Source organism: Stylophora pistillata, chromosome 6 (genome assembly GCF_964205215.1).
Source record: "Stylophora pistillata chromosome 6, jaStyPist1.2, whole genome shotgun sequence".
Classification (NCBI taxonomy): domain Eukaryota; kingdom Metazoa; phylum Cnidaria; class Anthozoa; order Scleractinia; family Pocilloporidae; genus Stylophora; species Stylophora pistillata.
The window spans coordinates 11944856-12016944 of record NC_142524.1 but is presented as its reverse complement, the minus strand read 5'-3'; the positions used below and the strand labels follow the sequence as shown (position 1 = coordinate 12016944).

The window sequence follows — 72089 nt, the reverse complement described above, 5'->3', positions numbered from 1 at the left end:
TGCAACCATAGCTTCTGCAATCGGTAGAAAAAGGAAAATTCAGTTAGAACCAAATCGATTTTATAAACTATTCAGTGCTGAAAATAATACACTCTTAATGTCTGCACTGGAGGGAAACAGCTACTTTGGATTTCACCAGTCTCACTGTTTCGTCTATGGGAAAGCAAAAAAATAATAATAATGATAATAAAAATAAAAATAAAGTCAAAACGCGCCGAGTGCATTGCTGAGTTATGAAGGCACACGGGGTATTTTATGAACTTGAGAGAATCGCCGAGAGGTTCAAAAAACATCATGCTGCGATCACACCATCGACGTCAGCCACGTTCTGATCACGTGCAGAACCTGAACAACTGGGAAAAAATGACTGGAAACGCAAGTTTGGGAGGCAAAATTATAAACTTTGTCGATGGCTTCTAAACGTCTACTAGGGCTTCCAATTTTTATTAGAAATTTTTGGGTTTGGGGGGTGAAATAAAACATTTTCCATTTTCATTGAGCCAAAACGGGACTTTTAGATTCACAATGGTCTCCGGATATGCCTCAAAAAACGGTACTCATATTTACAATATTTCTATACAGTGGTGCACCCACAGAGCTCAGCTGAAATGTGCAGATGAGAAATTTAACTACTCAAATAATTTTTCTCTTTGTTCTGCTTTTTATGATACTATCTTTTGGTAATTGCGTCCTGATTTGCGTCTGTATGACTTATTTAGCGGCTTGAAATCATACACCGAGTAAGGCAGTAAAGATTATAATGTAGTCGAGTGAATGTTTTGCTTTTTATCGATTTTGTCTCTTTGTAAATACAAAATATTTCATTCTTTTTTGTTGTTTTATTTATTGTTAAGCGTTCAATCAGGATTGAACTCTCTTTCTTGGCCTGCTTGTTCATTTCAGAAGATTTTCCGATAATTTCTTTAACGAATTCTAATTCTCAGTCAAGGTGTTTCTTGTCTTATATTGTCTTTGACAACAAATTTCCTTATCTGGTTGTAACTTTCCTGCGTGCTTCTTGTTTGATCACGTTCTTTCTCAATTTCGATTTCAATCATTTCCACTGATTTCAGTTTTTGAGGAATCCCTGAAAAAAATTTATTTAATCCACCCCTTTCCTCTGTTTTCAACCTGTAAGACTAAAACTTTACTCAGAATGCGGGTTTTTTTCTCTCTTTTTTTCTTCCAACCGGAATGAAAATTATTTAAGTAATTTTCTTTCCTCTGAGGCCTTGAAAAAATATCCCTTTTGGGGTAAAATGAAATGTTGACTTCTAAACAAATGTGTTTTCTTAATTAAAAAAAATTAAATTACACAATGTCTAAAACGGACAAACGTCATTCGCGGGAGAAAAATGGAGCATATTTTCCTCAAACAAATCTAAGGAAAAACGTAAGATTTCGTTTTAGGTTAAACAGCTTATGGCTAAACCGCGTAGTTAGAGAGTTTTAACCAAACAGCAACTGGTTAATACGCAAAAAGACTGCTGCGCACCAATTTAGGCTTTAAATCTTGAATCCAATATTTTTACCTTACTTCTATTGCATCATGTAACTTTCTGGTCTCAGGATTATGTCCTTTGGCGCAACTAAAAAGGGAAAACGAGGAAAGCGCGGTTCCCGTGAAACTCCAAAGCCATTAATAGCTTAGAGCCGACCGCACCTCCATTAGATTTGGAATAAGCAATTTCACCCATTGTCAAGCATCTGGCAAACAAAAAGTCCAATTTGACTTTTCTTAATTATTACTTTTGGCCAAAAGATTTAACTAGCACCAAGAAATAAGAGCTCACAGTTTGAACAATAGTTCATGGTAAATCGAAGTACTGTCCTTTGTGTTTGTTTTCAATTTCGCAAGCTGTTGATGGCGAAAGATGCTCCTATGCTCCAATTAAATGCAAAGTTCAGCTCTTCCAAGAGCCCTCCTGTCTGCCTCCGTTTGAAAGTAAAAAGAGAAAAACATTACATATCCTGTAATATCGACTTTAGCGCCATGACCGTTTTACATGATACTCTTAACTCGTGATATCAATTAATTTATCAGTAAAGATAAAAAAGTAAAACATCTTCAAACAAGCAAGTACAAAGTCGTTCCAAAATAAGAACCTAATTGACTTTAAACATGTCAATGTCTGAGTTCTGAGTCATTTAGCTGCACATTGGTCGAATTGTCCTATTCATTCATAGTGATGTTTAAAACAATTCCATAGTTCGGCAAAGCTGGAACAGTTAATTCAGGGGCGGATCCAGGAATTTTTGATTGGGGGGATCCAAACTTTGGTTCAGAAAGGACTGTTGGACTCTTTTGAGGCAACTATACTTCTCCCCCACACCCCCCCCCCCCACACCCCCTCCCACCAGTCGCGATTGCACGTTATAATTCCTTGGCCGCTTACCGTTAACTTGGATTCATTAAAAAAATCAGCCAGTTAAAAAGTGATATACGATCCTGTCGATGTAAGAATTTCAGTCTCAAAGTTGTAAGCGTCAGGTCTGATAGGGGGGGGGGGTCCGGACCTTCCGGACCCTCCCCCGGGATCCGCCACAGTGATTGATTTCTTCAAGGAAAACATTGGCCAAAAATGTATTGCCGATACATTTGAGACGAATTCATAAATTTTAAACCGAAAGGATATTCTGAAATCAGATTACCGGTTCTCGCTGCCAAACCTTCCATGGTACGATAAGGCATAATTTTTTTGTAATGAAAACCATTAGCTTAACGGGACTAAAGTTTAACCAAAAGCTATTTCCACCAGCAACAGTAATCTTCCATTAGAAAGCATAGAAATTGATATTGATAACATTTTAAAAAGAAGTACAGACTAACCGCACCACCACGGGATTGACAATGAGTGACTTCTTCACCTAACTAACGTTGGTTCTAATAGGCTACACATGAGATTTTGTAAAAGTTCATTACTCAAAGTGTCGAACTGCCGATATATATATATATATATATATATATATATATATATATATATATATTTTTTAATACAGTGTCTACAATTTCTACAAAGGACAAGCATTATTTGTGAGGAAGTTTATGAGGTTATTTTTGTCTCATAGAAGTTAAGGAAAAACCAAAGATGGTTGTTTTACGTTGAACTACTTTTGGCTTAACCCCGCCTGTGAGACAAAAACTGCGGTGAGAGAATTGTTAATTACTAGACACAGTCACTAGTTTACCCCACAGAAAGACTACTGCGCAATAATTTAAGCTTTAAATCTTGAATGCAATATTTTTACCTTACTTCTGCTGCATAATGTAACCTTCTGGTGTCAGAATTAATTCCTTTTGCGCAGACTAATCTCAAAAGACAAGAATGTAAAAACGTTATTATGTAAATGTAAAAACGTAAAATGTAATGAATGTAAAAACTGTTATTCTTCAAGGTCATCATTAAATGCTCAAAGTCGATCGCACATCCCTTAGATCAAGAATGAGTAATTTCATCCTTTATCTAGCATCTGGCAGACAAAAAGTCCATTTGACTTTTCTCAATTACTTTCTGCCAAAAGATTTAACTTGCACCAAGAAATAAGAAATCACAGTTTGAGCTATTGTCCATGGTAAATTGAAGTACGTTTTTTTTTATATATAGATATTTCGCAAGCAGTTACTGCCGAAAAATTTTCTTAATCTCAATGCAAAGTGCAGCTCAGTCGAAAAGCCCTTGTATGTGCTTCTGTTTGAACTAAGCTGCAAAAGGAGAGAGAGGAACACAAATTATACAGCATTCGACATCGATACTGATAACGCCATGATCGTTTTATATGATACTCTTTATTTGTGATATCGGTTTATCAGTAAAACGAGGAAAGTAAAACATCTTCGAACGAACAAGTGCAATGTTGTTCAAAAGAAGAACCTCGATCATTTTTGAGATGGCAATATAAGCGTCATTTAATTACACTTTGGAGTTTGATTGTCCTTCTCAATCACAGGCATCTTTTAAAATCATACAAAAGTTCAGCAAAACTGGAGCCGCAAATTGCTTTCTCTAAAGAAAACATCCGAGCCAAATATATATATATATTCCCAAAATCACAATTTTCAACCAAAAGGATATTTTGAAATCAGGTTACAGGTTCTTGCCGCCAAATATTTCACGGCAAGATAAGGCGTAAATGTTTTGCAATGAAAACCATTAGCTCAGCGGAATTCAAATAAAAGAGAAAACATCTCTCCCAGCGCCGTGATCCTTCGTGGTCTCAATTCATCATAAAAAGAAAACACACAAATTAAACTAACTTTAAACAAACAAGAACAATTTTGGCAATTTATGAGACGTTCAGTGGCGCATTGTATTAATTGTCCTTCTCAACCATCTGTCTTAAGCCATTCTAAAATTCATAAATTTTAATTTGTTTGGAGGTGACCTGTATCCTATCTGAGATTATAAACTACCAGTATCTATGTCATTGCTTCTCCACCATAAAAAATTCAACTGCAAACTCTACCATTTCGGACTTTCCAATTTTTTTGTTTATCGCAATAGACAGGATGGGACCCTTTCTTTCTTCCAGGGACCAGTTCGTAGCTTCTGCGCGGTCTGAGAAGAAGGCCAGGCTGCTGATTCTGCAGCCGAGGAGAGTGAAACTTGAAAAGCTGCAAGAAACATGGCGAAGAATTTATTTGCTAAGGCCGTAGAAGACGCGGCATTAACTGTTTCTTCGCATCAAGATGGATCCAGGAGTTTTAGAGGTACCGTACTGCATAGATTTTGATAGACACAATTGAAATGAATCTTTCATCTCCGTGATGGTTATGTGGACTATACGCGACAAAGCGATTATTTCACATGTGTAGTTTCCGCAAATTAAATCCGCGAGTCAAAAACGGTGAAATTGTAAGGAATTTAGGGAAAGGGGACACAGACGGAGCAAAGAGTAGTTCGAGTGTCTCCATCTCCCCAAAAAAATAAACCCTGCATGTGTGGCATGATCATGTTTCCAAGTGCAAATTTTAGAAACAAATCTGAATTTACACCAAGTGTTCACCTTTTGAATATAAGGTAGACAGGGTTTGTTTGTAAAAAAATTTACGAAATGGTTAAATGTGAACCAGATTATGATTAGGGGTATTTTTATTAAAGAGAGATAAAGTATTCAAAAGGCATGGGTACTGGATTATTCTCAGCCACTATACAGAATTCTTTGGCTAGTAATTGATAGCATGAGTTATTCAGTATGGAAGGACAGAGCTGAATAACGTATACGCATGCGCCAGGTTTTGCCGCGGAAACACGGATTTTGAGTCGTGTGCATGGTTGATTTCCTATTCTGTTGCTTCGAGGCATTGTTTTCCTTGCCACTTTTCTTTTACAGAACAACCTCCAAAAACTTGGTACACCCCCTAAAAATTTTCAAAAATAAATTTTCTCCTTAAAAACTCTGGAAATAGGAAAATGCCTTCGACGAAAACAGAGTTCCTCGGTTTTAAAAGTCAGCCCTTATTATTTCGCACTAATTTCGTGAAATTTTTAGACCAAGGAGACTTGAGCCCACGTTGTTGACCACATACCCTCTGACGTAGCATTTCATTATTCAGCTCTGTCATATGGAAGGAGGTGTTGGGATTTTTCGTTTGCGGTTTTGGCTATTTTTTAGATCTGTTTTTTGATTTTTGTGTTCTTTGCAGTTTGCAGATTTTTAGTTTTTTAGCATTTGGTCTGGTTTTCGCCAAAAATACCAACGGATTTTTTTATTTTGTATCCGATAAGGATTTTGGTTTTAATACAAGTTTAATGATATATTTCAGTGATAGATTACAATATTACAAAAAATATGCACTGCCTGCAGTTAGCAAAGGCTAGTCGAGGTGGGCAGTGTTTAATACGTATATTATAAAATATAAAATAAAAAGATTTACAGAGCAAGAGATTCAAAATTCTAGACAAATTACAACTACATTTAGTACATTTAAGATACGGCAAGAAAACAGAACAAGCTGGGGTCTTATAGTTGTGCTATTAAAGTAGACAAATCAATATAATCGTCATATTTTTCGAGTCTCTGGAGGAGGAAATCATGAGTTTTACTCTTAAAGTTGTATTTTGATAGCTGGTGCACTTCACAAGACAAGCTATTCCAGATTCTAACACCATTTCTTGAAAATGCCCTTTTTTGTATATCTTATCTTGAACTTTCAACAAAATAGCTGCCTCTTGAAGATGATCTTGTCTTATAAGGATGAATATTAGCTTGATAAGTGAATGAGTTAGATATGTTAGAAGGTGACAAATTATTGGATATATCATGCATCGTGATGGCAACTGATTTAAAGTAAAGCATATCCAAAGAAAGAAAACCAGAAGAAACAGAAAACAGGATTGCATGAGATCTGTAGTCACCAAAGTACATTAACCCAATAGGGTCCAAAGCCCTCAGCCCAGACCACCCCTGAAAATCCAGACAAAATAGCTGTCAAATTAAAAAAAACCACATGGTCCAAACAAATTTACCATTTTATGTCTTGGTTTTACTCTTCAGCAGTGAAACTTTAAAACATGATTGCCAATACAATAAAGAATTACTTAAACTGCTTAAATACTGTAGATGTATGTTATGCTTTTTTAAAAAAAATATTAAAGTATGGACATCAAGTAAACAAAGTGACTATCACTGTACTACCTACTATATACAAGGAAATGAAAACATGTTAAATGAGGCTAAATGAAATTTAGGCAAGGTTAAAATCAAGGCATGATGGTCAGCGGAGGACATGCTGCGGGGCGCCCCCTTTGCAATTGCAGGGTCACGAGGTTTTCAGTACGTTTTGAGATCGTCGCGGATCCTAACGTGAGCCGCCTCTTGTGCTCCCGCCCTCCCTCCTCTATGGTGGGCCAAGAGCAGGTAAGTATAAAAAAACAATTCCACTGACTTGTCAGTGTGACAGGTGCCAGGGGGGTGGACCGAGGTTGTGTCGCCATGGTAACCTCCCTGCTGTGGGTAGTCAGCGCGACTGCCACAGTGCTACGGCACCTTCCTCCAAGCTCATCAGTGCCGATGAGTTTAAAACCACAGTAAGTCTCAATTGCTGCTCTTAACTCAGCAGAAATGCAAAGAAAAAGAATTAGTCAAAAAAATTTTGCATTAAAACAGGCCATCTCACTGGTAAGAGAGTGAAATTCGTAAGTCTTCTTGCACAGATCAAATTTGAATTTACCGCCAGTGCTGACATCAGTGAATGTCACGAGGTAAAAAAAACTAGAAGTTACAAGTTAAGCCTACACAGACCTGGCAGAAAATTGTCTATGGAAGTATTGAAGAATGAAATAACTATCGATTGAATAGAACCCTTTCAGTTAGAGACTACGAACAAAGCTTAGATTATACCAAACAAAGAAAGTTGTTTTTATCTTTGACCAGTTCGCGACTCGCAAAGTGAAGGTGAAATGAAATTGGGCTTTACGGCCTAATACAGCGCTCCAAAGAACGAAAAAAAAACAAGGTGCAATTTAAGATCAAAGGTTAAGTGTTTTTTTAAGAGTTAATTTCCTCCGTGCTATTTTGAAAAGCAGGAGAGTTCGCCACGCATTTGCTGACATAATGCAACGCCGCATTGCTCACAAGCATATGTTTCGAAGGCGCGTGTATCACTTTGCTTTCCCCCATCGTCGATGAAAAGATTAAGGAAATCTTTCGATGTTGCACCCTCGCCCAGATCTTTCGTTGCGCCATGAGGAAATTATGGTAAACTCTTCGTTGTCAATTTCACTCAATGTGTTTGACCATTGAACCTCAAAGGCATATCTTCGTTGTCGCTATCTACTTCATCGTCTTCTTCTTCTTTGCTAGCAAAAATATGGACATCGGAGTTTGTTCCCCCTTAGCGCTTGCCGAAATCAAAGATCTACCCGATTTCTCGATCAACATCACGCAGATTTTTCTTGTAGCCTTCTCTGCCGTTCCTGTCGAATTTCAGCCACTTCGAGAGAGAAAAATCAGGAAGATTTCTTCTTCTTCATCGGAAGAACGCGAAGTATCGTCAAATCCGCGAGAAGCCATGCTAAAATACTGAATGCTATTTTCAAAAATTCGCTAAAAATCACACACGAATCGCAGAATGAAAAACATAACATCAAATGAAAGGTTAATTTATGCAGGTCACATTCAGATATATTTCAATACACAGGGGACTACGGTTTCTTAGCTACAGCCAATAAAAACGAGTCATATCTGACAGGGCGCATGAGGGCGCACTGGATTTTCAGAGGGGTTTTATTTCCGGGCGCATGAGGGCGCACCGGACGTCAATGGGTTAAGCGAAGGGCTTGTTTTTGAAGGATTAGAATTTTATCTCTATGAATTTTTACAGCTTGACCCTATGCAACTATACCATACAACAAATAGGGTTGGATAAGTGACCTGTAAATGTGGTTTAGAGTACTAAGGGGTACAAAGTGTCTTAATCTAGAGATAATGCCGACTGATTTACTTATTTTGGATGCAATAGGAGCAATATGGTGACCCCATGAAAGAGTTTCATCAATAAGCACTCCCAAGTATTTAATAAATTCCTTGCGTTCTAGAGAATTGTAACTGTTAGTATGATGGTCAAAGATTCTCAAATTTATTTGGTGATTCAGTTTTTTCTTTCTAGGCCGAAAAATAACAAAGTTAGATTTTTTTATATTCACCGATAACTTGTTAGCAATTAACCAATCGTAGATGTTACAGAGTTCAGCATTAACTATGGTTTTGAGTAACTTAAGATCTTTTTTATCAGCATATAAGAGATTAGTATCATCTGTGAATAAGTAAAATTTAAATCTATTAGAGCTATTAGATATATTGTTTGTATAAATGAGGAAAAGTAGGGGTCCTAACACCGACCCCTGTGGAACTCCTGATAAGATTACTTCCTTCTTGGATATATTTTTAACACCAATTTGTGTTGTTTGTTGTCAACCTATTAGGTAAGAAGCAAACCACTTGTTCACTATTCCACGTATTCCGTAATGATTCAGCTTTTGCAATAATATTGAATGGTCGACCATGTTGAAGGCCTTCCTCAAGTCAATGAATATACCACACGAATACATCTTTTTGTCCAATGATGTTATTTTCAATTTGACTGATTATGTCCAGGATAGTGTGTTCAGTAGATCGTTTCTCGTGGAAACCATATTGTGAATCATTAAGTATATTACGTTTCTCAAGAAAGCATTTGAGACGATGATACATCATTTTTTCGAAAATATGATTAAAAACAGACAGAAGAGATATAGGTCTATAATTAGAAGGGTCAGATTCATCATCATTTTTATATATTGGAATAACTTTAGCAAGTTTTAGCTTAGATGGATAAGTTCCACATTTGAGTGATTTATTTATAATTATAGACAAAGGTTGACTAATGACATGTTTAGCAGATCTTAAAATGCGAATAGGTAGAGAATATAATCCATGAGCTTTATTTTGAGGAATTTCAAGTTCAATTTCAGAAGGAGACATGGGATTAAACAAGAATGAACCAGAGGAATTTAACTTTGGAAGATATTCAGTAAATTGTTTTGATGGATTTGGCATTTTAAAGGCTAAATTATATCCAACTGAAGAAAAATACTTATTCATTATATCAGGGAACTCAGAGTAATTATAGCATACTTGTTTGGTTCGCGGGCATTTTAAAGAGCTTATATCTTTTCGGACCTTGTTTTTCCGGCCTAGAAGACTATTGATACCCTCTCAGGTTTTTTTAGTGTTCATTTAAATTTTCTTCAAAATATTTTTCCTAATTTATTTTTAAACAATTTTTTTTTGTGTTTAGAATCTGAGAAGCCAGGTAGGGGGCATTCTTTTCGAGGACAACCAAGAGGCAGAAGCAGGGGTAGAGGAAGGGGGAGAGGAAGAGGGCGTAGCAGTAGCCACCATGGAAGCTATCCTCATCCTAGATCACACTTAGCTGGTGATGATGATGATGACATAGACATGGATGAAGGAAGCCAAAGATCTCAATCAAGATAGTGAGAATAGTGAACAAATCAACAGTGATTTAATTAGCCTGCTCTGCAGCACTCTTATCAACAACAATATTTGTCATCACAGTGGCAGAATGTGTCCTGACAAGGTGTAGCCTAGTGAGTCCGTAACAAATTTTGACCACTGTAATGATGAATATCATTGTTGATAAGAGCACAGACCATACTAAGCACTTTTTTACCACAATAATGACACGTTTACGTGAGCAGCAATGTCAGTACTCTTATTCCCAATGGCAAATTGGCCAATCAGATTGTGTTATTACTGCCTACTGTGGTAAAATATATTGCCTCCTGTTTGTTCATATACAAGAATGGCAGTTACCATTTATTTTATGGGGTGGCAGATATTAAATATTAGGGATTGATGGTACACCATGTTGTTCTGGCAACTGGGTCTAAGATCCAAAAGTCAGCTTTTCAACAGTTACTACAGTGTTGTTTATTGTATTTCCTCAATTCATGAATTTACATTGCAACGATTTTATTAATGTCTATGGTTATTTTGATGTAGCAATCCTTACAACAGAAGACCTCCGTCTCGTCGTGGAGACAGAGGAAGTAATAGAGGTGATGTAAGGTCTAGATTAGGGGCAGTCCCTGATAGAGCTGCAGGAACTCAAGGAAATAAGTCGGACTGGTATAAAGTTGTGGTGGGTATTAAAATATTTTGGATACAATTGCACAACTACATGTACATACCTGTAAATGTTTTGAACCTTCCATATTTTAGTTGCAGGAAGTCTTACTTGAAATTGGCCCTTAACCATTTCATCAGTATATTCTCAACTTCAGACATGTACGTGTAAATGACGTACCCCTCGTTGTTGCTATCTTCCCAACATGTTGAACCTGTTGCTATTCTGATAAATAATTGTTCAAACATTCCTTGTGTTCATGACAATCAGAATATTTGTAGCAATGGGGAAAAAGAAATCTCTATTACCAGTATTGTTTTTCAAGTTGTATAGAAAAGCATTTCATTGCCATTGTTCTAATCTACATGTATATGACTAAGACATTGTGATAAGTACATAGAGAGTTGAAATTTCTGTCAATACACATTCTCTTTTAGATTGCGATCTTTTTATTGATTGATTTCCACCTTTATTTCATTATTTATTTTTATTCTGTTGATGTGACCCATCCATAGATACCACAAGGGAAAAAACACGACAAAGAATGGCTTATAAAAAAACTGCAGAATACATGTGAAGAGGCCTTCCAACCAGTTAGTGTGAGTGATAGTTAGTGAGTGCCTCCCATTTCCAAGTGAAAAGTGCTTTGCTAGCTTAAAGTTTATGCTTGATACTCCTCAGAGGTGCAAGACATAGTACCTTTTCCTTTGTGTAAGCAAAGAGACACAAAATCACTTCTTGTTTCATTTAGGTTATGGTAGGGCAAAATGTTTTCTGGAATTAATAAACATTTCAAAAGACATGCACATGTAGAATGTTGCTGGCAAAATAGTTGGCAGAATAGTGATATTTCCTATAGACCTTAATTAATTTTATTGGACCATGGGTAGCTGCACTCTATTTGAACTTGTAGTCTTCTCTTTCTGCTGATGAAAACTGGAGTTAACATGTATTTGATATTTGAGATGTTTTTCAAAAACTTGTGAAAAATTGTGTTTTTATAGTTCCATCCCTTCAAGGGAGAGTCTTCAGCCTTCTTTGTTGAAGGAAGTAAAGCTGCAGAAGCATTGAAAAGAGTTAGTCACAAAATAACTGTCAAGGATGGATCAAAGGTAACTTAAGCCACTGTGTTTTGGTTACAGTGCCGTGGAAAAGTAACCCAACAGCAGGGCTCGATAAAACCCCCGTCCGGTCGTCTGGGACAAGTAGATTTTCCCTTCGGGCAAGTAACTTTCTCTCCTTCCTTGCCCAATGGGCAAGGACTCAGTGGGCAAGCCATTTTCCAAGGGTAATCAAGTGTTTAGATGAAGCTTGACGAAAATTACAATTTATAGCATTGTTTTGTTGTTTGCGTGACGCGCGCTCACAGCTAAGAAGTGGTTGCCTAGCCCGCGATCAAAGTCTTCCCCGATCAAATTTCTTTCCAGGATAAAAATAGCCGCGTTGGGAACGAAAACACTGTGTTTATTTCTTAATTGTAGCAATTTCCCGCAAGAATGTTTCGGTTTCTCTGTACGAAACTTAACTCAACAGCGACATATTAATTAAAACTATAGAAATTGTACGTGAAAACTGAGAAGTCACATATTTCTACCGCAAAAACGAAGCTAGCCCTTTGAGGCTAAAATCCAGGTAAATCTCTGTTTTCGGCGAAACACTAAATAAAAAGTGTTATATATCTTATTACATTAAAATCCATTCTTGGGTTCATGAATTATTAATTAGTTTGAAAACTTGAGCAAGCAGGGAAGTGCCCCAGGCAAGCAAAACTTAAGGGTTACTTGCCCAACGGGCGAGGTGTAATTCAAATATTTTTCGAGCCCTGCAACAGTCTTTTCTCAAAACTTGATCCTTCAGACTATTGAGGATGGAGGCTTGGGTATCAAGAATCAAGGATCAAGATGTTCAAAAAGCTTCTCAAGGATCTTGACAGTGCTTTCAATAAGATTTGAAATAGGTGGCTACTTCGGTACAGCACCCACCGGAGAGCAACTTGAGTGCGACTTGAGCGTGGTGACTGCAACTTGAGCTTGGTGAAATATACGTAGCGACTCACAACAGAATACCTGCCGGAGCTCCGGCAGGTGCTGGGTCTGATTGAAAGCACTGACCTTGATCCACAGTTTCAGAGAAACAATTTAATTCTTGCACGCAAAACAGTGGTAAAGGATAAAGTGTTTGACATGCAGCTTTTCTTTAAACACAGACATGTAGACCTTTAGGGTAAAAGTGTTTACTTCCTAGGATCTCTAAACAGGCAGGACTTTACAGGTTGATCATAAGAGATCTAGCTATGTCTGATCATTGATGTGGTGTTTTGGCAATATTTCCCCCCTTGAGTTGGTAGAATATTCTGCAGCCAGGTTACTAGCAGTCAATTTCATGTTATCGATCAAAGTGTCTACAGCAAGGATTTAATTAATTTCAGAAGTAGGGGTATACTAGGACATACTGGTTAGTAGGCAGAATACAACTCAATGGTAATTGAGTCAAATTTGTCTCCAGTCTTTCTCTTCTGTCCATTCAATATGGCACACAGTGAACCATTTGTGTTGTTGATTGAATTGTTAGAACTTGTTACAGAAATCACCCATCAACCAAAAAGGAGACAAAATATTGACAAAAAACACCTATATTGATGACTGCCTGTTTCCAAAAAAACCAGGAGGTGAAGTGGCCATAGTAGGCAGCTCCATTATTGGGGGGGGGGGGGGGGGAGCCACCAGAATTGCCAGTTGCCAGCTTCTAACAAAATCCCTGCTTCATGTAGGCTACCTATGATAACATTCCTTTTTTAGACTGCTGTTACAGCTGTAATCAGCTGAGAACGTTATACATGTACCATCAACCAAATGATACTGAGAACGTTATACATGTACCATCAACCAAATGATACTTCTGCGATTAAACCATTTTCTGTAATCTGTTTATCACTTTTAGCTGATAGTGAGTGTTCGTCCGAGTCCCCCACCCCAAAACCAAACCAATAATTTTCCTGTTCGTGAAGTTCATGATGGCAGTAGTAGAGGTGGTGATTCATTAGATGATGCCACAAAACAAGTATTGAGGGTGAGTAATTTATACATAATTATAGTTTGCATTAATCATCACCATCATTTTCATCATCACTATTCTCGTTGTCAACATCATAAATAATAATAATTAAATAATTTAGCAATGGACATTCCACTGGGTGGCTCTTCTTGTCCACTGTTTCCAGATCTAATTGGAATTTGGAATGTTGGTTCCCTGAAGCAATGGCATCATTTAAATTGACAATTCATTCATGAGCAATGCTTCAAATGGAAGTCCTTTTTTGTCTATCATGTTTAGAAATTACACCATTTATGCAAGTTTTGCATAATGCAATTCCAAATGGTTTTATGGGTGTCAGTTAACCAAAATAAGATACAAGCTATTACTGGTAATGCTTTCCTATAAGAGAAGGATAATTGTAACGAAAGATTTTCTCACAAGAATGAGAAAAGTGAACTGTGAAAATATAAAATCATATGCAAACAATACCTATAAAGACCATGGGTATCACTGAATTGATCACGGTTCATGATTTTTAATGGTCAAAATTTTTTGCACTCGAGTGAACATGTATCCATGATCTTGTGACTGAGAACAAACAGTTAATACATCGTTAGGCTCTGCAAATGCTATTTGAAATTGGACAATAGAACTAATCCTATACAACTTATTAGCACACTGACATGTTTAAAAGATTAATTCCTAAGTTTATTTATTAAGTTGCTAACTGCTGAATCATCTTTTCTTCAACTGTTTCATACAATGTAGGAGTGTCTCAGTGAACGTTATGATAATATGGCAAAAGTACTTGACCTCTCTGATTTGTTTCACGATAAAGGTATGTTGTAAGTCTACTTGCTTAGGGTTAAAGTTAGGTCTTATATAAAGGGTTGCATGGAAAAGTGCTGTAAATAACCTCTGAACATCTGGTAATTGTTACTGAAACATTTGGAGAATTAACTGTTTCATCAAATTCTAAGCCTCACCACATTTGTTCTAAATTATAATGTGTAGCTACTTATATTTTAAAATGTCACGTGTGTGTGTGTGTGTGTGTGTGTGTGTGTGTGTGTGTGTGTGTGTGTGTGTGGAAAATTTCCCTTTCCAAATCCTTACATAGTGAAAAGTTAACATATCAGGTGAAGTTGAATTTTGTTGAGGGCGCAGATAGTTCAGATTAAGTGCATATTCACAGTTTCTTGCACGGCCTCTTGTGTAATTTGGATTACACAAGCACTGATGAATTTGATGCAAACCTAAAACAGAAATCACGTGATTGTGCATGTAAAAGGTTGTCGAATGAATCTTTTCAATTTTAAAGTTTTTCTCATTCTTCCTTATTCCAAATTGCTTCCAAAATCATTTATGTGGATATTGTGTTACAATGCTAAGCAAGGAGAACTTTTTCTTGGAAGCAAAACTAATTAAAATGACCTTTATCCACTAATTCATTCAATATTTGTTTCAAAATTTATTGAGCTTTCATAGTGCTACAGGTACCCTTATCAAAAAGTTTTACATTGTATAACTGCCTTGTTCAATTTTTGTAAACTCTCCTATAAAGACCTTGTAAGTAAGGTGAAACAGCAGTTACAATCATGATGGTACTTTTGCTTCTAACAGTGCTAAATTCAAATAATGTACAAGGAGTACTGTCAAGATATTGGCTGGCATCAGGAATTGTGAAAATTATTGGAGAGAACTGCCCTGAGGTGATTATTTAAAATTTATCAGTTAAGGAAAGTTTCTAGAAAATTGAGGAGAGGAAAAAATCCTCGTAGTACATTTAATAAATTTTTGCCTTGGGAATCTGCGTACTTTAAGAGCAGGTTGGTTCTTTGGGGTTGGTTGAGCCGTGGTTTAGAAACAGAAGAATGATGTCGAATACTGGTAGATAGGATATGGTTTAATTTCCTTTGTATTCACGTGTGGTTATTTATGCCAAGTAAGAATTGTCAATGCCAATAGAAGAGTTTCAGAATAATTTTTTTTCTAACCGTTTATACTGCATTACCGCAGTAAGGTGGGACTAGAACGGAACATATATCAACCATGAGAGTAGTCCACCCAATAAATCCCACCCATCCCACCCCAGGGGAGGACATCCATCACACAGCAATCACGTGTGTGGGAAATTAACATCTCCTACCCCTAACCCTGCAGGAGACGGGACCTCCATTTATTCATCCCTATCCGAGAAGACTAGAATATCTCACCATTAATTTTCTTGATGTTATAGAAAGGTAGCATATTCTTCTCAAGTATTTTAAGACATTGAGTGTTGGTCCGGCCGGGGCTTGAACCCTCGACCTCCCGCACAACAGCCCAGCGCTCTATCCATTGAGCTAACTGGGAGGTGGTCAATGCATGTAATCAGCAAAGTACTGTAATGATGTAAATGAATTAGCATCATCATCACTATCAATTAATTTTGTATACCTTTGTAAAATATTTCCCTTGTTGTTCAATGTAGGTTCAGTCACTTGACTTAAGTAACAATCGCCTAAAGAGCTTGGATGGTTTTAAGGACCTTGCAAAGGAAACATCAAACTTAAAGCATATCAAGATCTCCAATAATCAAGTCAGTACTATTATTTCCAAGGAGTTTGTAACTATTGCATATTCATTGTGTTTGGGTGATCTTGGGGACATGTAGATAATGTGCTTTCTTTGTTATTCCTGGTTCAGCAAAAGAACTTTGCAGAAAGTCACAGAAACTCTGGCTCAATTAAGTCTTTGGTTAGAATTTGTTCAAACGAATTTTATTTTAATTTCCTTTGCTTACTTTTACATGTTTATCCTTGTGTGAAACAATTGGAATTCTGAATCCAATTGGCTTGAAAAATTTGAAGCCAAGAAAAGAAAAGTCTCGTAAGATACATCAAAAAGAAAAAAATTTCAGAACCATGTTTCTGTGGTCGAAGAAAATTTATATCTTAACAACTCTCCATCATTTAATAGTTAATAGTGTTTTAGAAGCTTTTTAAAGATTGAATCTACCTGTACAAGAAGCATCGCTCTAAAAAATAAATTGCCATTTTTGAGAACTGTTTCTCATCCTCTAGCATGAGCTTGTTGAATCCAGTTGACTAATCTAATGTGAAGTTGTATAACTGCACAGAAGAGTGGAAAGTGCCACATGTTACATTGTAGAAGTAGGATTTATTCACAGATTTTAAATTCTTGCAGTTAAGAGCTGTAGAAGAACTGGACAAGATAAAGTCCTTGAGTCAGCTCCAAACCATTGCACTTGATGGCAATCCTCTTTGCGATATATTTCAAGACAAACAAAGTTCGTATACCAGGTGTGTCTTGCCTGTCCATCGCTTTACGTTTACATGTAACTACAAATGGCAGTAAGTTTTTCCTACTCTATTATAAATCTAAAAAAAAAAGGATCTTATGATTTCCACACATGCACAAATGTGCAACCCTCACATGGTAAGTGCTCTAAGGTGCTAACATTTCAGTTTCAGGGCAAGAAGAAAAAAACATTGCCAATCAGATTTCTAGAGAAAGTTGCCAAATTGTTGAAGTGGTTAGGTTGAGGTATTGGGATACTAGGTGAAACACCTCACTTTCCAATAACATACATTTAAATGGGCACCAGCAAATTGTTAGGGAAGCCTTTTTAAATGCTGGGGGGTTGACTCATCTAGGTGGAGAGGTAAATAAATTCTCTTAGTCACTCTATGCTAACAAAACCAGGATCCATGGTATCACTCCGCAAATAGCTTTGAATGACAGGTTAATATCAGTCTAATGTTATTTTTGCTGTATTGTATTTAGTGCTATCAGAAGCAGGTTTCCTAAAGTAACCAGTCTGGTAAGAGAAATGTTTTTTTCTTTTTTTTTTTTTTTTTTTTTTTCCAACTCATTGTATGTTCAATCTATTACAGACTTTCTTCTAGTTTCATTGTAGTTAAATCAACATGGCTGTGGAATTTTAGTGTGTTTTAATATTGACCTGAGAAAAAAATGTCAAAGTATCTTCAGTTGCTACTTAATAAGACAATTGAGCAATTTTTTGCTTGTTACAAAAATACCAAACAACAGCAGTACACTGGGTAAACCCACCAGTTTTGTTTCATTTGTGAGAAAGTCATTTACTCTTCAGGTAAAACTCGGTTTTCATGTACCTTTTTTTTTTAACAAGTTCTGTACCATCTTGGTAATGTTCACATAGTGTTTCTCAAGACATGTAACTATGGGGAGGGGGGAGATCAAAGTTAAAAGAGATCCTACCCAGCTGGTAGTATAAACATAGACTTTTTGGGCTGCCACTAAGTTTTAACCCTTTAACTCCCAGAGTTGATTGACATGTAACTTCTCCCTATAATATCCATACATTATCCAGCAAACAGGTGATGAGAATACTCAAACGTATCAGGTAGAAGTTGTTGCCTTGATCAAACATCAAATTTTCATAACTAATTTACAAGGAAATGTGTAGCAGTTAGAGGGGAGAGTTACAATCAGATCTTGGGTGGTAAAGGTTTTAATGCAGCTGTTAGTTTGGAGATATCACCTTGGCTTAGCAAAATGTAACATGTGGCCAAGTGTGTTGTGACAATAATCACCATCTTAACCTGTGACATCAAGTGAGCTTAGCTGTAACAGGTTTAACAGGTTACAGCCTGTTTGTATTGTGGGGGGGGGGGGGGGGAAGGGAAGTCAACAACATCTTGCACTAATTAAGTACTGTGGTATTATTATTAGGATGGCCATGAACTTCCCCCACCAATAGGATTTGACCTTCCCTCTGAGGAATCTCTTCCTGCGTCAAAGGTACAGTGCTTTGTTGTTATAACTGTATACACACTTGTGTAAAACTAACAACTTAAATTTAACAATTATTCGCCAAAGGCGAGGTGAATATCGTCAAATAATCCCCAAGACGAAGTCGAGGGGATTATTTGACAATATTCACCAAACCTGAGGTGAATAATTGTTTTAGTATAATTTCAGAGCTGAACTACAGAGAAATTTCTAAAATCATAACATTTTAGTGACATTTATTAACATTTTATTTTATCATTTTATATGAACTGTGTGGAGCGGTTTATATAGCGTCATATAAGAAACCACTTGACCAGATAGCTGGAAACCCTTTGCTCAGCTTTAAAATTATATTAATAAGTTTTAGAACTACCTGTGGGAGCTAGGTCCCTCTGATTTAGCCAATTCTGCCTCTGAATAATTGGTCTTAGAATTACCTAAAATGTACATGTACATGTGGAAGTAATTGTGTTTGACTTGTGACAATGACTTAGAGGTAGGATTATGGATAAAATTAAAGAGGAAAAAAACTGGCCAGTGTTTTCATGGGCCACATATACACGGAATTGAAATTTATAATTTACAGAATCGTTCTTATTTGCCACGGTAAATACTGTACAAGCAAGCATGTGATCATTGTGAATAAGTGACCATGTTCTAGCTACATTATTTTTTAACTTTTTTATATCCAATCAACAATAATAAATTGAATTGCATAGTTAAATACTGTGACTAGGAGTGGTTTCTCTTTCACTTCAGACTACTGAATTAAATCCAAATGGAATTATTTATTTATTTATTCATTTGATTTTTAGGAAAGTTTTTTTGGTGATCCTGCAGTTAAGGACCTGGTGCTAAAATTCATTGACCAGTATGTAGCTCATATTTTTATGTGCACCCAGAAAATGTAGATTGTGGTCTCTACTTTACTGATCTCAACCATTATACAAAAGTATGAAGAGCTTGCCTCTTCAAAAGGCCAACATATGTATTTCATGAAAGTGTTTTGGGGTTTTGAAGTTTTATTATATCCCAGTGAAATGTTAAGGAACATGACATCCTTCGCAGTAAAGCACTATTTGAGCAATAGTGAAAATCAGACCTGAAAAAAATTTCAGGCCTGTACGGGATTCGAACCACTGACCTCTGCGATACTAGTGCAGCGCTCTACCAATTGAGCTAACAAGCCAACTGGGATCAGGCCATCAAATTAATTCGACATAAACCCGTAGATGATAAATCAAACAACAACAAACATATGAAACATATGTATGAACTGTGGTTATGAAACGTATATATGCACGATCCTTCGCAGTAAAGCACTATTTAAGCAATAGTGAAAATCAGACCTGAAAAAAATTTCAGGCCTGTACGGGATTCGAACCACTGACCTCTGCGATACTAGTGCAGCGCTCTACCAATTGAGCTAACAAGCCAACTGGGAGCAGGCTATCAAATTAATTCGATATAAACCCGTAGATGATAAATCAAACAACAACAAACATATGAAACATATGTATGAACTGCGGTTATGAAACGTATATATGCACGATCCTTCGCAGTAAAGCACTATTTGAGCAATAGTGAAAATCAGACCTGAAAAAAATTTCAGGCCTGTACGGGATTCGAACCACTGACCTCTGCGATAGTAGTGCAGCGCTCAACCAAAAATGTTTTTCAGGTCTGATTTTCACTATTGCTCAATTAGTGCTTTACTGCGAGGGATCGTGCTCATATACGATTCTTACCTTTTGTTACTCAGTATTACTTATGCTACTACTCAACCATTGCAACGAGATACCAAAAGTAACAATTATGTTCATTGCATGTAATACTGTAAAACATTGCATGTTTTTTTTTGCATGATTTGTTTTTTTTTTGGCATGTTTTTTTTTGGGTAATTTTAAGTGTTATTTTATTTTTAACTTGTTATTAGTTGATTAAGTCAGGGCCACAAGTTTATTAGCCTGTAGCTATTACTTGCTACCCTGTATAAATAAAGTCTTTATTATTATTATTATTATTATTATTATTATTATTATTATTATTATTATTATTATTATTATTATGAATGAAGGTGTTGTATAAATATAGTACAGTTTGACGGGTTGGTTACTTTGGTTGTGGCTGCTTATAAGTCTGCCCAAAATACATGTAGCTCTAATATATATTGTTAGTTTGTTATGTTAACTTTACAGGAACCTTGTGAATTTTCAGGTTAAGAACAGTACATAACCTTTGTTGCAGCCCTCTCTTTTCTTTGATTTTATCCTTCTTTTTTTTAAAGTAAAGTCTGTTTCTTCTGTTTTTGTAATTAATTTATGGTCTTTAGAGGTAATATATTGATGTATGCTTGCACAATTAACTCTGCCAAGGGTGTCTACCATCACTCTTGCTGGTCCCAAGCCCAAATAAAAGAGGAGGGGTTGTCAAGCAGTAAATTTATTTTGTTGTCTAAGTTTTGAATTTGATTACAAATTGAGAAGTGATGATTGTTTTCTGCTAATTTTTTCCTTGCCTTCTTTTCCATCATGTGATGTTTAATTTTCTAATTGTACCAGTCCATTCCAAAACACACGTTGCTCAAATATATTGTTAGTTTGCTAGTATGTAAACTTTACAGGAACCCTGTGAATTGTGAGCTTCAAGAACAATACTGAACTGTTTATTATATTCATTAAGTATGGTTTAATTTGAAACCTTCAATTAGAAAGGTCTGAAGGAAGTTGAAGATTTAAGTTAAAAGTTTATTGTTGTAGGAGCAATGTAACCAGTTTCAAGCTGGGTCCAATCTCCGCTCCAAGAACAAATCCACAACGCTGGATGAGACGGCCCTCTTTGGAGGAGGCTGTAAGCATGAAGTGCCACTCAAGTTTTTCAGCTTAAGGAGAGGAGAAGAGTATGTACATGCAAAATGAAATATATACTAAAACCTATATTGACATTTTCGTTTGGCTATTGTCAAGCAATATGTAATTTATAGAGTTACTTAAATTGTATGATGTAAAAATTCAGAGACAGGTTACTTTGAATTCTAAACTTAGCAAATTTACATGACCAATGTTGGGTCCCAAAGAAAGATTTTTATGTGTGTTACTTCTGTACGGCTGTATTGTGTAACCCTGTGTTATAAACCAATTACATTAGGGCACTCAATGAAACTAGGTACGATTCAAATACAGCATGCAAATGGTTCTTAATGATGATTATAATTTTATCAAACAGGATTGGAAATGCTGTGTATTTGCTGAAGTGGATTAAAAATCATTATAATAAACCAAGCGTAGGCGTAATTCCAACTCGTTTATTGTGTGTCTAATGTGTAATCGCTTCTTTATATATAGGTAATATGAGAATCACTAATTTAATCAATCAACTGTCACTGTACAAACAAAACGAAATATCTGGTTTCACAGGTAAAGAAATTATTCTCGCGTGGGGGCGTCTCCCATGTTTCCGACAATCGTGTACAAGACAAAGCTATCAACATTCGCCTATGATATTGCATGTGTGCTGGATACACATTTGAGAGTAAGATTTTTTTGCAGTTTTATTTCAACACTGAGGTCTTGGTCGTGGTACTCTAGTATTTTTGCTTGTTAAACGACTGTTGTATTGTTTTCTCTGCACTGTAGAATACGCACCACGAAACATTGCTTGAAAATGTTACTCTTGCGGTACCAGCATTTCACTGCTATGGACACAAAGTTTCTTGTCAGGTATTTTGAAAGATATGCCCATTTAATACTTTTGAGGAGTTAATAGTTATTGTAGAACGCATGCATCCTTACTTCAAAACAGCTAATGTTTTCATAATTCATTTTTTGTTCTTTTCCATTACAACACTAGGTCAACTACAGTGGAAGAAGGCTGGAAGGGTTTGGGTTGAGTGATGGCGAGGTGATAGAGAGATTTTGGTGTTACTTAAGGCCAACAGCAAAAGTAACGAAAGAAATTACTCCAGCCCATCGAGTTGATACCTTAACTGACTTCTTGATGCACTACGCAAAAAAGTCCATTTCGAACCTTGGTAATGTTGCTGTCAATCTTCACGTTTTACAAATACGGTCATTACCAGAATATATCCTTTTGTGACCGATTTCAGTTGTGATGTTTCGTAAACCAGTCGTTTTCGTAAACCACTCTGTAATTTATATTCATATATTTTTCTCGGTATAGTAGCATCTCTATTGGTAGAGGCCTAACAAGCCTCATTTTCATCCGAGTTTAAATAAAGTCATCATTATCATCATCATTATCTTGCTGTTTTTCACTGATTCTTTTTTTCCCAAAAATTTAGGAGAACGACTTCGTGACCATTTGAAGAAAGCAGTGGAAATGGAGAAAGAAACTGAAGACCAACTAAATTTGCTTCTTGAGAAGTTGAACGAAACAGGTTGGGGTTTGATTTTACCATCTGTCATTTTTGTATGTTATCCCTCCAATATATAGGGATGTCGAGATGATGATGATACAGCCCCGTTCTACTATTAATTTTTGGTGTTTTTTTTCATTACCAAGGTATTAAGGTGGACATATCCAGCATCTCAGATTAGAGTATGATGGAGAAATCTACGGCTAACAAAGCGGCCAGCACAAGAAAAGCTAGTACGTACAAATTTTCCGTTTAACTAGGATGGAGATCGAGTGTTGTTAATGTTATCTGAGGTCGCATATTCATTGAGGGAAAGTTATCTGGATTGGCTCCTCGCCTTTAACGACCAATAATAAAAATTGGTGATAGATAATTGATTTAAGTGCTAAAGAGGAACATACTGAACTACCACAACTGAAGCTAAGAGTCACTCAAGTGATTACAAATATTTAGGACTTGACGTTTTCTTCTTGAAAGGTAATCACCAGATGATTACCCAGACAAGTTGAGGCAGTTCTTCTGTGTACGGTATGAAGTGGCATGGGGATTTGGTTTTCATATAATGCAGTTTACTCCAAATGTGCAACTCGTGATTTAGTTTCTGAATTTTGCAAGAATTATGTCACTTTTTGGTCCATCACCAGGCTCTCTTTCATTCATCTCGACTTTTTCTGAAATTTTTCCACTGAATTTTTCACACCGTTCATTTACAGAACAAACCTGCAAAAATGCTCCCCAGGATCTGAAACTTGGAAAATATTGACCGATCAGCTTGACAGGTATGAAACCATCTTTTGGATCCTGCGAGTTACTCTCCTAGTCTGGGAACTAAGTTATATTTACGTCAAAATATTAGAACAGGTTTGAAATGAGATCTGCCACAACAAAACCAAAGTAATCATTTCTAGCCACAACATCTACGAATAGCTAATCATACTACGAGACCTGAAACAGTCAGGCAATCGAGCAATAAGAATTATGGACAAGGGCAGTCAAACGTGCTCGTCGTTTTGGTAGTTTACTTGATTCTCGCGGCAAGTAAAGCAATGGTATTTTACTCGATTCTCATGGCTGTTTGGCAATGGCATTGCAAAGCAATGGAGAACCAAACCAAATGCAATTTAATTTCAAAAATGATTTTGGCTTCTCCACTTTTTCCCTTTCTGGCGGTAATAGGCTGGATCAACAGCTAAAGAACCTTGAAAGCGGCCAAGCCCGGTGGTCTCCGGACAGCAGCATGTGTATTGCATACCTCCGCGATTTGCAAGACAAGCGTCGAGAGGATCTGTTGTTGTCCATGCATGTTAAGTGCTCACAAAGGTGGTTTCTCTTACAACTGATGAAGAAATATGCAGGTATTGCGTTGATATGTTCGGGTGTCACCATTTGTCGTCAAGAAGCCCAATTGGAGCTGTAACTGTCCTATCGTAGCGAAATGATAGCTGTAAGTATCGGCTTTTTATGGTATCATTTTGAGTTTTGTCGTGTTAATTTTAAATTTTAAAACAATTAAATGTCGTGAAATGTCAGAGGAAACTCAGAAATTACATATGGATAAATTCCAGACATGTTGTGACTTATTGCTTTTGTATACTTTCACGCTTCAATTACACAGTTTCCACAAATGCACCCGCAACCGCAACCGCAACCGCAACCGCAAATAAATAGATGCCGGCTGATCGAGGTCAAGGTTAACTTTGTGGAAAGCGTGACTAAGCAATTCGTCCATCGAAATATGGTTTTCTCTTAAGCGCCTAAATCTCGCAGTTTCTGGGTCTCCATCCACCGTGAAGTCATAAGCAAAAAAACTCGAACTGAGGAACAGCAAATAAAAAAATCTGTCCTCGTCGTGGTCGTCTCCTCGCGCCTGCATAAAAGCAATCAATAATTGCAGCTGTATGTCAATCTAAGAAATATCTAATATACATATATACATAAACAACGATTTAAACACATGTTCAGTATTGGGATCAATAAATTAATCACGACTCACATTCAAACGATTACTTTTCAAGTATTCAAACACTTTGTTCTTGGCAGCCTCGCAGCTAGAACCCAACTGACGAGCAGCTGCATGATAAAAACAGTCCCCATCCCTGGGAGGATCGTAGCACACTTCAAATCCAGCTTCTTGAATTCTGAACGTCAGTTGCTTATTCATTTTTATCTATATAAACCAAACGACAAAGATTGTAAAGAAAATGTAGAAAATGTAAAATGAAGAAATAATCTTACAAAGGTCGTTTTGTGTCTTAAACCTAAACTGCCGAAACCAGTGGGTTGGCTCGTTGTCTTTCTTGTTTCAAACTACTCAGTACGTATATAAGACAAAAAAAATGCCAAACCATAGGTGTTAAGTAAGATAGAACAAGTCGAACGAAATTTTGAAATAAATGTAAATTGCAAGCCATGCTCTCGACAGATCGTGCACTGACTAAATTCATAGATCGAAGACACAGGAATAATGCCCTAAAAATAATGGAAAGTGCAAGTTACAACAATTACAAACAAACCTGGAAATAAGGAGCAAAGTTAATCCACCAAAATTGGTAAAGAAAAGCACAAGTGGCAAGAGCACGTGTTTTCTCGTCGACATTGATATCAAACCAGGAACGGAGGAAGACACTCTGTAAACGGAAATATCCTTGACAAGGCGTGTGCAGACTTAAAGAAAACAAGCTCTTGTCAATCTAAGTGGTGTAAAAACAAGAACCTTCCACGGAGTTCCAAGATCAATATGCTAAATCTGCTTACTCACTAGCATTCATTTCTTGGAAGGTTAGTTCTGCGAGTTTTAAATCAGATTGAAATCCCCAGGTTCATTGTGATGTCAGGAGAAAGAAGATTCTTAACACTCCGAGTATGGGGTGAAATCATGACAAATTCGACTAAACTACAGTAACAGCAGCAGTAAAAACTTCAGTTTCGGTTGTGTGCAAAACGTTTTGCAGGATCACAGCATAGTTAATAGAGGGTCCCCTCTATTAACTATGACACACCATCCTTTTTGAAAACCATATCTGTTATAAAAAAGTTTCCTCTATAAAGATGGTTATTATTATTAAAAGCCCTTCCATTAGCGCATCTCTGGTTGCGAAATCATTTTTTATTTGCTGTTGCTCAGTTCGAGTTTTTTTGCTTATGACTTCATGGTGGATGGAAACCCAGAAACTGCGAGATTTAGGCGCTTAAGAGAAAACCATATTTCCATGGACGAATTGCTTAGTCACGCTTTCCATCTATTTATTTTCGGTTGCGGGTGCATTTGTGGAAGCTGTGTAAATGAAGCATGAAAGTATACAAAAACAATAAGTCACAATATGTCTGGAATTTATCCATATGTAATTTCTGAGTTTCCTCTGACATTTCACGACATTTGATTTTTTAAAATTAACGATTTTTAGTTTTTTATGGACCCTCGACAATTTTCTCAGACCCTCTACCTTTTACCCTCGACCCTCGACATTTTACCCTCGACCCTCTACCAAAACCCAAACTCTATTCCTTCACTGTAATCACTTTAATAATAATAATAATAATAATAATAATAGTGTGGTATTTATATAGCGCTATTTCTATCACTATCCACTAGCATTGTACAGTAATTTTATAAATCGGAGCGATAAGATCATAAAACCATAAAAATCTCTAAAACATGAGTAGAAGAAACTAGCTGATAAAGTAGTCTGTAATAATGAGAGTAAAAACTTTAAACTTATATTGAAATTATCTAATTTCCTAGCCAATTAACTAGCTCACCAACTTATCAGCTAATTAACTAACTGTCTATCGGTCTAACTTACTACTTAAATAATTAAATAACTCACTAAGCAGTAGTCTAATTATAAAATTTGTTAAAAAGGTATGTCTTTATACAGGTCTTAAAATGTGATAGCGAGCCGCTCACTCTTATGTTGTTTGGAAGAAAGTTCCATAGAGTCGGTGCTACAAAAGAGAAACACCTATGACCATAACTTGCTAGCTTAACAGATGGTACTTTAAGTAAGTTTTTAGAGGAGGACCTCAGATTTCTGGTTGTTACATAAGGCTTCAATAGTTCAGTGATGTAACTAGGGGCCTGGCCGTTGAGCGCTTTGTAGGTCAGAAGTAGTATCTTGTAATCTATGCGCTGGCTAACTGAGAGCCAGCGTAGCTGCTTTAAGATAGGTTTGATATGGTCGTACTTTCTTGTACGAGTGACGACGCGAGCTGCGGCATTCTGGACATTTTGTAAGCGATCTGTCAGGAATTTGGGTAGTCCGTATAGTAGCGAGTTGGTGTTATCTAGCTTAGATATAATGAATGCATGAACTGACTTTTCAGTGTCAGCTAGAGATAGGCAGTTTCTTATCTTGCTAATGTTTCTAAGGTGGAAGAAACAGGCTTTGCAGGTACTGGTGACATACTTATTTAATGACATGTGCTCATCGAAGATAACTCCGATGTTTCTTGCAGAGGGAGATGGCTCGATCCGCTCACCAGACACATCAACATACTCAACTAATGGGGGTGGACGGTGTCCTGCGCTCAAGATCAATAGCTCCGTCTTTTCTCTGTTTAGTTTCAGTTTATTGCACACTATCCATGAGTCTATCTCAGAAACACATGCCTCTATTTTAGCTATAGAGCTGGGTTGTTCGGCTGGGTTGGGCTTGAAAGGGAGATAGAGCTGGGTGTCATCGGCGTAGAGATGGTAATTTAGTCCGTGCCGTCTGATGATGTCCCCAATGGGTGAAGTGTATAATAAGTATAAAATCGGACCCAGTACTGATCCCTGGGGAACACCGTACCGAAGTTCTTTCGTCTTTGACTTGTTTCCATCAATCATCACAAACTGTTTTCGGTCTTGGAGATGGGATCGAAACCATTTTAGCACATTTTCTTTTACTCCATAGCGTTTTGCCATTCTTTCCAGTTGTAGATCGTGGTCGACTGTATCAAACGCCGCAGACATGTCCAACAATAGCATGACAACACATTTTTGATTGTCTATTTCTAAGAGAAAGTCATTTTGTATCCTCAAGAGGGCAGTCTCTGTGCTGTAAAAACGCCTATACGCAGATTGAAAAGATTCCTCTAGATCATTATCACGTAGGTGATCACTCAATTGACAAGAAACTGCCTTTTCAATTATCTTTGATATGACCTTCAGATTTGAGATAGGTCTAAAATTTGAATAATCCTCCGAGTCCAGGTTGTCCTTCTTCAACTTCGGTTTGATCGCTGCTTCTTTTAGTGCAGCAGGCATTGATGCTGATTGGAGCGACATGTTAACGATGTTAGTTAAGACAGGTAGAAGGGTTGATTTACCTTCCATTAGAATGGATGCCGGTATAGGATCAAGGTCGCAGGATTTTTTACCGATAGTGTCTACAAAACCCTCAATCTCTCTCTCTGACATCACTCTGAACTCTTTGAATTCGGCATGACAAGGCTTTTTGTTTGCATCCGAGGACTGGGTACTGGTATTTGCTTCATTGGATAGCTTTGTTCTTATTGTTGCTATTTTCTTGTCAAAAAAGTCGGAAAATTTGTTCGTAAGCTCAACTGTTCAGGGTGCGGTCGGATAGCGTCTCTCTACTTTGCGGTGTAATAGCTTGTCAACTGCGTTGAAAGTACTTTTGGATCTGAAGCATTCTCTGAAATAATAGATGAGTAGTATGAAGCCTTTGCGTCTTTAAGCATTTTATTCACAACCCAACACTGGTCGACATAAATCTGTCTGTCAATGCACAGTCTTGACGATCGCCAGCGCTGCTCCAGCTTTCGGCGTTTTCTCTTAGCATCACTAATACCCTCGTGGTACTATGGTGCTGATGGGCGGAGGGTTATCACGCGTCGTTTTAAAGGGGCATGCATTTCAAGTATTTCCGTCAGTGTATTTTCGTATTTTTCAATGAGACCCGTAAGATCAGGGGTACTAGTTGACAGAAGGTCGGACTGCTTTAGATCATCATTAAAACTGCCCATATTTACCGAGCGTAGTTTTCGATAACTAATTTCCTTTTGTTCCAGACTTTTACGATCTAAACCTACTTCAATATAATTTGGATATATCAACAAAGTTGAAATGGTAAATTGGCCACCGTAATGATTACAAAAGCTGACGTTTCGAGCGTTAGCCCTTCGTCGGAGCGAATAGAGGAATTGTGGGTTGTGTGTGCTTTTAAAGGCAGAAAATGGAGCTACGTTATTGGTGGGTGCATGGCAACGAGAAAAACATGAATAAATTAGTGGAATGAAAAGCGTTCATTGATCCCTGTGGGATTTAGACTGCCGGTTTGAAAGATGAGCTTTTGTTCAAGATTTTTACGGCTTTCCGTGCCACCTAAGTGCAAGGAAAGACCGCAGATTGCCATATGTTGCTTAGAATGATTAGGTAAATTAAAATGTCTAGCGACTGGTTTCGATGTGTCCTTGTCATTCCTTTCCACGTCTCGAAGGTGTTCTCGGAATCGGTCACCTAGTCTTCTGCCTGTTTCGCCGATGTATATCTTTTTGCAATAAGTGCAAGTTATGCAATAGATTACATTAGCGGAGGTGCACGTGAAGTGATCGGTGATCTTAATGGATCGTTTAGGTCCCGATATTTTATCAGTGTTGTGAATAAAAGGACACGTTTTGCATCGTGCACGAGCGCATTTAAAAGTGCCTGGTTGCTCATTAGTCTGAAAAGACTAATGAGCAACCAGGCACTTTTAAATGCGCTCGTGCACGATGCAAAACGTGTCCTTTCATTCAGTCTGAAAAGACTAATGAGCAACCAGGCACTTTTAAATGCGCTCGTGCACGATGCAAAACGTGTCCTTTCATTCACAACACTGATAAAATATCGGGACCTAAACGATCCATTAAGATCACCGATCACTTCACGTGCACCTCGCTAATGTAATCTATTGCATAACTTGCACTTATTGCAAAAAGATATACATCGGCGAAACAGGCAGAAGACTAGGTGACCGATTCCGAGAACACCTTCGAGACGTGGAAAGGAATGACAAGGACACATCGAAACCAGTCGCTAGACATTTTAATTTACCTAATCATTCTAAGCAACATATGGCAATCTGCGGTCTTTCCTTGCACTTAGGTGGCACGGAAAGCCGTAAAAATCTTGAACAAAAGCTCATCTTTCAAACCGGCAGTCTAAATCCCACAGGGATCAATGAACGCTTTTCATTCCACTAATTTATTCATGTTTTTCTCGTTGCCATGCACCCACCAATAACGTAGCTCCATTTTCTGCCTTTAAAAGCACACACAACCCACAATTCCTCTATTCGCTCCGACGAAGGGCTAACGCTCGAAACGTCAGCTTTTGTAATCATTACGGTGGCCAATTTACCATTTCAACTTTGTTGATATATCCAAATTATTTCGTTACTCCCACCGACGCAGCCCCAAACAGTTTCTTTCGAAACTATCAGCCTTTATAAACTTACTTCAGTTCCACAAAGATCAGTTTTTGGCAAATCATCTGTCAGTAAATACTTGTTCAGAGCTGAATTTTCATAATCTTTTTCCATACTGAATAACAGATAACATGCTTGAATTCCAATAACCGACACAATTTTATTATGGAGTACCAGAGTGAATAGACAGCCACAAGACAGTTCACATTGAACTTTCTGGTTTTACAGGTATGACTGAAAATGGGCACTATTTTGAACTTTATCAATTTTAACCCCTTTAAACTCATATATTTCGTTATGTACACTCTGAAAATAATGTGCTAAGCTATTCAGTGGTGATACTTCAAGCAGCACACATGTACCTTGAGAATGGCTTCTACCATAAATATCCCTTGCATGAGAATCGAATATTTTCAAGCCAACATTGCCTTTACAATAAATAGCAAGTGCAGTACATCCTATTGTGAAGACAAAATTGTTGAAATTTTTGGATATAAGTAATCGAAAGGCTCTATCTATCCTAGCTTATCCTTCCATCGTAGCTTCTTGCTGAATAGTGCCGGTGTAACTTTCATTGGATTGAAGTTCATAGTCAGTCTCGAACACATTTAAAAGCGGGGGTAATTCTGTCTGCATTAAAAATGATTGTCTGGTTAACTGCACTTCCTGGAACACAGTTCGCATACTAGGTCATCGAATTCGACCTATTACAAATAGATATGATATTAAAAAGATTACAGAATACCCGACATAAAAGTGTAACTTTCATTGCATTGAAGTTCATAGTCAGTCTCGAACACATTTAAAAGCGAGGGTAATTCTGTCTGCATTAAAAATGATTGTCTGGTTAACTGAGACAAACTTGAGAACAATTGATTTCCAATATTGATTATTGACACCAGATCATTCGCAGAATAGATTCCTTGTTATGGTAAATCAAAGAGCATAAACTCATTACAACACATTGTTGTCCTGAATTTTGTCCACATGCAAACTCATTAGGGACTTTAAGATTTGAGGACGGCGTCTTCTTCTAGGTCTTCACAGCATATAAAGACCTGGGGCGAGAACGCCGTTCTTTGCGCGAGAATTTAGACGTAAGAAGAGGTAAACAAGACGCGAACCATTTCCAGCCCCTGGTCGAGAATAGCGTCCTTCAGGAAAGCGCGGGACGAACTTCTTTTAAGTTTTTGCGAGGAAATCATTAATGAGGATGAATTTCTGTTGTTGTATGATGTTAACAAGGCGAAAAATCCACGGTGTCTTTATTGGAATTATGAGAGATTTACATTGGAAGATAAAAGTGAGGTTGAGTGTAAGACAGATTTCCGCTTCGAAAAATACGACATACCTCTCTTGGTTGATGTTCTTGGCTTACCTGACGAAATATAATTAAGATCCTGAACTTAGCTGGTCTCTGATAAAGTATAAAAAAACTTAATGTAATGGAGGCTTTCGAAATGAGTATTCTTTGTAGTGTGATGGAACTTGCATGGATAATAAATATGACAGTCTTAATTACGTGATACTCAAATCACTTTAAAGGTAAGCCGAGGAAACAAGCATCTTCGATATATCTATTCTCAAGCCGCGGAAACGGCGTAAGAGTAACCAGTAAATTACCAATTCATGAATAAATCGGTAAAACATGGCAATCAGGAGGAAAATTTATCGAGACTTCACAAGAAAGATTGCAGCGCTCGAAAACTTTTAGCTCGCTGTAGAAACTGCGAGTTTGACTACTGATCATAACTACACTCTACTTACATCAGCCGACTTTTCACATGACATGATAGATTGATGATCAACATGATAAATTTTTCCATTCTGTTAATAAGGAAAACTGGAGTCTACTTACTCGGAATTGAAATCCATCGTCTATCTATGAAAAAACAAGCACTGCTAACAACAGGTTATACAGAAGAACAGCAAAAACGGCGAAAGAAATGAATAATTTGAGCTCCAAAGCCAAACACATACTCACGTTTTGTGCGCGACGCGAAATTTTAAAAATTGCGTACTCGCCACATGTGAAACGCCGTCTCATTCACACACAGACATGCGCAATGTCATTTTTAGGTGAAAACGAACTTCCGGTGGCGTCCTAGACAGGTGACGTCCTCAAATCTTAAGGTCTCTATTAGCTTAGCTATATCGTGCCCTTATTGTTTTGCTGGGGTCAATGTGCATTGGAGTAGGACCACGGTTTTTCTCTATGTGAACTCAGTTGAAATCTACAATAGTTTAGTACGTGTGTCTAACTCTTACAAAGACACACGGGTCTATAACAAGAAAACATTGATAAATACCGACTTCCTCTATACTTCAATTTAATCCTTTGATATACCCTCACAGAACAATTCAACAAATACTTCTTCTCATGTTGTGTAACTTTAGTTAATCTTACCCTCTTCGTATTAAGCTTACATTCTTTGTAACTCTTCTAACCTTCACATAGCGACGTAACCAAGAGGAATTCAGTGTGCTTGGACGAAATTATACGCTCGTAAACAAATTCCTTCAGTTTTCTGCCCTTTCCTCTGAGACGTTTCAGAGCAGCTTCTTGTACTTTACTGGGTTCTCGATCACGTCTAAATACACGGTTGTGTTTACACGTAAACATAATATGAGATGGCTCGTTTGATATAGCAGGTTTCGCTTGATATTCCTCGATAGAAGGTTCACTCGCAAAGGATCGCTCGTAAATTGATCTCCCGTAAAGTTCGCGGACCGACCCGTTTCCAAAACGCTCCCCAAGTCTTAGTGTGGGTCTACCGATAACGGTGTGTGACTTTTTAGGTGTATTGAGCGTAATAGCCATCAAATTTCTTACGCATACATCAGGCAATCAATCCACAAAGGCAGCCGTTGCTTGAAACTTTGAAACCATGTGCTCTAAAGTTAATTCTACGCATGCGTTCACACTTCACGCATGCATTGTAGTGGAACTGCGTTTTGTGACTGAACGCAAAAAATAGAAAAAATAAAATTAAAAAAAAAAAACCAAGCCGAATTTATACCTCGGCCGAATGCAAATATGGCGTCCAGTTTGAATCACCATTGTTCTGGACTTACTAGCCTCGTCTTCACGTGGAAATACAAAAGGATTATTACATGTGTGAGAGGCTAGTCAGTCCAGAATAATGGCAAATCAAATTGAACGCCATATTTGCATTCGGTGTATGGCTTAGATCGATAGATCATTTATTTATTTGCCTTTGTCATTACATTACATACCTTTAATTATAAGCCTGCTAAAATAAGCTATGGTATTATGGCTGGAGATCTTGGCAAGCTCTACTGAGCTTTTATAAGAAGATCCCCATCTAATAAAAACTGTCACTTATAGCAGATGGTTTAATTATGAACATAAGATATTTTGCTACTTTGCAGATAAAATTACGATTTGAAGTTATATCTCTCGCGTAGAATTTAACTTTGATTTTGCAGATAGATTTTCATTAATCTCTTAAATTGTGTATATGATTTTGATTCTTTCAGGTCTTTAGGTAATTCATTCCACATTTTTGCTCCCCTAAACTTCAATGAAAATTTCCCATAATTAGTTCTTTTTAAATCGATGAATATGTTTGAGGCTGATCGAGTATTGTGACCATGAAATGTTTCATTTGATATAAAATAATTTCTAAAGTAACTTGGTAGCTTGTCATTAAAGAATGAGTACATAAAAAGTGCCATTAATTAGATATTTAAGATAGATAGATAGATACTTTACTGGTAAATACTTCGCAGCATGATCTGAATTGCGTATTCACAGATATAAAATAAAAATTACTATATACATGTATACATCTTATTTTTAAAAAGTACATAAGGGGGAACTTGTACATCATTTGGGGCTGTTGACTATTCTGGCCGAAGCAATAAAGAAACTGTTTTTAAGTCTATTTGTCTTGCCGAGTGGCAAAGCAAAAGTACGCTCGTGCCTTAACCTTTGAGAGCTTGCATAGCGGGGTGGTAAAAGTTTACTTAATTTGTGCTGAGGATCGTTCATTATATTGCGAAATGTTGCTGTACACATATTTTCATGGTGGTCTTTCACAGTTGGAAGATTCATAACAGCTAAGGCCTGTTCGTATTGCATACCAGGACAAATGATTCTCATGGATCTTTCCTGAATACGTTCTAGTTATTGGTGGAGGTATTCAGGGAGAGAGTAATGAAAAACTTGTGCTGCGTAATCGATTATGGATCGTTTACATGCCGTATAAAAGAGGCAAAGGTCTTTTGGTGGAACATGAGCTCGTTTTAGCTGAACAAGGAAATAGATTCTCTTTGCGGCTCTCTTGGTGATCTCAGTTAAGTGAGCGTTCCATTTAAAATCTTCGGAGATGGTAACACCCAAGAGTTTAGCTTGTTTAACCAATTTCATGTGTTTACCATCTATTGAAACTGGATTGAAATCTCTTGGAATTGAGGAGAAACCAATTCGCAGTTCTTTGCATTTGTCTGTGTTTAATATAAGTCTGTTTTTCTTCGACCACCCTATTACTTGTTTCGGGGTATTTTGAGCTCCACTGGGGTGCCCTTTCTTCACAACTTCGGAGGCCGTCGTGTCGTCGACGAATTTCCATAGGGAGGCGTCAGTGATCGCTAAATCGTCTATCATAATCAAGAAAAGCCAGGGACCTAATTTGGTACCCTGCGGGACACCGGATGGAACGGAGCCCCATTCCGATACACATCCATCAGACATCCGTCATTCTCTGACAACGGTCTGACAGGAAATCAATTATCCAGTTGATGACGCTAGGTACAATGTCGAGTTGGCATAACTTATTGACGAGTATACCATGATCGATCAAGTTAAATGCCTTCTTATAATCAAACATAAGTACCCTTTCTGTTGAGCCAGTCCCGTCAGTCCCTTTAGACCATTCGTGGAGCGTCTCTATTAAGGCAAAGGTTGTTGAGGACTTTGGTATTGCGCCAAACTGGGCAGGATCCAGTTGAATCAACACAGCTGGTTTCAAATAATCCAATTCGGAATGCCATCGGGTCCACCTGCTTTCGCCGCATTAAGATTTAAAAGACTCCTAAAGACACCGTACTCTGTAGTAGATAGGAATTGTGGGTTCTGGTCTTCGAGAGGAAGCTTTGGAATCTTTCCTGGTAAACGATACCCTTCCAGGGGCTTCAATAACGCTTGGTTTACACAGTTAGCCATCTCGCACATGGTTAAACCTTCTATCTGTTCAATGTCCAGAAGAGGAAGCAGGTTACTTGTTGATTTTTGTGCTCCGCTAAGCCTTTTTACCTCCTTCCACCAAGCTTTAGGGTCCTTTTCTTTCATTCCATGACTTTGGATTCGTAGAAGATCGCTTTGCAATTTTTCCGCCTTCGGTTTACGTCATTTCTATAAATCTTCTACAGAATTGACTGAGGGCCGTGATCGTGAAAGGCTCGTCTTTTAGAGATTAGTAACTTTAGTTAACTCGTCATCCAAGGGGCATCCGTGGTGTTTATTCGAAGTCTTTTTGGGGGCATTAGAAGGTTTAAACCAGTACAAACAACAGATTGGAATGCCTGGAGGTATTCCTCACAGTTATTGGGTCCGCAAAAGAGTACATGCTAATCGATGCTAGCAAGATAGCGACCGGGCTCAGCTTTATGGCTGGGACGCAGATCGCGTTTAAAAATGAATTTCGTTGTCTTCTCTGTCTTCTTCTTTGTCTTTGGAGAACATAGGACTGTATTGCGATCAGACAAGCCAAACGGTGGATAGGACGAGGGATTATCATAGAATACATAAAGGTTGGTTAGCATGAGATCAAGGATTGCGCTTTTCCTGGTTGTAACTTTGACAATTTGCTTCAGGCGAAAATGATTGAGTATGGGCTGAATATCAGGGCGATTAAAGTCTCCGCAAACAATAAGAGCACAGTTTTGGTACTTGGATTCGGCCAAGGAGGGAGAGTTGAAAAGGTGATCTCGGATGTTACCGTTATTTGTAGTCGCTGGGGCAGGAGGATGGTAAACAATAGCCAAAACAATGCAAGAGAACCCTCGTGGAAGGCGTTTGGGTCTAAGGAGGACCCATAAGATTTCGTGATCGGCGCAACAGATGAGGTCTTTAAGTACACAGAGTTTGCTGTAAGTGTCTTTAACGTACAGGCAAACACTACCATGTTGGACACCTTGTCTATCTCGACGAATGATTGAATAATTTGGAATCTCAACAACGCTGTCCGCGACGTGCTCTTTTTGCCATGTCTCAGAAATGCATAATAAATCGATGTCAAGTCGACCAGCAAACTCAGCAACTTCGATGACTTTTGGTGTTAGAGACAAGACATAACGTTGGTCAGCATTCTTTTTGGAACATTGTACGCGCTGCTATTTGGCTCAATTCGCTTGAATTCAAGAGCGATGGATGGGTGACTTTGAAACAACGAGCGGAGATGACAGTATCAGCTTGAGCATTGAACCTGTGAGCGAAACCCTTCAAGGATTTCATATCTTGCGCGCTGTTCTGTTCAGAGATTGTTGTTTGATTGCTGTTGTACCATGAAATTCTCTCAGGAATCCGTGGCTCATTTCCATTGGATGGAATGCTAACAGAGGTGTTAAATTGAATATTTAATGATCCGTTGAGGAATTATACAAAAGACCTTCGTCTCCAAGGAAATAATCGACAAGGCTTTGATTTTCAGTATTTTATTGAAAACAATAAGACGATAATCTGAAGCTGCAATTGCAAATTTAAAGAACATCAGAAACAAATCTCTTTGTGCCGAAAAAACCAGAAAAGGGGTAACGAAATCAAAAGTACTTACATTTGTCCAACCTTGTCAGGTACATAGATATAAAGTCAGAAACGTACACACTTCCAGTTGAAACAAAGGCCCTCAATCTTATCAAAACACCTTAGTAAACCATGTATTGCGAACTGTCAAGACGAAAAGAAAAAACGTGCTACGTGTAAATCACGTGAGCTCGATGGGCGTAAATTAGCGTCCAGTCCGTTGCGATTTCGGTAACGCAACAGAGAAATAGATTTGTACCATCTGCAACCGATAGTATTTCTGAGCACCTTACAATATCATTTATGTATATAGGGAAAAGAAGAGGCCCCAAAACAGATCCCTGAGGCACACCACACTTAATTGTTAAACTTTCTGATTTCTGTGACTCGAGTTTAACTATCTGTTTTCTGTTTGAGAGGTAATTTTTGAACCACTCTAAGACAATTCCTCTTATTCCGTAATGCTCTAGTTTTTCAAGTAATATTTTATGGTTTACTGTATGGAATGCCTTTGTAAGATCTAAAAATACTCCAATTATGTATTCATTGTTGTCTATCGCTTGTAATATCTTTGTTGTAAGCTCTATAGCGGCTAAGTTTGTTGAATGTTTTTTCGAAAACCATATTGGTTCTGGACTAACGTGTTGTGATTTTCTAAATATCTCAATAATCTTTTATACATAACTTTCTCTAGAATTTTACTAAAACAAGGAAGGACTGAGATTGGTCTATAGTTTGAAATTTCTTCCTTATTATTTGCCTTATACACTGGAGTGATAAGCGCTACTTTAAGGTCATCTGGGATAACTCCAGTTTGTAGAGACTGGTTATAAATGTATGTAATAACTTTGATTGCAAAGGTATGTTCTGAGAATAACTGACGATCTACTGACCTCTACTGTGCTTCAAGCTTCCTTTCCCGCCATGCCAATACGTCTCTCAGGTAGGCCTTTATAGATTATGCTAGCATAATTTTGGCATAATTTGAGCAAACTGGATTAATTTCTGCCAAGTAACAATGCTAGCATAATTCGCATATTTTGATGATTTTCGGATCATTTTTGATGCTACAATTTGACCATTGTCCATCTCTACTCCGAAGCACTCGGTGACGTTATTCGATGTTTTAAGTTTGAGTTCAAGTAGTAGCATTTGTAGTTCACTGTGAATCACTGAGCGGCGTCTGAAACGGTCTGAGCCCGGGTCTGGGGTGCACCGGAACCGGAAGTCACATTGTATGCCATGTATAGTATATGTACTAGTGTGCATGTTAACTTGAACCACATGTTTAATTGAATTTCATTGTGGATTTGTTACGTTTCTTTCTTGTAGACCAACGGCTTCTAATTAAAAATGTATTTTTTGGACTTATTTCCAACTTTTCCAAAGAGCATAATTAAAAAAAAAGGGGGCATAATTTGGAAAAAAGAGCATAATTTTAGCATAATTTCGTCAAAAAAGCATGCTACTTTTACTAGCATAATCTATAAAGGCCTACTCTGAGGATTACTTGCCGCTGCTATATTAAGCTCTTCTGGGAAAACGGATGACTATACAAATATTTTTCTTTATTTTGCAAGAATTATAATATAGAAAGGACGTACATCAACCCTTTTTAGGAGGGCAATGGGACAAAGGATATCCGTGTCACTGACTAACCACTATCTGTCGAGATCAACCTCGTTCCCAGGGTCTCTCATCTTCTCGCCCCCTGGAACGAGAGAGGGCGGGAAGATGAGAGACTCCGGGAACAAGGTTGCGGTCGAGATGATTATAGATTGGACAAATTCACGTAGACAAAGTGAACTTTAAAAAAAAAATGGAAAATGATTATATAATTTATCATATGGATAAAGATCACAACGAAAAATTTCATTGAGCGGGACAAAGCGGGTATTCCCGCTCTGGGCAGTCAATCAAATTCGTTTATCTGGCCCTCTCTCCGAGGCCACCTCATCAATAAGTCTTACTGATAAAAGTGCGCTAAAAAAAAAAAAAAAAAAAGTGCGCTAAACTCAGGTAATCAAAGGTGACTCTTCTGTTGCTCTTGCTTTCTGAGCAGGCGTCGAAGTATTTTTCCACTGGCCGACTTAGGAATTGTTTCTACAAACTCCACCCCGCCCCTGAGTTTCTTCTCTGGCGGAACTTTACTCGCCACGAATTGCTTTAGTTCTTCCGACGTTACGTCTCCACGACGAACCACGAACGCTTTCGGAAGCTCACCCGACACAAGATCGGGAATGCCGATGACTGCCACGTCGTTGACTTTTGGGTGGGAAAGTAATAATGCTTCGAGCTCCGCCGGCGGAACCTTAAAGGGAATTAAAAAAAAACATATTGCAAGGCTCGCTTTAAGCAACGTTGAACACAGCGGTCAATCGTCGCACTTGTAAAAGCATTGTAATGAATTAATAGGCGGCCTGTAATCTGGCAATCGGAATCAAGGTGTCATACAATATCAAGAGTTACAGACAACAGACCACACAAGCTAGTAAGTCACAGGATGCAACTTTCTTTGTAAAGCTCAAAACAGCAAGATAAATCAACCGGATACACGTTCTTGAATAAGCTTTGAGTTCAAGAAGTGTCGAATTTCCCTTTTCTGTACTTTTATTTTCTTTCACAGATTTCTATGTACGTTCAAATTTTCACAATTTTTAGTGTAATAGGAAAAATCCGAGCCCCAGATGGGACTTGAACCCACGACCCTCCGTGATCTAGTCGGATGCTCTAACCACTGAGCTACTGGAGACTCTATGGAGAGCAAGGGTCAACTTGTGGGCCTCGACTGGAACCGCATCGCGCGGCTACACAGCCAAGTATTGGTAAGCACCTGTGAAAAACTCACTAACAGCATCACGCTGTCACATTAAGGCATATCAAGATGCGGCCAACCAATCTCCAAAGTGAACATGTAAAGATGAAACAATTTTTAGTGTAATAGAAAAAATCCGAGCCCCAGATGGGACTTGAACCCACGACACTCCGTGATCTAGTCGGATGCTCTAACCACTGAGCTACTGGAGACTCTATGGTGAGCAAGGGTCAACTTGTGTTCAAATTTTCCTTCGCTTATTTCGCAAGACAACCTCGGAAGTTTGTTCTTTTAAATTCTCTTTTAAAATTTGGCGCGCGACAGACCAGACTAGATCCCCTTCGCGCATGCCCAATGTTTGACAGCTATATTGTGACATGGTATCTTTCCCGAGAACACCGCTGATTAAGAAGTAAGGAGGACCACCAAGGGAAATTCTAGCACCAGGCATAATAAATACGTCAATGAGTGTCGAGATAGTCTGCAAAGGCAAGTGAAGGGAAATTCATTTCATATACGTTTAAAAATTCTGCACGGCAAAACAGTTGCAAAGATCAAAATTCAAAATACCTGGAATCCTTTGTACTTAATAAGTTCCTTTAGTCGATCAACAATAAAGAAATATTCATCCTCGTCATAATGTCCAATGTCTCCTGTGTGAAGCCAGCCATCTGCGTCAATTGTCCTCGCAGTGGCCTCTGGGTTATTCAAATAACCTAAAAGATTTTTTTGGTTTTCAGTTGTTAATGGAACTGAGAAGATGTGAATGAATAAAGGCTGATAGTTTCTAAAGAAACTGTTTGGGGCTGCGTCGGTGGGGATAATGAAATAATTTGGATATATCAACAAAGTTGAAATGGTAAATTGGCCACCGTATCGATTACAAAAGCTGACGTTTCGAGCGATAAAATGTAAACCTTGTAATCACAGTTTTAATTTACCAAAAGGGCGCTTGAAGTTTCAATCGAAATAACATTCTGATCTAGTCAAGCGCGCGCTATTTACATTTTTCGCGTATTTAATATTGAAATGTAAAGTAAGACCTGACACGTAATTTGTAACGCACCTTAATATAAATTCAAATGTACAACCGTTAAATGCTCATTTGCAACTGAAGATGACATAAGAATGTCGAAACATGTCTTGTAAATTTAAACTCAAAGTTTTCGTTTCTTTTTTGAGAAATTACCTTGTTAATTGAAAAATATAGACGTTGAGAGCTTCGATACCTTTCATTACAATTGGTCCTTTAATGCATATCTCTCCGTCTTGGTTTGGTCCAAGAATCTTGCCAGTTCCAGGATAAATAACCTAAGGAATGAACATCATATTTATTATAAGTATAAAGAAAACAGTGGATAGCGCTGAAGGCGCGCACTGATTGGCTATACCGAAACTCCCAAAATCCTTTGCTATTCACCTCCGAGCAACGCGCGCGGGATTTGCGCCCGAAAATATTGTAATGGTTGCAGGAATAATGAGATAAAATCATCTTTTAATGCTATAATATATCACTAATAATAATGATATAATATATCGTATAATAATAATCTTATAATATATCACTGTTTTAATTTGTACTAAAACAACTGTTCACCTCAGTGACAAGCGGTGGATATTTGCCTCGCCGCTTCGTGGCTCGGTAAATATCTGCCATTAGCCACCTCCACCTCGGTGAACAGTTGTTGACTAGTAAATAGTTATTACAATTATCCAATCACATTCCAAGTCATTCTGGACCAGTGACCACTTACCTTACATTCCATATTTGGTAGCAGACGTCCGATGGAGCCAACTTTATTTTTTCCCTTGACCCCAGACCATGGGATGCGCAGGTCAGTTCTGTCATTCCATAACCTAGCAAAGAGACCAAAAAATCAGATAGAAATCTCACAGTAATTTATAAGACACTGATCTCCACACGATAAAGAGTAACTTTCGGCGGAGTCGGTTGTTTTAAGGCGGTTAATGCTGTCGATCGTTTGGAAGCTGAAAGCAAGAATTTACGAGACTACTTAGATGACTGAAAAAAGGCTATGTTATTCGCATTTGGTGAGATGGTATTTCGCGGAGTTCTATTTTCGCGATTTCAGTAGGCATAATATTAAAAAGGGGCATTCAATTTCGCAATTCAAAAGTTCTCAACTATATTTTTATAAGCGAAATCTTTACAAATTAACTTCATTTAAAAACAGAAGATACAAAGTAGAACTTACGAATAAGAACGGTTCAGAATTTGTGTATTTTGTCCATTCATTTCCTAGCATGCAATTGTTGTTTTTATAACACGTTGACGATCATTTGTATTCACGACTCTTAGTTTCCCGATTTTTTTACAATCGCGGAAAACGCGAAATTGAAGACCCGCCAAATTAAGAACCAATAAGGTGCATTCGAGCTGTCTCAACTCGGTCAATCGCCTGAAATCAATATATGAACAGTTACCGGAGATTTCTCTGCTGAAAACCATCACACGATTCCCTCCAAGAAACTAAAACAACACACGAAAAGACACGATATTTGTACCTTTGCAGGCTTCAAATACAAGCTTTCTCGTCGCTTCAAGGATCGGGAGCGATTTATCGTAACATCAATATGTTTGTTGTCGGTTCAAGCATGGGCCGATCAAATTGAAGAAAATTTAAGAAGAAAAAACAGAATACTTACCTTGACGAACCATTAGCACACTTGGTATTCTCTTTGCAACATTCACTTCCAGGTCTCCACCTAGAGGCGCGGCCCCAGAGGTTATGACTTGCAGACTTGACAAGTCATATTTGTCTACCATGGGATGTTTGGATAAAAATAGCACCAGTGGAGGGACAAGAGGCGCCAAATTCACCTTTAAAAAAAAATAGTGGTTGGGCGTACTTCTAAAAGCCGAAAAAAATCGTCTTAGCTTTCATACAATACCCAAGATTGTATCGAATCAAGGAGAAGAGCACGAAGAGCTCACGAGAGAGAGAAGAAGGCGCTGGATTTCGGCAATCAGTCGAGGGGATACAGAGACGAAGAGGATCCTCGATAGTGAACGAGTATGTGGGTTACATTTTGTCACTGGAAAAGCTGCCACCTCCTGGGATATATATCACATCGACTGGGTGCCAACTCTAAACCTTGGAAAACAACAAGCGAAGCAACATACAGTCAGTGAACACAAAGAAGTGATGCAGTAAATGGTTTGAACCCGGGGGTAACATGTGAAGGTGTAGTCTGATCGTCCGGGTGAGTGTAGTCCGCCGTTCGACACGACGAAATTGACGCATTCCACAACCACCTTAACAAACAAAACACTGACATACAGTTTACCAGAGAAGTCGAAGAAAATGGCAAACTTCCTTTTCTAGACTGCCTGGTAAGCCACAACGACAACTCATTACGAACGACAGTTTACAGGAAACCGACACACACCGACAGATTACTAGACGAGTCATCCTACAACCCTACATCACACAAAGCCACAACTATCAGAACTCTAACACGACGCGCACAACTAGTATGTGACTCGACAGACAGCTTATCCGACGAGAACAAATACCTTCACCGTGTTTTTACGAAGAACAACTACAACAACGACTTCATCCGACGAAACACTCACCGACCCACTACCACTAACGAAACAAACGACACCGCAACCCCTACGACTACAGCAACCATACCGTACATAAAAGGTATGTCTGAAAACATCTCGCGCATCTTACTACCCTTCAATATCCGCGTCGCCCACAAACCCATCACCACACTACGTCAGTTACTAACCAACGTTAAAGACAAAGACGAACCGAGGAACAGACAGGGAACGATTTATAAGATCAATTGTTCCGACTGCCAAGCCTCCTACATCGGTGAGACTGGCAGAAACCTCACAACAAGACTGACTGAACACAGACGGGCGACGAGGAAAGGTGATGTCAGCAATCACATTGCTGAACACCATCGACTTACCAACCACAACATTGACTGGGACTCTGCGCAATGCCTAACCTACAGCACTGACTATTTTCAACGACTGACTCTGGAAAGCTGGTTTACTAACTTAGAACAGACTCCCCTAAACAGATGTCAACAACTACCCGCCCCATACAAACGACTCATTCACGACATAAACATCACAAACGACCGAAAAAGAACAACCTAGCTTTACCGACAGACCGAAACAGACCAATCACGAACGACTTACGTCACTTGAGTCTTACAGCCAATAACATCACGGCAAAACCAACCGATCATTTCACACGAACTGGAATAAGAACATTCTACTGACAACAATCACTCACTTGACTCTGATGATGACTTCCGCACAGGTTGTCGAAACGTCAGTCACTGCCACCGACAACAGTCCTTCTCAGGACTACACTCACCCGGACGATCAGACTACACCTTCACAAAGAAGTGAGTTTGAGGGCCGAAAGGGCCAAAGAGCGTAGGAAGAGAAACATCGAGCGTCAGCAAATCGAAGCAGCTAAGAAGAAAAAAGAGCTGGAACAAAGTGGTCTCGCTGTACAAAACATAGATTTTGCCTCTGCTAGCGCCTCTACTAACGATGTTTCAAGCTCAGACCCTCGTTCTGACGAGGCTTGTGGCAGTACAAGCTATGAATATTTTGACGACAACGAGACAGAGAAGGGAACTCGAACGGTCGTCCACAACATGGTTGATTGTTCTACTTCAACTGAGGACTTTGAAGTAGTTTCAGAGGGGAGGAGAAATAGAGGAATTCAGACACTAGAATTCGATTATTTGTTTAAGAACTCTGTGTATCATGCTCCAGACAAGGACTTCTTCCATTCTCAAGATAAAGTTCGCTTTTACACCGGATTGTCTTCATTTGAATTACTAATGGTAGTTTTCGAACATGTAAGTCCGCACGTATCACGACGATCCAATTTAACCAATTTGAACAGCTTTCAAGAATTTATCCTAGTCTTCATGAAGCTACGGTTAAATGTACCTTTTCAAGATTTGGCATACCGTTTTGAGGTGTCCTTAACAAGTGTGTCAAGAATATTCACCTCATGGATACATGCAATGGACTCGAGGTTGTCTTGCTTCATTTATTGGCCAGAAAGGGAACAGCTATGGAAAACTATGCCCATGTGTTTTCAATATACCTTTGGTCGTAAGGTAACTGTGATAATTGATTGTTTTGAGGTTTTTTATTGAGAAACCAACAAATCTTATGGCCAGAGCTCAGACCTTTTCTTCACATAAGAATCATAACACTGTTAAGATTCTTATTGGAATTACACCCCAAGGAACTGTCTCTTTTGTTTCTGAGGCTTGGGGAGGAAGAACCTCAGATAAATTTTTAACCGAGAACTGCGGAATCCCAGGAGATACTGTAATGGCAGATAGAGGATTTACAATTTCTGAGAGTGTTGGGTTAAAGCAAGGAGAGCTAGTGATTCCTGCATTCACCAAAGGAAAAGCTCAACTAGACCCAGTAGATGTAGAGCGTTCAAGAGGCATAGCCAATGTTAGGATCCACGTGGAGCGAGTAATAGGTTTGCTACGAAGGAAATACACTATATTAGAAGGTACATTCCCCACTAAATTCCTGAGTTGTGACCCGAATGGTCCCACAGAGAACCAGGAACCCATAATTGATCGCATTCTAAGAGTTTGTTCAGCCCTTGTAAAGTTTTGCCCATCAATAGTACCATTTGATTAGCTAGTTTTCAAAGGAAATTTTAGTGCTTTCTAAAATTATTTAGCTGCTGATCAAGTGAACTAAAAGACCAATGAAAAAAAATCCACCTTTTTCATAACACTGCAATGAGTGCCCTGGGTCAGGGTTGACTCTGTCACACAAAACATGTGAATTCCCATCAGAATCAATGGCAAAAACAAACTCACCATATTTTCGATCAAAGAATGTAAACAGCTGCTGCTGTACTTGATAGTAATAGTTATGGGATTTCTTCAACTTTAATACCCCATTCACATTTTCGAGGAAAGAGCTTGCTTTCAGGCTATATTCTTGGAAGTCACCATTTGTGACAGAAATGGGACTTTTAACTTCACCGCAGCCCAATCCACAACAATCACACGATAACAAAAAATCTGGTGTAGCATGTATAAAAGGAAAGTCTTTGTTTATGAAAATCCCACATCTCTTAATTTGAAAATTAGTATGTAGCGATTTCATACGGTGTTCATAAGTTCTGATAGCTTGTTCCTCGTAATTACATCCATGTTTTGTTGCCTTGTTGTCTATTTTAAACAGATGCGGATACCAGATAGACTGAATACGAATTTGAGAAGGTTGAGCGAGATTTCCATGGAGCACAGCACCACAGACAGAGGCTCCAATTCTGCCTGCGCAATGCCTAAAAAATCCTGCACCTTTAGCTTGAGTACGCGTGTCTTCTTCGATGCTGTCGATTTCTTCGTCTGAAATGTTTATCTTAACTTCTAAACATTTCCGTAAAAGCTCGAGGTTTTTTTTAGTTCTAAATTACTTGACTCGTAAAGATCTGTTAGGACTGGGATGTTTCTGCTTTTTGTAATAAACTGATCAGCATATGGGTCGATTAAACTTAATATTGAAGCCTTTGTTTCACACCGATCCAGCTTTTTATAAAATTCCGACACATCCTCCGCTGAAACGCTACGTTTCGTGTTCTTGTTCGCTGCGGCTCCAACAGTCAGTCGAGTTTGATTGTAGAATCCATCAGAAGATTCAATGTTATTGTCAAGTTTTTCTTTCAACTTTTTAGCTGAAGAAAAATAAATTTCTTTTGCCCTTGCATATGTAACATTACTTACTTACATAAGTTGGAAGAAGCCATGAGCATTTTACTTGCGTACAAGCCAACTTTCCGTTGATTCGAGTCCAACATTCGATATAAAATAAAACACTGGCAACGTGTAAGCACGATTCAGCAAGACCTGCCTTACAGCCCAGGCAATGAGCGGAGAAAACTCTTCCATCTTTTCCTGTATATCGACGAGAGGATCATTCATACGTTGTGAATGTCGGACTTTGGCGACGACTACATACTTATCAGAAACAATTCTTCCCTTCATGGACGCTACAAAACCAGAGACCACTCGGTTGTATGCTTCGAGACTTATGTAGTTCTTGAACTGGTCGTTAGTATAATGACTTGTTGACTGTGGTGTTCACACCACCGAGCCGTGCCACACCATGGAAAATGATCGGGTATTCAATCACATTCGGAAGATAAATGGCCATCACATCGCCCTTCTGAAATCCTCTTCTGGCCAGAGCAGAACTAAATCGATGGGTGAGGTCTTTGATTTCATTGAACGAGAGCGATCTTCCTGACTCTCCGTCAACCTGACAGAGGAGAGACAAAAACTTGATCAAATTCAAATTTAAAGAGTTAAGCAAGTAATTAGCAAAGAAAAGAAATGAAAAAGAAAAGAAAAAGAAAAGAAAAAGAAAAGAAAAAGAAAAGAAAGAGAAAAGAAAAGAAAAAGAAAAGAAAAGGAAAAGAGAAACGAAAAGAAAAAGAAGAGAAAAAGAAAAGAAAAAGAAAAGAAAAAGAAAAAGAAAAGAAAAAGAAAAGAAAAAGAAAAGAAAAAGAAAAGAAAAAGAAAAGAAAAAGAAAAGAAAAGATCTTTGACTTGTTATGGGTTACGCTGCTGTACCCTAGCTTCCAGGGCTTCTCTTTCCCCTAAGATCCTCAAGTATGACCTCAACCCTGATCTAAATGGGTTGTCTGAATGATGAACCCTGAAGGGGGGAATGGAGAGGGAGTAGTGAGTGAAGGGAGGTAGAGGGGTAAACCTTGGTTCAGACCTTTCGCGGCCAGGCGGTGGGACGTTTCAGTTTTAGTTACACGTACAATCTGGGTACAAAATTCGGGTGATAATCTCTTGATTTGAAGGTGCCCTCTTCATGCCTACAGCTTGTACTTCAGTTAGTCTGAAGCCAGAAGGTGTCTAACAGAGTAGATTAGATTTGAATAAGACCTAAAAAAGGAAAACTAAAAACCCTGGTAAGTAACAAAGAAACTTTGTAACGGTAACTAACTAAAAATAGACTGATTTGGTATTATTAGATTTTCATTGCTGTCGTCAAACCCAACTGATCCACAATCAAGGTATATCCAGATTTCGCCTACAATAGTTTGGGAAAGTTCTCAGAGTTGTGGGCTTTGCAGTTTGGAAGATCTATTCCTCGTTTTTACTTTTACCTCGCACGCAATTTAAATGGCGGCAAGAGAACTTTGACGTGTGTCGAAAAATATGATTGTATTGTGTGACAATCGGTTAAGCCGCTGAATTGAATATAAATTTTGTGTATGGGTAAATATATGCTAAATTGCAGCAAGTTAATAAATCCTTCCCTGTCTCATTATGGCAGATATTTCATCAGCGAAAAAACCATCAGACCCATTCCATCAAACCAACTTCACTAATCTACAATGTTTCAAAATTTCTGGCTTCTCGGGTCTTATGTTTCAGACCAAGATGGCGTGACAGCTAAAACAACCAGCTGTAGATACGCTTGAGCGTGCATCGAGTCTGCCCAAGAAATTGACGCTTTCTCTTGTCCTAAATATGTTTGATGCTACAAGAAAAAAAAATTCCGTTGTGGTTCACGGCAAAGGATAAGATCTCACATAAATCGATGAAATTTGAGATTAATTTCTCCGCAAACTTGTGAGGTCCGTAACCAGCCGCTTTTGATTTCTCCGGCCGAGAAACAAGCCTAGACTCCTTACTTCAGATTGCGACAGACTCCAGACTGGAGCCTGTACAAACGTACCGTACGATAAAATCAACAAATATTTGCGAGGGTATCCGATTTATCCTCTTCCGATGGTCCCAGTCCGCTTGTGGTGGGAAAAGGCGATGCAAGCGTTCATAAAATGGCTCAGAAATAGCAAAATATTGACAGGGTACATGATATGTCACAATACTCGATCACATTTACGCTGTACTTCGAGCCACACTCGTTCACCAGATTTTTTGCTTGCATGTAACCGAAAATCTACTTTTGAAATATGAAATCACGAAACCCAGAAATTAAGAAATGTAATTATTCAACAAAGAAAGAATACTTACAATAGCTGCCCTGTCTCCATATTTGTCAAACTTCGAGAACACGAAATCCGGCCATGATATGTTATCAGGGATCTGCAGGTCTGGATACTTGCTTCTCAATATCGGCATCCTCGCGTTGATCTTCTCGTCTAACTTTTTAGCTGTGAACAGTTTTGTAGGTAGAAAGAGAGAAAGGACTCGTAAGCTGCGATGTAGCCTCGACTGCCTCGTGATGCCGAGGAGCCAAAACAGGTCATGTGATAAGTTGATGTATAGTCTGTCACGCAAGACGAAAATGTAACGCATGTATAATTATTACGCATTCGAGGATCGTTTTGTGATTCCAGGGTAGATTGGTTTCGTTGGGTTCGAAACAGAACATCATTTTATACTTTTCTTGGACTGTTGATGTGAACCAAGTGGACAGTATAACGGAGTTTGTTCTTATATAGAGGTCTAAAGGGTAAACAGCGTTCTTTTAAAGTATAGTTAACCGTGCATATTCTCTCAAGCGGTGAGTGAGTGGGCTAGGTTACGAGGAGGCATCATGGAATTAAAGATAAAACGATAGCTTGTACGGAACGTTGATAGTTTTTTCGATCTTCGAAACTAAGCAGCGACCTCGTGGCCAAGAGCACATAAAGACCTCTTCTATTATTGCACCATCATGGAGGATGTATAGTGTAAATAAGTCTATCTTGCCTATAGTGCTATGGCCGGCGGCACCAGGGACATTGATCCTAAGTTATATTTGTGCTTCAGAAGTTGATGACTGATACTTTGCTTCTATTTAATGTCTCTTGTTCATGCAGAGGAAATGGATTCCTTCACTGAATCATCAACACTCGTCTTCATTTTGTCTTAGATACTTTGGTTTCCTATGTCAGGTATCCTAATACAACATGATTGAGATGTAAGGGCCTTCGGTTTGGTTTCCAGATAATCGCCTGGTTGGTAGTTCTGGAAAAAAACTGACCACAACTGCTCAAAATTTCCTATTTTTGTAACGCCTATTTTATTTTAACTCACAAATGAGATAGTTGACGTAGCTTCACAAACATTATAATTACAAAAAGCTTAACGTAGTAATGGACATTATATTACTAACGACCTTTCTTAGCCTCAAGTTTCTTGAAATGCATGAAAAACTCTCTGTTCGCAGTTTCATAGCTTTTATCCACCTGGCTGTTTTCATTCCTCTCAGATACGTTTTCGCAAAAGATAAGTTTACTTAACAGTAAAGAACAACGAGTTTTAACATTTGTAGAAGACAAATTATTGAAATATGCATGTTAGTGTTAACTTTTGTTTTTTCCTCTAATATTCGAATGCAGTTTAAAATAGTAGATATTGGTGCAGGAGATACATGTCATTAATTTATTTACATGTCATTAATTTATTTAATTAATTTACCGGTTTACTAATGCTAACTTGACAGATACTGTCTCATCTCAACTGTCTAAGCATATTGTTCTCACGATGCAGCCACTAAGCGAGTGTGATATACAGTACACCTCCTATTTAGTAATCAAAATTAACCAAAGACTGCATCAGAAGTGAGTGCCGTACTTTCTGGGCGTAACTTTCTAAGATGTAGAAATGAAAATGGCCGAAAAATTTAAAAGGGACAGCAACGTTGAATGATCCCGATTAGCCAGCCTACGATAATTGAAGCACGTCATGACTACTACGTAACGTTTTACCGCCCTCAGAGGGCAATCATTACAACTGTAACATTGAAACGCATTGATTTATTGACCACTGTATTCCTATAAACAATTATTATATTCTTCATTCCATTTTGCTGATGGAACACTCTCTGGTTCAGCCGATGGCGAGCTGATGTTCAGAGGGCCGTGTTTAACTGAAAGGGAAGAAGTATAGAATCATCTGCAATATCCCAGTCACATGACCTCAGAGTACATTAGGAATGATATCGAGGAGAGTAAAAAGAAACAGTAGGTATTGTTCCGTTCATTATTTAGAAATGCACGCCAAATAAATAATAAATAAATAGATCAACAGAGCAAGTAAATGGTGGGGTGTATAGCTCAATGAATGGGGAAGATGAAGAGAGGGACAGACGAACTGACCGACCGACGGATCTACCTGCGCTACATATATTGATAATAGAGAGATTTAGCAGACGGTATTTACGCGAAACGTGAACGGCAAAGAGGACCAAGTGACCTTGTTTTTCCCGCCATTATTCATGTTTGCCGGTGGCGCTTTGACGTTTCTTTGTGAAAGAAAGAAATGATTGCACGTCAAGGTAAAAGATGGACCATTTTGACAAGCGGCGGCCAGCTCTCGATCGTCAGAAAAAATTCAAATTCTCAAATTTATCAAAACATTTCGTTGCACTCACAGAGACGTTTGTTGATTCAAAAAACCCGGAAGGAGCCAAACATCGCGGGAAAATGGCCCCTGTTTGTGTCTCGCGGTCACACTTTGCTACTCGGCGGTGCTTGCGGATTTTTTTTACGTTCGAAGTTTGCTCCAGTGATTGTGTTGTATTCGCGTCGTTGCCTCCACGGTCTTCTTGGGACAGAGAGAAACTCATGGCTCCACTTTCCTTTGCACAGGCTGCAATAGAAGTTTTTCCAATCATACCTGTCTGAAGCTGTGTTTTAAGCAAGTTTTTTCCAACAAAACCACGAATGTCGCCCTGTAACTCATTCAAGGGAAGAAGCAAAGCCAAACAGCACGAGAAGGACCACTGTGGGTTCTTGCGCCACTCTTTAATGTATTGATATACGTATAACAAATATTGGACTGGGGAATAAATGAAAATAATCAAAAAATATTATTTACTAACATGAAGAGAAAAGCTTAGTGTCACTTAATGGTCGCTTTCCTATTCAGTATCAAAAAGCGGGCATTTCCAGAAGCAAAAATGTTACACTCTTCCAGCTAATAGGGACCTTAGGCAGTCAGGACGGCAACGCCAAGGAAGACGTTGATTAAAAAATTAATTTCTACTTTTAATTAGAATTTCGAAAATGGCCGCATGTATTTTCCGTCTCATACGGCGCCACACTTCAGGCTTTAGCATAACGTCTCGCAGTAGCGTTGAGTTCCAAATGGAAATCAAAATAATTTGCCGTCGCGCTTTCCGTTCGCAGACGACGCAACATTTGATGATTTCACGTTGTTTTGATCTGCAAAGGACGGATAAGAAATCTACGAAGTTTTAAAACGCTCGTGCTCAGCTATTGTTATGCCAATAAGATCTTTTGTTTTTCCGGCACGTCGTCGTTGCCGTCGCCGCCGTGGTTTGCTTAAGGTCCCTCTTGTTTTTTACTGAGATACTAATACTAAGCCGAGGGCGAGCTTAGAGAAAATAACAGTGGTAAATGTAATCTTTGATTAGCTTTAATAGGTGCATTTACTTATCATGAACAAGCTGGAAGAAGGTGAGAGATATAAGGATTCAAATCTTTCATGCGTGCCAACTATTTTACAAATATATAATACTAGTACTCACCCACGAGAAGTCCAATCACGAGAGTATTTGCTCCAAGAATCAGTATCTTCATTGCAATGGCATCCATGTGTTTATCCACTGCGCCCGATATATTCTCTGCTGGAATTCTGCTCACAGCACCGATACCCAAGTTAACAACTGTAACGGCGAGAGAGGTCGTCATTAATCTGTTCTCGAAAGGGTCCTGTATGGGTTTCATCCAGGAGAAATAAATTCCATACATACCAGCCACGACCCAGGCCAGACCAATGTAGGATCTGCTCTGTTGACCCACGAGAATAAGGCCAGATGTAAGAATTACTTTCCGTGACATTTCAACCAGTTCCCAATACCAGGTAGGTTGTTTGTAATTTTCGAAGAGAAAACGTAGACCTTCAACCATTTCGTTGCCTACACCTGAACCATCACCATCTACTGTGGTTAGTACTGCTCGCTGGTGCCTCCAAAGGGTGATGAATGAAGCAGCAAGTAAGGAAAATAGATACACGGTGGAAACGTAAGCTGCAATCAGCAAGTGGTTATATGTTGGACCTTGGCAGTTTACGCTGTAGTCTGCTTTAAGATATTCGTTGCACAACTCTTCATTCTTGTCATTGCAGAGTTTACGGCAAGCAAGCGGCAGAACACTGGCTGTCTTGGAAAACGTACTCAAGTAACCCACATATAAAACGAAAAAGAGATTTTTGTACAGAACTTCTTTCATTTGTGAGGTTTTGGCTGATTTTTCCTCGTCCTCTAAGCCTTTATTACCAAAGATAATCCTCTTGCGAATACCATAGATCAAACCAGAGGCGGCAATGGCAATTGCATTCAGTGACAAGATCACAAACAAGTCTCCAAATGCATTCATATGCAATCCTGGAAAAAGGCAGTGGACAGGTGCTATCTGGAGCAAATTTATCTGTAGTATTCCTGAGTACTTTGCAACAAATTTTAACGAATCTGGCCAGTTAATGTAAGAAAAGACGTCCAGCAAGCCATGAGTGACTTGGTAAAATCCTATCAAGATCTTAAGTTTGGATAAGAACTTGTCCATAACATCGAGATCACGATCCATTGCAAGCCTTCTTTTCCTTTTCCATGCCAACAGAGAAAATGTCACCAATAAAATGACAGCAACAAGAGACAGCTGTCCCGCGATCCACGATTTCGATGGGCATTTTTTGCAAGCGTGGAATTGCTTGTAGTATCCAGAGCTGCAAACGGCACAAATTGGCCCTTCGTATCCATCCGCACATAGGGAGTCTAATCCACCTTTACAAGACTCTGGTACTTGGCATCTGTACGGCGTTGGAATTGCATGAGGATACTTCACGGAATCCTCATCTAATGCTGGTAGAGGTGCCTTGAGATTTTTTATAAAATCTTGATAATGACGTTTGTAAGAGTCGTTACGCCACTTCCACCAATAACCAGGTTTCAAAGAGGCATATTCTTCTCGGCACACAAGTCCATTTCTGCCACATTCCTGACATCCCTCAAATAAATGGGTTCGGTAATGACCTTCCAAGCATGGACAGGCTCGATAGCAAGCAAAATAGTCAGTTTCGGTCCCTAACAAGGAAACAAGTCGCTTTGTGGTGATAAAGTTTTCGATTAAGTTCCGATTGCTCAAAACCCTGGTATAGGACTTAAAAGCGCAGCGCAAATAAATCATGTACTCATTTGAGCTGCTATGCTTTGTAGACCACGTGGTCATGCTTTAAAGTTCAAGGTATTTGCCTTCTTCCACTTTTTTTCCACGCTCTCTCCACAGCTTTAAAGGTTAGGTTTTTGTTTTCTAACTGATTTTCTTACCCCACATTTTCCCCACATCTTCTAGAGACTGAAGTTAGTTTGGCAGGTAGTGTACTATTCATTTGATAAAGGCGGCCTTAGCTCAGCCCATTGTAAGGAGCTCGCGAAAAAGAAAAATCAAACAAAAAACAAAAACATTTTCTGGGATAATAAATATAGAAAGGGCTTCCGAGACTCATTTTCCGATTCATATTTCAAAACTGTCAACATTTTGACCAAAGAGACGTTGTCAACCACTAGAAGGCTACAGGAATCTCATTTCAAATTCTCAACGCTAGACATAAGACTTAAATGGATCAATCCTATAAGCATATCCATTGTACCTACTTACCCTCAGGACACGTCTTACAATCTGAAACTGATTTTCCCGGTTTTTTGTCGAATGCAACGAAGGACCCATTTGGACATTTCATGCAGCTTTCCGCCACGAAAGCGAGGCTGTCAGAGTAAAATCCACCTAAACAAAAAAAAAGTATAAAAAAATTAAGTAGGATGACCTTCTAAGATGGTATTACGATCTTGTTGTTAAAAGCCGGGTTAGTCTGGATATTCAAGTTCCATGTGGCACATCCTGATAAACGTGATATTAAATGTTATATTGCTCCGAGTTTAATAATCTGATCTTATGCGATCGACTCAGTGAGTTTGCTTTTGTTCAAAGGAGATTTCGTTGATTATTCGACTAATATCAATTACAGTTACAAACGAAACAGTACCATTTAGACAGTTTAGTTTAAGTTATAATCAGACAGAAAGCCGGTTCGTCCAACACAGTAACACAGAAGATAAGAATATCGTTTACCTCAGATGACACTGAAATGATTTAAATTTCATTATTGCGCGCTAGTTTTCCAGGCATTTCAAAGTGCGGGGCTTTCGCCGTCTGAATAAAGCTGTTTGCGATCGAGTGTAACATACCTGGTGGACAGTCTACGCAGATTTCCGTATTTGTTTTTAAAATGGTCGTTAAAGTTCCCAAGGGACAAGGCAGGAATATGGCATGGTCATTGTCAGTCGTTTTTCTGAATCCAAGTCCATTTAGAAAATATGTAAAAATCCGCGTTAATTCGTTAGAGGGGAGTTTGATTGCTTCATCAATCGATTCTAGAGGATTCCTGAGGACAAAGAGAATGCATATTGAATAAATTGGAGATAAGCTCATTGTTGCTCATACTCGCTGTCACTCATACTTACTGTTTAAGATTCCTTATCTTTACCTTTAAACAATAACAAAGAAGGACGCACAGCAAAAGTACCACAGCTTTAAAAAAATTCGTAGCCTATCATCCCTAGAAGATTTGTTTCGAAAATCATCGGCCTACAACCGTCCGAAAAAATTTTTTACACAAAACATATGAAAAGTACTATGAGCCCATTTTTGCATTCGGGATCCTAAGATGTCGTAAAAACCTTTTCGTACTGACAGATATAAGGTGTGCTGCCCGGTGCCAGACGAGTAATTATAATATATCACTCTAGGGATTCTGCTTAACAAAATTCTGCAATGAAAAGACATCAACGTCTCGATTAACAATGTTGAAAATAGTAAAATATCTGTACTGCATACAATTCTTGAGAAGCGAAAGTATGGCCTATATATAACGTATCAGAGTACAAACACTGGGTAGAAATTGAAAGTACTTCAGGAGGAAAAGCCTGTTCTCGATCCTTAGAATTAGTAACAAATCACAATGCTTGCAGACATCAATAAAAGTTAACTTTCTTCACAACGTATACAGCTACGTTATAATATGACAAATTTTCAAGAAGCAATACGATCGTTACTAAACGTTGCCGTTCGTCTGTTCAGTAGTCGAGTGCGTTTTTATTATTTAAATTGTTTTTGACACTTAGTGTGTCTTCTATATACATGCATCTTAGAGGACTCCAAAATTCAGTTAGAACATTTGCGAGTCTTAGACACTAGAAATTGTGTTTGGTAACAAGTAATCAATTACTTGAATTATAACAAGGAACGTGGTTAATGCGAATGCGAGCATGGATAGAAACAGAAAATATCTCATTAATATGGAAAGCAAATACTTACAAAAGGTAGTTCAATCGACCGAAAAGTGGCCTTTCTAGCTATTGCAGTTTGCAACTCATGTAAACAATACAATAAAACACAATACTTTATTAATTCTCCCCAAGGGGTTTTTCAGAATTAATTTACAATGTGTGTATAATTAAAACGTGCTCCTAACTTATTCTAGCTTCCTGAAATTACGTTATTTAGTAAGGATGCGTTACATTTTAAAATCCTGTTCGTGGGTGCTTGAAAAGGAGTCAGAGATCAGCGTTTTTAATTTTGTCCTTTGAAGAAATCTATTGTTAAAAAAAAGCAAACAGACAAAGAAACAGTATAAAAAGTCATTAAAAGAAACAAAAAAAAAAAAGATAAAACAAAAGACAGACACATTCACCAGATTCTACCGCGGGAAAACTTGAGGCCTTCAGCAAGCCCCTAGCAAACCTCTCCCCGACTCGTGTCCAATCTCCCCGCGAGAGAAACGTACCTCTCGTGGCGCTAATAATAAGACCCAAACGACAACAACAACAACAACAAAACGAAAAAACAAACAAACAAAAATTAAGGCCTGCTCGCAAGTTAATACTATGCTTACTGCCTCTCCTTCGTCAGAAACAAAATCAAAATTATTCAGGCATTGCTTGTTGCCGTAAAAATATCATTCCACATGGCTTTGCTATGGAAAGCGAACCGAAACTCTGTTTTGTCTCCGTTAGCCTCTGACCATAAATATTTCTCAGTATTCGTCCTTCGAGCATGTGAAGGTGAAAGAAGATAAAGCAAAGCGGGCTTTCACGTGGGCATAGCAACGCGGGCTCTGTTAAAGTCTTACATGTACTAGCTTTCCTAAAATGTAATAAATTCTAAATGTAATAACATCTGATCTGAAATGCAATAAAGTCCTAAATGTAATAACATTTGGTCCTAAATGTAATAAACCTCCAATGCAGTTAATTGACTGCGCTAGTGTATTGTGATTATGGTGGACATCCACTTTGAGGTGTTAAAGTAACAGCTGTTGCACCACAACTCCTCTGACCAGTACTCATGTCACATTGCGGGCTCGCATCTGACGGCATCAAATAACAGCTGGTAAAACAATGAGTACACTGACCAATACCTCCATATATCTCTGGCTCAGACTCGTAAGTACAAAAGATTTTGGAAAAATGCGATAGCGCTATGCTTGTGTGATCAGTGATGGAGGTACAAGTCATAAACTAAATTACAAACTTGGACAAGGGAGTCTGCAGACTTGTAGGTCAGACAATTCGCAGGCCTGGACACACATTTTTCGCTTTTCCTTTCTTGTCTAAACCTTGTTGGCATGCACATTTTGTTACCCAGTTCGGACCTTGGGACAGCTCTCTAGAGAGTTATTGTTTTCAAATTCTCGAATATTTTCGCGATTATATGAAAAGAGACAAGATAATTTTTCTCCCCAAGAGAACATAATAGTTGGTTTGCAACCAAACTCCAGAGACACAGGTAACAATGGTGAAAGGAACAAATGCTGGTAGACGAACAAATGGAGCTAATGAGATGTCTATTGTTTAAGTCGATTAACATGGCGGCAACGACGTAACGAGCAAACCACCTATTGGGGACAATTGTATTCTTGAAATGTATACAACAAATCCGACAAACGTAAAAGGTACAGCATGGGTCTGCATCAGATTATATACTCAGTGACTTACAATTAACAGGTGTAAATGAAAAGAAGCTGCTGACAAGCACATTAAAAATGGTTGTTTCTGTTAAAGGCTGTAAATGACGCCTGGTCCCCAAAAACTCGCGCAAAGATTTGCCCATTAACATTCTATTGATTGGTTGAGCTGATTTTGAAAAAATTCTTGAGTTCATTTAGCAACGAAGTTTTGATTAGAAAAATCCGAGCCCCGGATGGGACTTGAACCCACGACCCTCCGTGAGTCCCATCTGGGGCTCGGATTTTTCTGTTACACTAAAAATTGTTTCATCTTTACAAGTTTTGATTAGTGATGATAAAAATAGTAATAAGTGCGAAAATTATTTCACAAGCCTGTGAAATATTTCCGGCAGTTTTCTTTGACATCTACATCGAATGTTGTAAGATATTGATTCGATGTGTATGAGGCCCTGCTCGACCTTGTTGATGGAAGGCGCAACCACCAGTGAAGGAACGGACGAGAGCAATGTGTGTAGCTGCTATGCGATACTGGAGAGCCGGCGAAAGGATATCAGTCAAAGAAGACCATGGTGATAAAGCTCTTTATTACGAGGGGTGTCAAATGTTGAAATCACAGGAGGTGAACAAAGTAGTGGTTGTAGAATTTGAAAGGACGAAAGGATCTGGTGCGGGGAAGCTGGCTTCCTCTCTGAGGGACCACCTTTTTGGGGGTATGCCGAGCTAAAACCAAGAGGAAGGAAATTGTAACGTACCTAAAAAGTAATCTGTGCGATAGCGATGGCCTCTCCCTCTTTTGGAACATTTCGCAGATGATGAGTTCGCTTGCTAGGACGACTATTTAACTCATATGGCGCGAGATGGGACCTATGGAGTTCAGATAACGCTGTATGCAGCTGTAAACTTGTACAAAATCGACATCCAAATAGTGTCTTCTCTAGGAAATGGTGAGCAGCATGTGTTCAGTCAGTTAGCAAGTGTTTTAGCACTAACGTTTGCCCCATGGAGAGCAGATAACGCTGTATGGAGCTGTAAACTTGTACAACATCGACATCCAAATAGTGTCTTCTCTAGGAAATGGTGAGCAGCATGTGTTCAGTCCGTCAGCAAGTGTTTTAGCACCCAACGTTTGACTTGGACATTTTGCTAAGAATCACGGCGAACAGTATGTGAGCTTGGAACAAGTTACGGACCACAACGACGGTAGTAAGTGACCCAGAAGAAAGGAGAAATTTCCAAGGATTATGAGAATAAAATGTATATAGGGCAGGACTTTTAAATCGATAATACTTTGATTATCAGGATAGCACTAAAGCAAGAAGTGAACCTGATAGTACTGTCGACGATGGTGGCGACACGGATATGATTGCACATAAAGCAGATACATGGTAGCCGAACGAACGAAACGGAGATCGACAAAGGCATAGTCAATGATGATGATAAGCTAATAGATGTTCAGTTTGTCTCAGACGTAGACATCAACTTATTTGTGACGAGAGGGTATGACGAATGTCCCATTAGAGATCATTTTTTTTTTTGTAGTTGCAGACGTTAGTGTGGGGCCTGGTGACTAAGATTAGACGCACTGGGGCTAGGCTTTGGTAGATTGTGTTCGAAAAAAAAGCATATTATGCTTTTAGCAGTGCTCATATTTTTCAGAATTTATGCCAAAATTATGCTACTTTCTGAAAATTATGCTCTCTGTCACCGAAATTATGCTACTTACATTTTACACTAATTTTAAGTTTAATAAAGATCATCAGTGGCTTAACTCTATCAATTTTGACTTTAATGAGCATTCACAAAGTCCACCTTCTAGTCTTACAGTCTTTAGCATCGCAAATACGCATGTGCGCACCTCGAAAAGCTAAATTATTGACAAATGATACAAATGATACGTTCTCTAGAGATTAAAGCTCTCGGTACGGCACTGAAAGTGCTTGAAGTGGTGAAAGTGGATGTACTCGAGGACGATGCCTGCAGTGCTAAACTGAAATAATAGCTGAAAATAATGCTCGTTTTGCTGAATTATGCTTAAAATTATGCCAGTACAATCTACCGAAGCCTAACTGGGGCGGTACGTGCCGAGCATTCTGGCTGTATAGCGTAACTGCACAGTAACTGAAACCAGCGGTCACGTTGGCCATGCGCGAAGGGATCAATCTGGCCAGCCGCGCGCAAATTCCCGCGCAAAAGTAGGGAAAAGAAAAGCTAGAGAATTTCCAAATGCAAAGCTTATTCAAGTGATTTACCATTCTGTTTCGAGCCTCACTAAATACGCCTCTGCCCTTCTAAAACACCATGATTTACTCGCTTTTGGGATTTTTTGTAACTTTTGGACAGTCTGGGACGAAGTTGCAAAAAGCGGAAGAAGACAGTCAAAACAAAGAAACGACCCTCTTGGGTGTCTTGTACTACAAACACAGCTGGCTATCGTTCTCGACCTTTAAATAAACAAGTCATTCTTGATTCTTATTCAATCTTCTAATTTTTGCTTTATCATAAATCCTTCATTGACTAAGCCAAAAGAACGTAAAATTTCTTGTTTAAGCCTGTTCGGTCAAGATGGCCGGATTAGTCAGCGCTCTATTGTTTTGACATCTGTCAATCTGATGCCAAAAGCACACGAATATAAAGGTGTGTAGCCAATGCTTCTTGGCCTACGTCTCTGGAAAATAGAAAGATGCTGATTAAAATCAGTGAGCGGGCCGTAATACACCATGAATTCTGTTCAGAGGATTTTCTGATGCAACGGTTGTCCTTTTAACACCTCAATGCGGATGCACAAGCACAGTTAAACTTTTGGATTGGAGGCTTATTACATCTAGGACCAAATGTCATTACATTTAGGACCAAATGGTATTATATTTAGGACTTAACTACATGTAGGACTAAATGTTAATACATTTAGGACCAAATGTTTTTACATTTAGGACTCTATTACATTTTAGGAAAGTTATTGCATTTAGACTTTCAACGTACTCCTTGCTTGATTGCTGTCAATCTAGAGTTTGCCCTGTGCATGCGGAATGCAGGTTGTTTTCAAGGAATTGAAACGTGATGGGGTGAAATCCATGTCGGTAACTACTAACGAATTTGATTGATATAGAAAACGCCAAAGAACGTCTGAGATCTGCGAGGAATTTTGATCAGCGAAGCATTTAGTTTTTGTGTTTTTTAGCGGCGTTGGATTATGTTGCAAATTTTAGGATGTTTGTCGTTAGTTAGTGACAAATAAACACGTAATTATATCGGAAGAGACGTAATACATGGGGAACTTCGAAAAGCAATGAAACGGATATATAAAATAAGACTGGAAGGAAAAAGTATCACTTAATGATCTTTTCAACCTTTGCCAAAAGAACAATAACAGGACAAAAACAACATTATCGATTAAATATGCTTTGTACAAATGCTTTGCGCAATTTTGACCAGGGTCGGCAGAACTAACCTTTCAAATACAAATACTCCAGTGAATATTTCGCGTTAGGCCTTTCGCTAATAGTGTGTGTGTTGTAAGAAAAGAAACAGTATACAACACACTTTTCAACTTTTTGACAGTGAAAAAGGTGCTCTGACAATTTCCATTGACGCACGTGCGTATAACTACGCACGAGGGTGATACCATTCGCAGATAAACAAAGTTTGACTGTATCACAAATGAGCAAAACATTATGTAGTGTGTGGTTCCTTACAGACTGGGCGAGGTGGGCTGCATTACATAAGTAACACTTAGCGCCACAAGAACATGAGGATATAATGCAACAACTTACATTTTTACTTCATATGCAGAAATACCAAATGTCTCTGGTTCAATTGCCTCTATAGGGTTATCAGACAGCGACCTAGAGTGATTAAGACATTTTAATGAACGTAGGATTTTATGAATTCACAGGAATAAAAACTCTCGATACATTGTGGGCGCAAGTCGTACCCAATTCCTAGGAGTTATTATGAGATCTCTTAGATGGTTAGATGTCACAGAGAAAGTTTTATTTAATGACTTGGTTTTAGCATTTAAATGTGTAAATGGTCTTGCTCCAGATTATTTAGTTAAATATTTTGTTACACGTTCAGCAGTCCACAATAGGAATACAAGGGGATGTAATAGTTTTGTGGTTCCCCGATGTAGACTGTCCACGGGACAAAAGGGGGTTTTACTGCCGGGGTCCAAGGGAATGGAATGGCTAGCTGAGAATATTAAGAATGTGAAAGAAACCGGTAGTTTTAAGAAGAATCTTTTTAAAAATATGTTTATAAGAAATAATTTTAGTTTAAATTGTTATTGTAAATAAGTTAAGTTAGTTTATTGTGACTGAAAAGCCCTGTTGAAGGGAGTTCCAAGAAAGTATGTAAGTCGATCTGTATGTATGTATGGTATAAATCTCCATGTACACACGGCAGTGCATATACACCCTGACCCGTACGGTACTTAGATGCGTTCTTGTGCTAGGATGAAGTTCATTAATATTCCGTCGACGCTTACTCTTACAATATTTAGAGGAGCCATTCTCCCATAACGTAGTCCTGATGAAAAGCATATTCCGGACACGAATCAAGCGGTAATAAGTCACACTTATTAACCAGAAAAACAATGTCGCGCATATTTCTCGACCAATCAATTCCTCTTGGTAGCACTGTTATCCCCTCCTGCTCCTCCTCTTAGTCCTCCTGACAATCTTTCTCCTCTCAGAATCCTCCTCCTCACAATCCTCCCTCCCCTATAGACTTCCTCTCAATCCTCCCCTCTCAGAATCCTCCTCCTCCTCCTCCTCCTCCTCCTCACCATCCTCCCTTCTCACGATCCTCCTCCTCCTCTTCCTCCTCCTCCTCACCATCCTCCCTTCTCACGATCCTCCTCCTCCTCCTCTTCCTCCTCAGAATCCCTCTCAGAATCTTCCTCCTCAGGATCATCCTTCTTCTTGCCCTCACAATCCTCTTCACAATACTCCTCCTTCTCGCAATCCTCCTCGCAGTCGTCCTTAAAATCCTCCTCAACCACACAATTGTCCTTCTCCTCTTTACAAGTTTTGGGGTCATGCCAGGGATCTTCAACAGGGTAAGAATTGTGTCAGACAAATGGATCAAACAATGTTTTTCAGTGACCTACATTCAATAATTGCATTACCTTTACGTTATAAACCACGAGCAAGAGACGTGTACGACATGAGAACAAAACCGCTTGCCATGGAGGAAGAGAGATGGGTTAAGCAGAGAGAGCGTCAACGAAATTATTACGGAAAAAACAAAGATCGTTGGCATGATTGTTACATGAGGGCACGAGACAGTCACTTAGTCTACTATTAACAATATTTCTCAAAGAAAAAAGAAGACTCCAAGAAATACCACAAAGACTTTTACCTCCGAAATAAAGACGCCATTATTAATAAACAAAAAGATTACAACTAACAAAATAAATATCACCTCCAAAAAAAGAGAGAATATCGTAAGCAAAATCAAGATCACATTCGTGGATGGACAATCTTCAGAGGAATAGAGATCGTCATCGTGAATTGATGACGAACTATTGTGAAAGGAATTAAGATTGTCTCTGTCAATGGATCGGATATGAGACTGTCGATGAAAACTCTTTCCCGGCTTGAACTATGAAGGAGGGAGAGACAGTTGCACTTTTATTATTCTTTGTGAGTAACGAGGTAGTGCACGGTTCTACTTTTATTCACCAAAGCTCTGTTAGGAGTGAGTTAATGATATCACACATTGGTCGCCACTGTCAGAGACCATTCAGCCGTTGTTTGAACCCAGGGAATGACGAAAGCTATGGGTCATCTCCAATGGTAACCTCTCGAAATGTAAACAACTACAGATGTAAATATGTGGGTGATATTTCGTAATTTTCCGTATTTCCAGCGTGCTATAATTTTCCTTTAAATCTAGAAGCAACTTCGCCAAAAATGGCTTTTATTTTTGACAAAAAGGCAAAAGGAACTAATTTTTCAGCCAAATATCTTCTAATCATTTACTTACAAGAACTGTAGGTTGGTCATGTGATAGAAGGCTCCATGTGGAACATGCTTTATGCCATTGTGACTTAATAATCTAAAACAAAGCAGCATCGTAAATATATGGTGGAATGATTAAAGAACGGTGGAACTTTGATGGTTCAGGTACTGGACCAAACAATTCAAATTTTTAAAGCAAGTGACATTTAGTCATCTGTGAATGCGAAACGTACAAAATGATAATATCTTTACTGCAGGTAGTGAAAATAATCCTGCTCCACAGACATAATGCATATTGTTCTCGAGACATTTACTTGCAGTAGCGAAAAAAATATAAATATCTATAATATTAATAGCGAAGGTACGCTCGTGGGTTTTTATTAGTTGCGATGGTGCGCACCTTCTTCCACACAGCAACGCCCAGATTTAATTATTGCTGTTCCTTCTATTGCTTGACAGGAGCTAGTTATACACGCGTTTTAACTGGTTCCTACTTATCACTTCTCTATTATATAGAACCAGTGGGTTCCATATTGCGGTGCGTCTGTTCGGTTGCATCTCAGGAGACGTAAAAATGTGGTAAGAATATCAGTGACGCACTCGGCTTTGCTTTGTGTGCTACTGTTTGTTCTTACTTTATTTTCACGTCATCTGTGATATACTCCTAGACAGAGGCACGGCAAAATGGTTTTTAATGGCTGGTCTCCACTCGCCTATGTCACTTACAAGTACTCAAGACGAGTTAAGTTGGTAAACACTTTATCAGGGAGAGAGTCAATCACGTTGAACGATAAATCTCTAAATGAAAGCACAAATAATGGTATCAGTACATAAATGAAACATAAAAATACGAACTATACAAATAGGCAGAATAGATAAGTGGAGAGGTAGTAGCACAGATAAAGGGTGCATTAAAACTGCATAGCGCGTTTTTTTTCACAGCAGCCTTATGCTTATAAGTGGAGTGGTAGTATGAATTAAAGAGATACTGCCTTATCCACCACTATCAATCCTTATTAATATCTTACAGTCAAACTAAGTGAAGCGTACCCCTCAGGATTACATTAATGATTTGATTATTTGAATATTGAGCCCGTTAATCGTTTCAAGAGCGCAATAACGAATTGAATATTTGAACATGGAACCCGCTAACCGTTTCAACAATGCAATAATGGCTTGGTTATTTGAATATTGCACCCGATAGCCGTATTTGTTTTGAAAAGGCGCGGATCATTGTTCAAATCAGAAGTCCATTTCTGATTGGATTATGCGAACATGTGATGGTGAAATGGAACCATTTCGTCGCGTCAGACATGGCGGGAAAGGTGAGTTCGAGTGTTGTGTAGAACTTCTTGTAAATTAAATGTTGTAAATGGAATGTTATCGACAGGTTTTTTTCGCCTATTTACATCTTGACGAACTTGTAGAAAAAAATTCTTGCGTCCATTCATGGTCGAAGAAAATAGTTTACGGGAAAAGCCATCGCAAGACTTTTTTATCTCGTAAATGTTTGCGATCGACTGTTTTCGCAGTGTTTTTACAGTGTAGTTTGTTCATTTTCAGGATTCCTCGTCGAATAGAACAATCTTATTGGTCTAATCAGAAATGGACTTCTGATTTGGACAATGATCCGCGCCTTTTCAAAACGGATACGGCTATCGGATTCAATATTCAAATAATCAATCCCTTATTGCATTCGTGAAACGGCTAGCGGGTTCAATAATCAAATAATCAATTCACTATTGCATTCTTGAAACGACTGGTGGTTCAATATCTAAATGATCAATTCATTAATGCAATCTTGAGGGGTACGCTTCACTTAGTTTGACTGTAAATGTGTGCGGTGAGCTGACTACTGAGGCGTGTTAAAATGGAAAACACTTTCGCAGGGAGCGACGCCATTATGTTTGAAGATAAATAACTGAGTAAACAGATGATTAATAAATGCGTACATAAATGAGTATGAAATTACTAAGAAACTATATAAATAAGTAAAATGGATAAATAGGGTTATTCTTGCATGAATAAAAGTTTCATAATTTTGCATTTGCTTATTCTTTCTGAAGAGGAAACTTCACACTAAAACGGTGTATATTATGATGCCCCTGTTTTATTGATTATGCCCCACTTCATTGAAAGGCATCGTAGTTTTATTGTTTCAACTGCTTTTAGCATTAACTCACCTACCTGGATTTTTCAATAAACAAACTGAACGAACAATACTAGCTAGGTTGAGTTTGTAGACTCTATACATCGACGAGCCTCACGTAAAAGCTCAAATATTCGAAAAGGCTGGTTGCTATGGAGTGACGTCATAAACCGGCTAAGTTTCCACCATCGCCTTGACAGCCTTTTTCGATAATTCATCGCCAGAAATCGAGAACATTTTCCTCCCGCATTCATTGGTCAGCGGATTGCAGTCGGATGAAAACAAAGATAGTGGTTAGGACAAGTTCCATATTAAATATTGAGCGATTTAAGTTCTGTGGACCTTCTTTATGGAGAAAAAAGCAAAAAAAAAACAACTTTGAACATATCTCTTGGTATTTTTAAGGCAGAGCGACTTATAGCAATTTGCTGTCTGATGTAATGCAAGGGACAATCTGTACTAAGCTTCAGTGTCCATTTAAACTGGCTTTATTTGTAATCGTCTACGGATGTCAGAAAGTTTGGAAATTGTAGCTTAAACCACTTGCATTAAGTAATGGGAAGATCTAGGCAAATCTTACTTGAAAAGGGCTTTTTCTCCCAGTTGAAAACACAGTTCAACGAACGTACTATACAGATCTCTTTGATCTGCTTCTTAATTTTCGCGCGAGAAAATAAAGTTATTCAAAGCTCTACTTTAGTATGAGAGGGTCTGAATTGAGTTTATTTCCCGTCAAACATAGCTGAATAAGAAAAAAAATATGGCGACAGTTTGAAGGTTTCGCAGAGGGTTTTTCTTTTAACGCTTTCCCTTCTGGTGCGTTCTCAAGGATGGTCTCAGATCACAGACTCCACAGAGCAAAAATAGCAATTTTCAAGCTCTTTTGGAAGTATCTTATTGTCAAGAAATGTCTCTTTTTATGGACGATTTGTTTACTTCGAACTTCCCTTTATTTAATGCGAGTCGGAGCTAGTTGACTTCTTGGAGGGTTGCTCCTCAAATCGACGATCCTTTGCCATGGATTACGCTATATTTGAAACAGACTAGAGGTAATGGCTAGCCTCGAATATCGAACATTGCTGACACTGACTGGAAGTAAGTAGACAAACAGTTTTGAATTATTTTTATGCTAGAAGTACAGCTTAATCTCTACTGAACATGTTTCGAGTCGGAGCTAGGGAATACTCTGACTCGTATTTGTTGTATTTTGGATTTTTGTGGAAATCCCATACATTTCCTTACACGATTTCGCCGCCATTAACTTCTCAATACGCACGCGCGTCCAGCATTTTGACCCAAATTTCTGGCAATGTGCTCACAGTAATCTGAGTAATTGCTTGAATTTGTACAACATGTCTATTCCTGCTGGGTACAATGAAGCCTGTTTTTTTTAGGGGCTGGATCGGCCTATTAACATTTAGAGATTGGATTTCATATTAATATGCATAAACTAAAGCGGGAAAGTTTAGTTTACCGTGGTCGAGTGCAGTAATGGATCCCTTCGAACTTCGAAGGGTTGAATTTCTGCATTCTCCTTCTACAGATAAGCCAAGGGAAAGGTTTATCATAAATTTCAAGAAATGTGGCATAAGGGTCAGCAAGTTTTTCTGAAGTAGTCTGTTAGTGGCACATTTTCCAAGCGAGTTTTATATGGTCCGGCTATCGGATTTGAAAAATGGCGGAGGCTTGGATGGCGGATATGTTCAGAAAAACAAAGTGGCCATCGCCTCTCTATTTGGAGTTGTTTCTGCCATCTTCCGGCAGAAATTCAGGGAAGGAGAGGTGATGAAATATCTTTGGTTGATCGATAAAATAAATTCGCTTAAAATCAAAACGGAGACTAGCAAGACTCGACCAAGCGATGACTTTCGCGAGGTGCTGAAAGCTGCTCGTGATGCCTCGGCAGCTATTCGAATTGAAAACGATCGACTGAAGGCCGACCTCAATCAAGCGCAGAGTCAGCTAGAATCCCTATTAGAAGAAATAAAAAATCAGCTAAGTAAGACCAGCATCAAAGTTAAAACTAAGGAGAAGGAGGAGAAGGTCGCCAAGGATGTGTGGACATCGATCAGATGTAATCCCAGGTCAGGTCTACAGTCCTTAGGTGGAGCGAATGCTCGGCGACATCGCTGAGAAAATTAGAATTAACAGCAGCAGCCTACTGCAAGCGTTGGAAACAATGCTGGGGGACAGTAGCCCTCAGTTTTTGTAATCTCTCAGAGTACCAGACAGGACCCTGCGGTTTTTCAAACTGCAGTCGAGGATCCTGGAAGCTTGACAAACGTTAAGCCCCGTCTACACGAGCAATTTTTATATGGCAATTTTTGTAGCAATTTTTATTTGCCCATGTAGATGATGAAAAATGACCAATTTTATGTGACAACTGCATTTGCTGAAAAGCTGGCGTGTTAGTTTTTATGTGGTAAATAAAAATTGCCACATAAAAAAATTGTCCGTGTAGACGAGACGCCACCTAAAATGTGACAAACGCGCCTAAAGCTGCAACACGTCTGGCACGTCTTCTGACTTTCGCTATCTTGCTTTTTTTCCTTTCCATGAGCATCTCTGCTGTGCAAAATCATTACTGACGCAAATTAACAAGAAATATTTGTCGAGCCATCTACACGGGCAAATAAAAATTGCCACATACAGTTGCCACATAAAAATTGCTCGTGTAAACGGGGTTTTACTTGGCATTTCCAAGCGAGGACGAACCGGCGTCTGTCGTCCTCCATCGGCAAAACGAAAATATAACATCAATTTAGGCGAAAACATCGAAAACGCCCATTTGACAAACGCGGAGTTGATTGTGATGAGAGACTTGAATTATGACTTTTTAAATTCGACGCGTTTTTACAAACAAGAACTAAATAAAGTCCTGAGGGATTTGAACCTAAACCAGATGGTAAATGTAGTCACCAGACCTGCTTCTGGCGCGTGCTTGGATCATATTTACGTAAGTCATTCTGAGAGGATACATGATGTCTCTGTAGTTAATGTCGGTTTGTCTGATCATTTGCCAGTTTTTGCATTGAGGCGTTATAATCAGTGGCAGGAGCAAGGCCCTTGCAGTAAAAAGAAACATCTTTCATTTAGATATAGGAATCTCAAGACTATTGACAAAGACAATTTTATAAAAGACCTTAATGAGGCCCCGTGGGACGCAGCCTTTGTCTTCGAAGAAACCGACGACATTATAGACACCTGGTACGATATTTTCAATGGCGTCTTGGACAAGCACGCACCAGCTAAAACAAAAAGAATCAAGAGAATTAGTCAGCCTAAATGGTTTACTGGCGATCTAAATGACGAGATCAAGAAGAAAGATTGTCTCCTTAGAAAGGCTCGAAACTCAAGAAATCCGGGGGACTGGATGCTTTTTAGAGAAGCGAAAAATAGAGTTACCAAGTTCATAAGAAATACTAAGAAAGCCTTCTTCAAGTCTCAAGTTGAGGAAAATCGGAATTGTCCAAAGAAACTATGGTCATTGATTAGAGATCTCACAAGAGATTCGCAAGGAAAGGATTGTCATGTTCGAGAGCTTGATGAAGACGGGGAAATTGTCACTGAAGACATCCATATTGCCGAACTGTTTAACTCAACATTTGTAAATCAGGCCACAACAATATTGGATTCCGCTGATTCATGTTTACCAACTGAAACCATGTCTTCCATTTTAAAGGAAACTAAGGACATCGAATACGCATTTGAACTTCCATTTATCTCCCCTGTGAAGGTTTTGAAAATGCTGCAGGAAATGCCTTCTAGCAAAGCGACAGGAGCGGACAGTCTTGGCATTCGACTGCTAAAAATTGCTGCGCCAGGTATTGCCAGCTCGGTTACGAGCCTTATCAACTATTGTATTTCCACTCACAGTTTTCCGTCAAAGTGGAAAATGGCAAAAGTCACACCAATTTTTAAAAATCAAGGCTCTAAGACTGATAAACAAAATTATCGTCCAATCTCGGTACTTTACATTTTGTCAAAGATCTACGAGAGGCATATATATGATTCATTGTACGCGCACCTATCTAGAAACGGCCTTCTGTATGGATTACAGTCAGGTTCCGAAAGCATCATTCAACTGAAACTGCCCTTATTCGACTCTTGGATCAGATCCTCTTTGATATTGACTGTAATAATGTAACTGGCCTTGTGTGTATTGATTATAGTAAAGCTTTTGACCTGATAAATCATGATATTCTCCTTGCTAAACTGAAGATCTATGGTGTCGATGATGGAAATCTACAATTGTTTCGGAGCTACTTGGCTGACCGTCAACAATATGTTAATATAGATGGGTGCACCTCATCCCCACTAGGTATCACCCATGGTGTTCCACAGGGAAGTATTTTGGGCCCCTTACTGTTCCCGACGTTCAACAATGACCTCCCACAAGTGATCTCCCACAAGTGAAGGTGTTTGAAAGGATAGTTTATGAACAGTTATATGCCTATTTGGAAGAGCACGATATTTTATGTCAAAACCAATCAGGGTTTCGTGCTAATCATTCAACTGTAACAGCTTTGTTGGAAGCGACAGATTCTTGGGCATATAATATTGATAACGAGAAAATCAATGGAGTCATTTTTCTAGATTTGAAAAAAGCTTTTGACACTGTTGATCATCAGATCCTTCTATCGAAACTAAACTATTATGGTATACATGGAAAATCTTTCAGATGGTTTCAGTCATATTTGGAAAACCGAACACAAAAATGCTCTGTCAACGGGTCGCTATCCAGTAGCTACTCGTTGACTTGCGGCGTCCCTCAAGGGACCATTCTCGGTCCATTATTGTTCTTATTATATATCAACGATCTTCCAAATTGCTTATCAAATTGTAAACCGAGAATGTATGCCGATGACACGCACCTCACATATGCGGGAAGCAATCTTGAGAACGTTCAGTTTTGTCTAAATGAAGACCTAGAAAACGTCTTCAACTGGCTACAAGCGAACAAACTCACGTTGAACATGACTAAAACCGAATTCATGCTAATAGGGTCGAGGCAGAGACTGAATACTCTCACAGCTTCACCAACAATTAGAATGAACAATACTCAAGTGAGCCAGGTTTCAGCTACAAAATCGCTTGGTGTAATAATAGACGATAAACTCGATTGGCATAGTCACATCGAAAAACTAACGAAAAAGATCGCCTCTGGTATCGGGGCCCTAAAGCGAATTAGGCACCTGATCCCAGCATCAACCTTACATCTCATCTACCAAGCTTTAGTAAAACCTCACTTTGATTACTGTGACATTGTTTGGGGTAGCTGTGGGAAAACGCTACGAGACAAACTGCAGAAATTGCAGAATAGAGCAGCCCGTGTGTTGACATTCTCTAACTATGATGCTGATGCAACTGAGCTACTCGAGTTTTTAGGGTGGAAAAATCTTGCACGCCAGCAGGAAATCCATAAAGCCACCATGATGTTTAGATGTCTGCACGGGCTAGCTCCAAGGTATCTATATTCAAAGTTTACGTGGCGTGACTCTGCTTATGACCTCAGGGACTCTGAAAATAAGCTTAATGTTCCACTACCGCGCACTAATTATTACAGAAAAAGCTTTAGCTACAATGGCGCCACATTATGGAACAGTTTACCACGCGATATAAGGAACACAGAGTCTCTGGGGTTATTTAAACGTAAGATCAATGACATTTTTTAAGTCTAACGCACGGCATTCACGGAAAACAGCTTTAGTGTTATAGTATGTAGTTTTAATTTTAAATATCTTAGCGTATGTGATATGTATTTTTATAGGCTGATGAATTGATCGTGTCTAAATAAAGATTACAATCTCAAACACTACTGTGGATGTTTATGCCGATGATACTACCTTTTCCTCTACTGCTCATTGTACTCTGGGGACAACGGCAGTTGAAGCAAAACTTCAGGAGGACATTGACAGTCTTTGCGCATGGTCTACTCAAAATCGCATGGTCTTAAATGCCGGGAAAACCAAATCTATTCTGGTAACTGGCAAGCGTCTCAATTCACGTGTAGCTGACCCTAGTTTGAAGTTGCAAGCAATTGGAACAGCTATAGAGCAAGTTATACATCAGAAACTGCTTGGGGCTACAATTGATCAAGAAGTAACTTTTAAGGAACATGTAGATAAACTTTGTGAGAAGCTTAGCAAAAAAAAATTGCCCTATTGAAA

General features: G+C 38.6%; 4 protein-coding genes and 2 pseudogenes across 5 annotated transcripts; 3 read left to right on the top strand and 3 right to left on the bottom strand.

Annotated features, from left to right (window-relative positions):
- Positions 1-4572: 4572 nt before the first annotated feature.
- LOC111347387 (nuclear RNA export factor 1-like) lies at positions 4573-19507 on the top strand. The gene is made up of 13 exons (XM_088724724.1): positions 4573-4708; positions 9779-9974; positions 10504-10642; positions 11143-11226; positions 11632-11739; positions 13568-13696; positions 14432-14501; positions 15287-15375; positions 16137-16244; positions 16853-16968; positions 17453-17489; positions 18383-18451; positions 19258-19507. Exons 1-13 carry the CDS (start codon positions 4624-4626, stop codon positions 19351-19353), a joined length of 1326 nt encoding a protein of 441 aa, XP_088580850.1. The 5' UTR covers positions 4573-4623; the 3' UTR covers positions 19354-19507.
- A 2121-nt stretch (positions 19508-21628) lies between these two features.
- On the top strand, positions 21629-29465 carry LOC148728271 (uncharacterized; annotated as a pseudogene). The gene is made up of 9 exons (XR_015988579.1): positions 21629-21973; positions 22078-22161; positions 22292-22472; positions 22743-22838; positions 22964-23054; positions 23295-23345; positions 23531-23596; positions 23994-24261; positions 27273-29465. The product of XR_015988579.1 is annotated as an uncharacterized LOC148728271 (transcript).
- A 9077-nt stretch (positions 29466-38542) lies between these two features.
- Positions 38543-42621, bottom strand: LOC148728270 (uncharacterized). The gene is made up of 5 exons (XM_088724726.1): positions 42478-42621; positions 41565-41667; positions 41040-41121; positions 40381-40526; positions 38543-39306 (listed from the first exon to the last, which is right to left on the bottom strand). The coding sequence occupies exons 2-5, from the start codon at positions 41574-41576 to the stop codon at positions 39019-39021; spliced, it is 528 nt and encodes a 175-aa protein (XP_088580852.1). The 5' UTR covers positions 41577-41667; positions 42478-42621; the 3' UTR covers positions 38543-39018.
- Positions 42622-44460: 1839 nt separating this feature from the next.
- Positions 44461-46559, top strand: LOC148728269 (uncharacterized; annotated as a pseudogene).
- Positions 45667-49093, bottom strand: LOC148728268 (uncharacterized). The gene is made up of 2 exons (XM_088724728.1): positions 48850-49093; positions 45667-47113 (listed from the first exon to the last, which is right to left on the bottom strand). The coding sequence occupies exons 1-2, from the start codon at positions 48955-48957 to the stop codon at positions 46907-46909; spliced, it is 315 nt and encodes a 104-aa protein (XP_088580854.1). The 5' UTR covers positions 48958-49093; the 3' UTR covers positions 45667-46906.
- A 74-nt stretch (positions 49094-49167) lies between these two features.
- On the bottom strand, positions 49168-54609 carry LOC148728267 (uncharacterized). The gene is made up of 4 exons (XM_088724732.1): positions 54444-54609; positions 52316-53869; positions 51197-51603; positions 49168-50692 (listed from the first exon to the last, which is right to left on the bottom strand). The coding sequence occupies exons 1-4, from the start codon at positions 54523-54525 to the stop codon at positions 50675-50677; spliced, it is 2061 nt and encodes a 686-aa protein (XP_088580858.1). The 5' UTR covers positions 54526-54609; the 3' UTR covers positions 49168-50674.
- Positions 54610-72089: the final 17480 nt, after the last annotated feature.

Excerpts from the sequence above, each read along its gene's own strand:
- LOC148728268 (XM_088724728.1), bottom strand. The coding sequence starts at position 48,957 with ATGCCGATATTGAGAAGCAAGTATCCAGACCTGCAGATCCCTGATAAC. Across the intron at positions 47,114-48,849 it reads ATGGAGACAGGGCAGCTATT|GTTGACGGAGAGTCAGGAAG; the intron begins GTAAGTATTCTT and ends CTCCTCTGTCAG.
- LOC111347387 (XM_088724724.1), top strand. The coding sequence starts at position 4,624 with ATGGCGAAGAATTTATTTGCTAAGGCCGTAGAAGACGCGGCATTAACT. Across the intron at positions 4,709-9,778 it reads TGGATCCAGGAGTTTTAGAG|AATCTGAGAAGCCAGGTAGG; the intron begins GTACCGTACTGC and ends TTTTGTGTTTAG. Across the intron at positions 9,975-10,503 it reads CAAAGATCTCAATCAAGATA|CAATCCTTACAACAGAAGAC; the intron begins GTGAGAATAGTG and ends ATTTTGATGTAG.
- LOC148728267 (XM_088724732.1), bottom strand. The coding sequence starts at position 54,525 with ATGAAATGTCCAAATGGGTCCTTCGTTGCATTCGACAAAAAACCGGGA. Across the intron at positions 53,870-54,443 it reads TTGTAAGACGTGTCCTGAGG|GGACCGAAACTGACTATTTT; the intron begins GTAAGTAGGTAC and ends TTTCCTTGTTAG. Across the intron at positions 51,604-52,315 it reads CGTGATTGGACTTCTCGTGG|TCCAATATTTGTTATACGTA; the intron begins GTGAGTACTAGT and ends TTTATTCCCCAG.
- LOC148728270 (XM_088724726.1), bottom strand. Across the intron at positions 40,527-41,039 it reads AGGACCAATTGTAATGAAAG|GTTATTTGAATAACCCAGAG; the intron begins GTATCGAAGCTC and ends AAAATCTTTTAG. Across the intron at positions 39,307-40,380 it reads TTAAGTACAAAGGATTCCAG|GTTCCGCCGGCGGAGCTCGA; the intron begins GTATTTTGAATT and ends ATTCCCTTTAAG.